This window comes from Ovis canadensis, chromosome 7 (assembly GCF_042477335.2).
Source record: "Ovis canadensis isolate MfBH-ARS-UI-01 breed Bighorn chromosome 7, ARS-UI_OviCan_v2, whole genome shotgun sequence".
Classification (NCBI taxonomy): Eukaryota; Metazoa; Chordata; class Mammalia; order Artiodactyla; family Bovidae; genus Ovis; species Ovis canadensis.
The window spans coordinates 98,831,107-98,887,365 of record NC_091251.1 but is presented as its reverse complement, the minus strand read 5'-3'; the positions used below and the strand labels follow the sequence as shown (position 1 = coordinate 98,887,365).

General features: G+C 54.2%; 2 protein-coding genes across 2 annotated transcripts; one reads left to right on the top strand and one right to left on the bottom strand.

Moving 5' to 3' along the window:
* The first annotated feature begins 6,096 nt into the window (after positions 1-6,096).
* NGB (neuroglobin) lies at positions 6,097-11,461 on the top strand. Its single transcript, XM_069597167.1, has 4 exons — positions 6,097-6,450; positions 7,868-7,979; positions 8,579-8,698; positions 10,062-11,461. Exons 1-4 carry the CDS (start codon positions 6,362-6,364, stop codon positions 10,194-10,196), a joined length of 456 nt encoding a protein of 151 aa, XP_069453268.1. The 5' UTR covers positions 6,097-6,361; the 3' UTR covers positions 10,197-11,461.
* Positions 11,462-19,327: 7,866 nt separating this feature from the next.
* TMEM63C (transmembrane protein 63C) lies at positions 19,328-54,906 on the bottom strand. Its single transcript, XM_069595211.1, has 22 exons — positions 54,757-54,906; positions 54,154-54,233; positions 53,708-53,789; positions 49,403-49,440; positions 43,977-44,119; positions 42,822-42,870; positions 40,946-41,054; positions 39,455-39,528; positions 38,977-39,057; positions 38,741-38,864; positions 37,837-37,970; positions 36,345-36,467; positions 35,766-35,919; positions 34,165-34,271; positions 33,101-33,187; positions 32,482-32,547; positions 29,646-29,808; positions 29,317-29,422; positions 28,749-28,916; positions 24,745-24,854; positions 23,149-23,214; positions 19,328-20,255 (listed from the first exon to the last, which is right to left on the bottom strand). The coding sequence occupies exons 1-22, from the start codon at positions 54,904-54,906 to the stop codon at positions 20,055-20,057; spliced, it is 2,415 nt and encodes an 804-aa protein (XP_069451312.1). The 3' UTR covers positions 19,328-20,054.
* Between the last annotated feature and the right edge of the window lie 1,353 nt (positions 54,907-56,259).

Genomic DNA, 56,259 nt, shown 5'->3' with positions numbered 1-56,259 from the left:
CTTTCCATCTTCCGTCCTCTGTAGCCCCCACCAGCTCTGCCAAGGTCAGAGCTCTTTCAAGCTCTTTGCTCGGCGGTTGCCACGGAGACTGGAAATTGGTCCCAAGGACAGGCTGTGCTCCCCACTGGGTGGTGGGGAGGGAAGCTTCTGGCCGCTCGGATGTTCAGACCGACCATCATTAATGTTAATAGAGGAAATGCAGTCACATCCAAAGCAAGGCAGGTTTGTTAATTAGATCTGGGGCCCCTGTGACCTCCCTTTCCCAGGGCTGCAGCCCTTTTGACTTCCCCCAGCAGGAAGCGCTGCTGCCGGGTGCTGAGTCTGGGCTGCTTGCTTAATTGTGTTTCTGGAAGGGAGGGAGAGCAGGGATGGAGAACCTCTGCTCTCCAATGCTTCCCAGGCCCCCTCTTCTCTCCCCCAGACCAGGTTGCTTTCTTCTGAGCTGGGAGTGGGGGCAGCCCTCTGGCTGGGCTCTCCTGGAGGTGGAATGCGGGAGGCCCTGGGCTTGACTGGTTTAAAAAACAGTGGCCCCACGCTGACAACCAGGAGGTGGTGGCTGTTTCTCTCGGTGCCTTACTTCCTAATAGGAACTCATTGGAAGGGAGGTGCCCTGAAGGAGCCAGAGGGGCAGCCACTCTGGTGAGGGCAAGGAGGGCGAGCGCTCAGGTGGCCTCCTGCCTGGCCGCCCTCCTAATCTGGCCACCCCGGGGACAAGAGCGTCCTTGGTCTCTTCCACTGCTCTCCGGAGATGGGAGAAGAGCTGTCTGCCCACCCCACCCCCTCCTTTGCCCAGGCTGGCGCACGCTTGTGTGGCTGTATGGGCCGACACAGCTGCAAGGACCCAAGTTGTGTTGTTGGAAGATGCTGGGGAGAGGGGCTGTCGGAGCCATGCTCTGCACATGGGCTCCAGCCCCTGGGAGAATGTGACATGTCCAACAGACATGCTGGTGGAGGAAGGAGACATTTGCCAGCTCAACCTCCAGCCAACTTCTTAAACCACATTTTATATTAGAGAGAAAAAAACAATTTTTCCACGGATAATCAGAGGCCATTTACTTTTGTAATAAATAGCTCTTATTTTGAATGCCATGTTGTTCTTGTTGTACTTAATTGAATCTGACTTGCCCTCTGGCTCCCAGAACGAAAAGAATGTTTGGAGTGCAAGAGCCGCTCCGTTGTGTCTGGAGTCTGAGCCATTCTGACTCCAGCAGAGGCCCTGGGCTGGGCAGGTGAACCGGCTATAGCAGGGGACAGGGGACACTGAGGCCGTCTCACAGATAAGGTTACTTGAGTAATGTTGATCGTTACTTGTATTTATTTAAACGTATTCCCAAATAAGCAGGAAGCTGGACCTTATTTTTCCCTCTTGTAATCTCGTCACACAAGTATAAGGAGAGAGAGAGAGCGAGCATCCACTTTGAGACGGCTGAGCGGCCCAGCACTGTAGCACCAATGTCCATTCTGCTCCCCAGAGGCCCCTGTCTTGGCAGGTGTTTTCTGATCAGGGGTCACGTTAAGGTCCGAAGGAGGTAAGAGCTGATGTGTTTTGGACCATAGCTGAGGGAGGAGAGAATTCCAGTGTACTGTGAAACCAGGGGTCTTCGGGGCTCCCTGACCACACACCCCTCCTGCAGCCCCTTGAGGGGATAGAACTGCCAAGGACAAGCAGGCTAGGAAAGGACCAAACCCTTCCTGGCACAGCTTGGCTTACCACCTCCCAACAGGTCTGTGACACCCAAGTCCTCATAAAGGCCCAGTGAAATCACCAGCGTTTTTGTCCCCATTCCACCCTGGAGGGATTCGATTCCTTACCCGAGGTGCCACAATCAGTCAATAGTAGAGCCGGGGCTGGGTTTCCTGGGTGGCGCTAGTGGTAAAGAGTCCTTCCGCCAGTGCAGCAGATGGGAGAGACCTGGGTTCAATCCCTGGGTCGGGGAGATACCCCATGAGAAGGGAATGGCAAACCCACTCTAGTATCCTTGCCTGGAAAAATCCCACAGACAGAGGAGCCTGGTGGGTTGAAAAGAGGCAGACACGACTGAGCACTCAGCAGCAGCAGGGCCTCAGCACTGAGTTGGGCTTTTTCTGCTTCTCCAGCCTGATGCTAGGACTAGAAGCACCTGCCCAGGACAGCCTGGATCCACTGGGGAGAAGGGATAGCCTCAGATTCGCATGTCCCTTCGCACCTGCCGCCTAAAGCATCAACAGCTCGTCCAGGGCCTGGTGTTTGCTGGTGCAGCCAGACCAGTGGTCTTCTGGGAGGGAAAAAGCCCTGATCTTAGCATCTGTCCCGTCTCATGGTGCAGATGCCCCACCATGGCCTCTTCCAGGCCACTGACTTGATTGATGTCACTGAGAAACTGGAAAGACGAACCCAGTTGGCTCTCCCAAGCCATCTAAGAGCCAGTTCAGCACCCTTTTGACCCAGACCCAGTGACCTTGCCTTGGTCAGAACTATGGATGCAGCTCTTGGTCACAGTCCATTAAAGTGAGGGAGGCAGTGGAGCACAGAGGTCCGGAGGAGGGGGCAGGGTCAGCCTTGAGGTCAAATACTGGCCCCACCACTTATGAGCCAGTTATTAACCTCGTTGCTTCCATTTCCTCAACAGTAAGGGCAAAATAAACAGGATCTACTTGACAGAGTTACTATGAGAATGAAGAAGGGTAATGACGCAAAGTCCCTAGCACAGTATCTGGATATGGATGCTCAGAACATGTTAGCTCTTTATCGTTGGTGATAGAGCAGCCTCTGTGACAACACTGGCTCTAGGACACTGGCCTCTCCTCAGTTAGAACCTCCTGCCCAAGTCTGTGGGCAGATGCTGGGAGGGGGCCTTCTGTGACTTTCCCCCAGCCTCTCAAATGTGGAGTCCACCCCTGTGTCTCCTGATTGGAATACACCAGCCAGACAGCAAGGCTCAGCCAGTTTCCTGGGCCTTTTCACTCAGGGGAGCGGAGATTAGAGAGCACTTAGCTCTCTCCTCCTGGCTCTGAAAAGGCAGAGCGAGTGCTGAGTGCACTGCTTACTAGCTAAGGCCATCAGCTCACTAACCCGTCACACTTCAGACCCTGCCCAAAGGAAAGAAGAGGCAAGCAGTGTCCCGAGAGTAGACTGTTGCCAGGAAGTGCACATTGGGTGGAGTGGGAAGCCTTAGATCAGCCAGCAGGCCTGCATGGAGCCCTGGGCATCTGGGCACTGAAAGATAAAGGTCCCCAGAGACATACGTGGCCCTCCCCATGACCTGCCAAGCTGGCTGCAGGGCAATGGGACGCTGGCCCAGGAGTCTAATCCCCGAGCACCCCAGCTTTCTCACCCCAGCTTTCTCCCTTCAGCCCCCAGGCCCTTTGTGCTCTCCCTCAGGGATCTCCTGGACGCCTTAGGACACATGCCAGCTGCCTTGCAGCTTTGCTCCCCTATTCCAGCCCAGAGATCCCCAAAATGTGAGGAGGGATGGGGAAGAGAGAAATAAGGTGTGCTCCAAAGCCCCACATCTCTGGAAGAGGGAGAGAAGCGAGATGATTTTGCCGAGCTTGCCTGGGAGCAAGAAGAGTGCTGCTGAGGCCCTCAGGCCTGATTCAGGGCCAGTAGAAGTTCTAGAAGGCAAGGATTCCATAGTTCATGCCTAGCACAGGGTTGGCCAGCAGATGCTCTAGAGGGCAAAGGATTCCATACTTCATGCCTAGCAGAGGGTTTGGCATGGAGCCTCAGCCAGTTCATGACTGAAGGGTACACCCACCTTGTACCCACGGACCAAAGGAGTTGGACTGAGAGGCTCCTGGAGACCCCACTCCACCCCCCTTACCACACCACTGAGGAAACTGGGAAAGAGAGGCAGGCAGACTGACAGGAGATAGGCTTGGAGACAACATAATGCAAGATAAGTGAGGATCTTGTTCTTTAAAACACGGGCCACTAGGACTGGGCTGGGGCCCAAGGCACTTTCAGGCTTGAAAGAGAAAGGTTCAGGTCTAATTGATAGGTGATCAACCTTACACCCTGAATGGCAAATTCAGGAGATTCTGTTTCCTGAACTTCAAATTAAAGAAAGAAATAGTGCTTCTATTTAAATGTGTACAAAAGTCTATTAAAAAATCGCTGAATAGTAGAAGGTTCTCGCTGAACCCTCTTGCCGGGGTCCAGCCCCGGTGGATCCAGGGTAATTGGAAGGGGAGACGGAATCTGCGTCCTAGGAAAAAACTTAATTACAGATATAAAGAGAGATTAGAAAAGGATAGTGTAGTAAGAAATATTAGTGGAGAAAAGGAGGCTGAATAACTTGGTTTATGTGGAATAGCAATTGAGTATCCACGCTCCAGATGGGAATTCAGCCAGAAGGGGAAAGAAAGAACAACACGAGGGAATCAATCTTTCCAGAAACTGACCCGATTTCTTTATTTTTCAGGTTTGCTTATATACTTTTTGTTATACATAGGAATGAATACAGAGTCACGCAGGGGTCAGCAGACCTGACCCTTATCAAAATCAGGTGCTTCATATAAATGTATACAAAGGTCTTATAGGTTTTACATCATCTCTGGCCATGAGGCCTGCTGACATTTTATGGCCCTTTCTGATAACGGTCAGTCAACCAGAAAACTTATTTTTTCCAGGGGTGATTTTTTCTTACACCAAGCACCACCCTCCAAATAAAGCTGCATTCCTATAGGGTGAGGGTGTAGTGGGTTACAATCAAGAAAGGAATTTACTTAGCCTAAAGTTTAACATGATTAATCTTGAAGGTTAATACTTATTTCTCCTATATGCTAGTTATATTCATTATAAGGGCAGGGAATATGGAGATTTAGCAGCAAATATTGGCTCAACAAATGAAAAACCCTTCACCAATATAATTTCTAATCAACCCACTATACTATACTAATAATTTTCTAACTTCTCAAAAGAGTCTGTATTTAGAAAGTTTTAAAGCATCTTGTGCCTCTCACAGTTGGGAGGCTGTAAACAATCACATGTGGATGGACGAACCCGCTCAGGCAGGCTAGAGAACCTTCAGAGGAGTTTGTAAGTTGAAACACTCTTGTCATGCCCAGGAATTTTTGTTAACTGGAGCTGCAAGTTAACTCCTTCTCCGAGAGAAATGGTGATGGGGGAGAGCCCCCTGTAAAGTCAGAGGTGTAGGTGAGAGCATAAAACAGTAAAGTAGGCAGACTCTGGTTTCGGGGGTAGATGCTCAGGAACAGGGGGTTTCCTGAGGGTCAATCCCGTCTTTGCATATGCCAAAGCCTCCTTCCTCATGACCTTTGCCATGGGCAGAGTTCCTCACGCTGGCTCCCGGCACCCCCTCAACAGCTCACCATTGCTGCACCTGAGACCCCACCCCTGGCCAAGCACAGCTGGGGTTAGAACCAGAGCTGACAGATTTCTAAGGAGCCTCAAGAAAACGCAGGCCTGGCTGGACACGGCGGTGGTCTTGGCCCTGTCCCTAAAGCTGAGCACCCTGGTGGCCCCTGAGTGTGCCGGGGTGCTTCAGTCAGTAACCAGAGCTAGGGCAGACCCTGCCCTACCTTTCACGGCCCTCCCCCAGCTGCGCCTTGTCACACAGGCAGGCACCCTGGCCTTCTTCCACCCTCCCCTTGGGGCAGCAGGAAGGAGACATGGTGCCAGGGGTCGGATGCCTCCAGGCAGCGTTTGCGTGGGGTAGCGGAGAGGCGAGCAGCTCCAGCTCCCTGCCCTAACTGCTGCTGCTGCTGCTGCTGCTGCTGCTGCTGCTGCTGCTGCTGCTGCTGCTGCTGCTGCTGCTGCTGCTGCTGCTGCTGCTAAGTCGCTTCAGTTGTGTCCAACTCTGTGCGACCGCATAGACGGCAGCCCACCAGGCTCCCCCGTCCCTGGGCTTCTCTAGGCAAGAATACTGGAGTGGGTTGCCATTTCCTTCTCCTTGCCCTAACTAGTAAGTGGTAAAATTGTCACCGGATGAGAAACCGAGTTCCCCAGAGGCTCGGCGATTTCCGTGAAGCTCTGAAGCCCTGTCCTTTCCCAAGCCGCCAAGTCCGCGGCCAGAGTCGGTCGCCCGGAGATGCGTGTCTACCCGGACGGAGAGGGGCGGGGGCCGCGGCGGCTTTAAAAAGCCCCAGGCGGGCGGCGCGGGCGGGGCGCAAGGCACAGCGGCCGGGAGCGGGGGTTCCCTGGAAGCGCCAGGCCGGCGGGGGCGCCTCCACCTGGGCGGGGAAGGAGCCGTGGCTGGACCATCCGCGCTCTCCCCACCCCCGCGGCGCCCCGGCCGAGGCGCGGGGGCCGTAGGAGGTGCCGAGTGGCCGCGTCGCCGCGGAGATGGCGCGGCACGTGCGGTGACGGTGCCCGCGCCCCGAGGGTCCCAGCCCTGTGCCCCGCGTCCCCGGGGCGAGCATGGAGCGCCCGGAGCCCGAGCTGATCCGGCAGAGCTGGCGGGCGGTGAGCCGCAGCCCGCTGGAGCATGGCACCGTCCTGTTCGCCAGGTGAGGGCGGCCAGAGCGTCCCCGGGGGTGCGGGGAGCGGGGTGGCTCTCCAGGAATGAGTCGGAGGCTGCCGAGCTGGCGCCGGGGAAGCGGGGCGCGGCGACCAGTGGCGCAGCCCCTGCGGCTCTTCCCGCGGCGGCCGCGGCGCGTCTGGGCGAGCGCACACACTCCGCTCCCAGCGAGGCTCTCTGGGCGCCGGCCAGGGTCCTCTCCCGCCGCCCGTCTCCCTATACTCCGGGCCCTGCGCTGCGCCCCCTCCCCGGCCGTGTGCCTCCTGAGTTTTCTTTCCTTGGGTGATGACTGCAGGGGTGCCCACCGCTGCCCCTATGGAGAGATACCGGGGTGTCCCAAGGGCCTGCGTGGGAAGGCTGTACTGGGCGCCTGGTCCGCAGGGCACGGGGTCTGGGCCCCGGAAGTGTGCGCTTCCAGCAGTCAACTTCAGGATACAGCTTTCCGAGGAAATGACAGGCTAGGACCTGAGATCCTCCAGGGAAGGGAGGACAGATGCCCAATTCTCACCACCAGAGAGAGAGGGGCGAAGGAGTGTGCAGACCCCAGAGGGGAGGGGAGGCTGCCTTCAAGCTCATCTTGTGGGTGTCTAGGTAGCCCCTCTGCCCTCACCAAGAAGACATGCCCCCTCACCATGGTTTTTCAGGAGCCTTGGCTCCTTTAAGCCAGCCCAGAACTTCTGAAGAGGTTTTTGTAAAGCCTCCCCCTCGCAAACAAAAAGGGACTAAATTTCCAGTCTCAGGCCTCCCAGATAAGGATGAGAGCTTATACTTGGGCCTCTCAGCTTTCCCCAAACCCAGTCTTTTCTCCGGCGCCCTCTGGCCATGCTGCTCCCAAGCTGTGTGATCTGAGACACATGACTCAACCTCCCAGGGCTTCTGTTTCCTTGTCTATAAAACTGGGTAACAGTTACGCCCACTGTTTAGGATTGTGAGGGGATACCTGAGTAAACCACGTGCAAGGTACTCAATGCTCAGAAAGTGTTAGGGCTTCTGAATACTAATTATTATTGTTGCTGGGCCAAGCGCCTTTGGCCAGGATGGGACTGGGGGGTTCTGATCCAAGAATGGGAGGGAGGGGAGGAGAAGGAGACAGACGGCAGGAGGGGAGTCCCCACCACAGACTCCGGGCTTCCTGTCTGAGGACCCCTGCCTGTCCCAGCCCACACTCCTCCACGGTTTATGGGAGGGGCTTCCCTATGAGGCCTGGGGAACACATGTTTTCCACGATGCAGAAGAGGTAAGAGGGGCCAGCGGCAAAGCTGGCCAAGCGGTGTGTGCCAGGCTGAGGGTGAGCTGGAGTTTACAGCCCAGGCTCTGCGCACCTTCCCCTGCTGCAGGGCAGCCAGGGCCCGTGGAGCCTGGAGGGGCGACCCCCTCCAGGGCTGACACCGGGACTCCCCATGCAGGCTGTTTGACCTGGAGCCAGACCTGCTGCCCCTCTTCCAGTACAACTGCCGCCAGTTCTCCAGCCCAGAGGACTGCTTGTCTTCCCCCGAGTTCTTGGACCACATCAGGAAGGTGAGGAGAGGTGGAGGGCCTTCCTGGGGGAGAACAGGAGAGGGAGAACCCAGGGTGGGAGAATTCCTTTGGCGTCCTTCCCCAGCCCTGGGCTGTGCCCCTTCTGCTCCCTCCTGTCGGAGGCATCTGCTACTTTCCCTCTGTGCTGAACTGGGCAGAGTTGGGGCACCCGGTCAGCCAGCTGCTCCCAGCTCTGCCCTTTGCCCTCGGCCTCATCCCTTGGCTCCTGTAGGTGGTGTTTGTGCTGATCCATCAGGGACCATCCCCCTGTAAAACCAAGCTGGGGTTTCCTTAGAGGCTGGTGGCTCTTGCAGGGTCTCAGGAGGCCATCCCAGGAGGATAATACTGTTCAACAGGTGTGTCTAGGGCTTTGAGCCCCTCAGCAGAAGGCAGCTTCCTTCATGGCCTAACGTTAGTAGTCTGGCTACCATAATGTGAGCACCCGCAGTAGGCAGACACAGGCTGCCTTTTGTCTCTGATCCCAGATAAGCAAGGGTCTTCCCTTCCTTCTGGTTGGGACCCCCCGGTTCTGGACTGGTTGTGAGCAGGGGCAGGGAGTTGCTCTGATCTCCATTTCACTGCGACCTTGACCTTGGCAGGTGATGCTGGTGATCGATGCTGCAGTGACCAATGTGGAGGACCTGTCCTCCCTGGAGGAGTACCTGGCCGGCCTGGGCCGGAAGCACCGGGCAGTGGGCGTGAAGCTCAGCTCCTTCTCGGTGGGTAAAGGGGCCCTTTCTCTCTCCAAAGCTCCTGGCCTGAGGCTACCACTCTCTCCCAGGCCCCTCCTATCCACCTGTTCATCTCTCCCTCTCCTAAACCTTCAGGTGACTGCATTGTTAGGTACTTGCTGTGTGACCCTGTCACTGCCTTGACCTCTCTGAGCCTCCAATTTTTCTTCTCTGGTATGGTTTCTCTTGGAACCCATAGAAAGTGAAGGAGCCTTTGGGATTGCTGCTCAGTTTTATATCAGCATGCATAAAACTATCCCAGAACCAAACTGGCTTAAAACAATGACTTCTGATTTCCCTGGGCTCAGTTGAGCGGTTCTTCTGTCCCACGTGCTGTGGCTGGAGTCACGCGTGCACTGCGTTCAGTTGGGAGCTCAGCTGGGGCTGGAATGTCCAAGATGGCCTGTCATCCTTTGGGATCTCTCTCCCTGTGGCCCCTAATCATTCGGTAGTGGAGCTGAGCTTCATTCCAGAGTAGCTGCTGAGCTCCAGGAGGGAGTATTCTAAGAGGACAAGCCAGCCTCTGCTTGTATCACTCACTAATGCCCCACTGGCCAAAGCCAGTCACATGGATGAGCCCCATGTCAAGGGCCTGAATCCTTGACGGCCCCCTCACGGGACCACTCACCTAATGGCCCACTGCACGGTCCAATCACCTTGTCAGATGTCATCACCTTGAGGAGTGGACTGAGTTTGACTTGTCATTCTCTCCATCCCCAGCACTAGTGCAGTGTCTGGTCTTTAGTGTGTATTCAGGAAATATTTGTGGAATAAAGACACTGTATTTTATAATTAATAATTTAAAAATGAGAGCCATCATTATTGCTGAAGACTTACTAGGTATAGATGCTGTGCTGAGAGCTTTCAGTAGATAATCTCTTAACCATTCCAACAATCTGATGAGTTGAAAGTTTCCCTAATGAAGCAACTGAGGCTCAGAGAGGTTACCTAACTTGCTCAAGGTCACACAGCTCACAAGCACTAGAGTCAGAAAGTGAACTCAGGATGGCAGAGCCTGTGCTCTTAACCTCGTGACTGCTGTCTTGCAGAGGAGGAGGGACAATGACTTCGCTTGGTGTGAGCTGGAAGTGCCAGGCAACCCCTCACTCCCCACCCATGGGGTAGTCGTGAGGCTGGGAGTGGAGCGAAATTCTTCATTCACTTTGTCTCACCTTTAAGTGGCACCCAAGGATTGAGGGGCGGAATCCTGCTCAGGAAGCATGGACCCCGTGCAGCAGAGCCAAAAAGCCCAGGAGTCCTTACCAGCCCCCAGCCTCAGTTTTCTCACCTGTGGAATAGGGGCATGCCTCCCTGCACCTGGGAATAATAGGTGGCCCCCTTGCCTCTGCAGACGGTGGGTGAATCCCTGCTCTACATGCTGGAGAAGTGCCTGGGCCCTGCCTTCACACCCGCCACGCGGGCTGCCTGGAGCCAGCTCTACGGGGCCGTGGTGCAGGCCATGAGTCGGGGCTGGGGTGGCGAGTAAGAGACGGCGCTGCCCAGTGGTTTCCACCTGGTAACACTCGCCCCCGCCCCCGCCTGTCTGTGTCTGTCTGTTGGTCTGTGTCCATCGTAGCCCAGGCTCCCCTAGGCCTCCCTGCCTCGTGGTCCTTGTCCCCTTGGCTGTGCCAGGGAGGTGATGGAGCAGGGCTGGGCCTCAGTCCCGCTCACCCCCAACCGCAGGTGGGGTGGCTTTTCCTTTCCGATTTCCTCCAGTTTCCCCTAGCTTCCTCTCTGCCGGCCCAGCCTTCCCCTCTGGCCTCCCCACCCCCTCCTCCAGGAGGAGGAGCAGCGTTTTGGTGGCAGAGGTGGCATGGGGCCCAGGGAGGGTTGGGGGAGGCACAGGGCTTTGAGGGGTGGGAGCTCCCATCCTCCTCCCTGCCCGGGTGAGCCTGGGCTGAGGCGGGCAGTGGGCTGGCTGAGGTTCGAGCACCTTCCCAGCTCGCCTGCCCTCAGCACGTTTCTCTCCCAGCAATGTGTTTGCTTTGCACAAGGAGAGGAGTGGGACAGCTCTGGCCTTCGTGGCGGAACCCCAGGCAGCCGGAGCAGGTGGCCGGAGACCAGCTGGCTCTGTGACAGGGCCCCTCTGGGTCTCGGGGAGCGGCAACCTCTCAGATGCCCCCCGACAGAGTAGTATTTCTTTTCTTGTGTCAGGTGGAAACTCCCCTGTATCTCTGTAGGAAGCAGCTATCCAGCCAGGGTGGGTGGGCTGGGGAAGGGCCAGGAAGCTGGGGGGTTCCTTCCCGAGAGATCCGAGTCTGCTCCCCAGCCCTGACTCCTACAGAGCCTGAGGCTTAGCCCCTGCCCACCCGCACCCCTTTCTGCCTCTGCCCACACCGACAGCAGGTCCAGGGCTCCCATATTTAATACCTGCTGTGTGCCTGTACCTGGGCATCCCAGGTGCCGCTAGTAGTAAAGAGCCTGCCTGCCAGTGCAGGAGACGTAAGAGATGCAGGTTGGATCCCTGGGTCGGGAAGATCCCCTGGAGGAGGGCGTGGCAACCCACTCCAGTATTCTTGCCTGGAGAACCCCCATGGACAGAGGAGCCTGGTGGGCTACAGTCCATAGGATCTCAAAGAGTCGGACACGACTGAAGCGACAGCATGCACACGCATGTGCCTGTACTTAGCAGGGTTGATGGACAACAGCAAGAGAGTCCGCCTTCCCACGCTCTGAACTGTCTCCACTTTTATCTTTTGCTGCGTGCCGTGGTTGTATAAACACACGAGAAATAAACCTGTTCTGTGTGCCTCTCTGACCCTCTGGGACTGGTCTTTTCTTGGGCGTTGGCTTGTGTCCAGATGAAGCTGCAGGGTGGTGGATGAAAGGTAATGTGGGAGGTCGGGGTCGGGAGAATCAAGGCCAGAGTGGGTGGAAAAGAAGGGATGGGTGTGGGGAAGCCAGTGGCTGAGATGGAGCGAGGGGTCTGTGGTGGAAACTGGCCGGCGGGGCACACAGCCGGACTACATTTCCCAGTGTCCCTTGCATTTAGGTGAGCTGTGCGACTGAGTTCAGGCCAGTGGAATGTGTGGACATGTGTACCACTTGCAGACCTGGTCCCCCCAAACTCCTGCCTGCTCCTCCGTGCTCTGTCATCCTCCAGCCATTTTGATGCAGATCCCAGTGACCTTGAGGGCTGTGCCTTGAAAGTGGCAGGCTCACAAGGTGGAAGGAGCCTGAGTCCCAGATCACTGCTTGGAGGAGAGCACCCCCTAATTAGAAGTGTCTTGCAGCATCCAAGCACTTCCCCTGAATGTAGTGCAGGGGCTCACTCATTTTAATTTTACAGGAAAGAGACAAACTTGTGTTTGTGCCATTACACATTTGGGGGTTGGTTTATTTCAACACATACCCACACTAGTCTGGAGTGTGAAGCAGTTCACTGGCCAGGGGTCTGGGAGCCCACCCGTTGGTGGACAGGGTGAGGCCACGAATTGAATGGGCTAGGTGTCAGGACAGCAGCGCACAGCAACAAACCGTGCAGGGTTTCCAAAGAAAGCTTCTAGAACCTCTTTGGAGGGGTAGATGCTAATCCCAGAGTGGACTTTTTAGGGAGACTATATGTGTTAAGCTAGGGTGTACATATTGGAGTTGAAGACCAGCTGTGAGTGTAAGTGTGTGTGTGTGTGTGTGTGTGTGTGTGTGTGTGTGAGGAGGAACAGGCAGGCAACCGTACAGAGAGAGCCAGGTGTATGGGGAATGAGAGACTTTAAGAGTGGCCTTCATCCAGGCAGGCTTGGGGTTACCCCCTGCCTGCTCCCCACTTACTCCTGGCCTCCAGTGTGTGGGGCCCTGGAGCTGGGCTGTGAGTAGTTGGAGGGGCTGCACCCGGGCCAGCTGTCCATACCCCGAGGTCTGATTTTCTCAGCCCAAGACCAATGCCACCAGTACCAGCAGAGCCTCCCTAGCTGGAGCCAGGGCCTCACTTTTGTTAAGCTCTGGGGGCCAGGCCTGCCCGGCTCTGACTGCAGACCTTGGGTCTGGAGCACGTTAGGAAGGCTTTTCTCCACTGGAGCATCTAAGGGACTTTTCTCTTGAGCCCCACAGGCTCCCATGCGGGGGGCCCCCTCTGCTGTGTGACCAAAGAGTGGCTCAGACTCAGGTGGCCACGCCTAGCCTCAGTCTCCTGAAGGCTTGACACCCACACTGGAGATGGGGTGACCTGGCTCCGGATGGGCTGCACCCTCTCCTCCGATGCGTCTGGAGCCATCCTAAGCAGGGTGCTTTCGCCTCTCTTGAAGGTCTTTCTTGCACTTGTGCATGTCTCCAGAAGAGTTGTCCTTCCTTGTCCTTCTCATGTCCTCACTCCCGTGAGAGGATGGGAACCCATTTCAGCCAGGCTTTCATTCCCCAGCCCCCAGCTCACCATCAGAGTCACCAGTAGCCTCCATCCTGCCCAACTCAGGGGTTGCATCCCAGGCTTCATTTTGCTCTTCTGCTCAGCGGCGCTTGGATGAGTTGAGCACTTTGGTGAGCAATTTTTTATTTTTAAACTTTTTTATAGTGGAGACGTGTTAACATACACAGAAATCAGAGCCTGACGGATCTCCAGGTACCCTTCACCCCTACATCCGCATTGAGCAACTCAAGACCTCTTCATGACTTCTAATTTTACTGGACAGTTTCAAAGCTAATCCCAGATTTCGTGTTCTTCTACCCATAAGGTCTTCCATATGGTTTTCTAGCTAATTTTTTTTTAACATCTTAACCCACACCATCAATGTACCTACCAGGATAAACGGTTATCTCCTCAACATCGCCAAATGCAGAGTCCGTATTTGAATTTCCCTGGTATCTCAGAGATGTCTTTCTGCAGCTGGTTCATTCAATTCAAGATGCAGTCAAGGGCCACACACCATATCTGGCTGTGCCCCTTAAACGTCTCGTTTTCTTCCAGCTTTTTGCTCTCTGCCCTGTGCCGTTGATTTGTGGGTGAAACCTGGTCATTTGTTCCACGGCTCGTCCAGCATTTGACCTGGCTGGTGCCTCTTGGTGGCGTCTCTGAGCTCACCTGTCTCTCCCCCGTATTAACTGTCAAGTGTGTTTTAGGTGACCCCACGCCCTCCCCTCTGAGTCGCTTTCCTCCCTGACTTCCGGGACGCCAGGCTCTCCTGGTTTCCCCCTTCCTCTCTGTGGCTCCTTCTCAGTCTCCCCTGCAGACTCTTCTCCCCATCTCCCTCTGGCCTCCTCCTCATCTCTGCCTGCACCCCTGGAGGTCGCGGCCAGTCCCACACTTTCCACACCATCTGGATGCTGAGGGCTCCAGAGTTCACCCCTCCAGCCTAATTCACCTCTACTCCAGACTCTGTCTCCAGCCACCTGCCCAACATTCACATCGGGCACCATCTCAAAGGTAACACGACCCAGGTGGAGCTCTGGGTCTTCTTCCCAGACATTCTCCTTCCCAGCTTTCTCCACCGTGGTGAACCAGTTTACTTAGTTGTTCGGGCTGAAGAACTGGGAGTCATCCTTACCTCCTTGCTCAAACCTCACGCCGAATCTATCCAGGAATCTGCAAGCCCTGTACCAAATCTCACTTCCTCTCTCCTCTTTCACTTGCCCTCTCCTTATCTGAGCTACCATGTGGTTGCTCCAGGCTGCCCTCATCAGAGCCCCCCAAGGGGGCTTTCTGCTTCCATCTTGTCCCCTCCCTGTGGCTTGTAAGGGGGTGTCTCTTCCCTGCTATGAATCCTCCAGTGCTTTGCCCACGGAGCCCAGTTGCCCCCTCAGACCCCACCCCCACCCCTCTGCCCCTCGCTCACTCTGCTCCGGCCACTGCGGCCTCCTCTCTGGTCCTTGGCTCCTTCATCCATTTGTTTCCCCGTCCCCTTCACGCCACCTCCACTGGCTCATGTGTCTGGTCCCCCCGGAGTTTGTCCCGAGTCCTCCCCATCTCCAGACACTTTCCCATCCTGCTTTGTTTTTTTCTTCAAAGCGCCTGTCCTGACATCCCACTAAATGTGTTAATTGCACTTACATTCCATTGCAATCGACATGGGAAGGCACTTTGGGCTCTGTGTTTGGAGGGGAGGGGAGGGGGTGGGTTCAAACCATGGCTGAAGGTGCTGAGCTAGGTGAAAGTGACCCCCGAGGCTGGTCTGTGTCTCTCTCCGACCCAACAGTAGTGCTTATTGCCAAGGAAGGTGATTACAGCAGAAGTCGTCCCCCCGCTGGCATTAATCACTGTAAGCCCAACGGCAAATGCTTCTTTGGGCCTAATCTTTGGTTATCTGCCAGGCACCTGCTATTTCAGCTCTTTGGAGGCAGAGTGAAGGGACGAGAGGTTATCCAGCCTGTGCATCTGTAACTAGGTACGGCTACCGGGGGCTCTGCTGGTGGCTCACTGTCAAGAATCTGCCTGTCAATGCAGGAGACACGGGTTCCATCCCTGGGTTGGGAAGATCCCCTGGAGAAGGAAATGGCAACCCGCTCCAGTACTCTTGCCTGGAGAATCCCATGGACAGAGGAGCCTACAGTCCATGGGATCACAAAAGAAGTCGGACATGGCTGAGCAACTAAATGACAACCAGCAGCTACAGGGCTACCCCTTCCCGGAGGTGAAGGCGGTGTGAGGTGCTGGGACCAGCTGCCCTGGTTCCGTGAGGCTGGGATGGTTTTCTGATGGCTTCAGGAGAGCCTCGCCCACTCAACTCTCCTGCACCCCAGAGTCACTGGGGGGATTGTGTGAAACAGAGGTGATCGGGCCCCACCTCATAAATTCTGGCTTGTTCAGGGAGGCGGCCTGGACGTGGGATTGTTTACAATCTCCAAGGAGACTTCCACTGGCAGCCAGAATAGAGACCCAGTACTTGAGGCTTGAGAGAGGCTGGGCTGTTGGTCGTCAAGGCCACGGTATCTCAGATGTTCAGAAAACAGCCTCTGTTGAAAAAAAAAAAACCTGCACGCTGTCTTCCCAGAAGCTGGACTCTGCCACGCTTCCCCAGGGCCTTTACAGAGCGAGCTTTGCTGGCAGAGTCAGCCAGCACAGAGTTCCCCGACGGCTTTGGGAGGGTGGCAGGGAGCTGCCAGAAGCTTGGCCTCCACAGGCAGAGCCTCCAGGAGTCCAGGGCCTGTCTGCTTCCTCCCAAGCCCTGCAGACCCCAGCCCGGCACTCAGGGTGGTGCTCCAACACCCTCTTGGGCAGAGCCCCATGAAGTTGGCATCCTGGACTGCCCTGGCACCAGGCCTCCCTCCTGGCCATCTGCCCAGTTCCCCCTCCCCAACACCCCCCATCCCTGTTTCCAGGCGTGGAACACAGCCCCTTTCGTCCGGCCAGGGTGGTCTTCCTGCTCTCCTCTCCACTGAATTGTCTCTGTGGATTTCATCTGACTCTACTCAGAAACTAATAGTGTTGAGGGGAGAGGGGTCAAGGGCCTGGGGCTTGGGCCCCTGGCCAGGCTCACATCATGGGGAGCTTTGAGCCCACCCCCACGAGTGGACCATGAAAGCTTGGGGAGAAGGTCCAGCAAGGGTGCTCCCGAGCACCCCTTGGGAATCGAGCCCTGAGAGTGCCCTCTGCCCTCACAGGGGGCAGTGACGGAGGAAGCCCCCCTCCACGCCCCATTCCCTCTATCCCTGCAGCTGAATCTGCTCCATTCAGTAATGGACTGAGCGATTGACTTCCCGTCCTCCTGCTTTCAGGATGAGGTGACCAGTGCAGGGACACCACGCTGCCTAGAGAAAGGCCCAGAATCCTGGTCTCCTAGGCGAGGACATGTCATTGTCCCCCAGGGTAGGGAAGTTTTCCTCCTTGTCATGGGCATGACAGCTGACATAACTACCCTTTGCTAGAGGGTTTTCTTGTTCCTTTCAGGCCTGACGAGGCAGCCCAAGTGCCCAACCTCTCCCTAACCTCTCCCTGCCCCGGTGTCGCTGGCCGAGACTGGTACAGACCTGAGCCTCGCCTGCTGCCTCTGCTGGGGTCCTCCATGGGTCAAGTCCAGCTGCTCATCAGGCCAAGAGCCAGCTCTCAGGGCACAGCACTCAGCTGGAGCTTGTGCTGCCCAGGGGAGGCTGCCTGATGGCTTCTTAGGTAGCTCAGGGACCAGAAAGTTCTCATCTGCTTCCCAGGTGGTACACTGGCAAAGAATCCACCTGCCAATGCAGGAAACACAAGAGACACGGGTTCAACCCTTGGGTCAGGAAGATCCCCTGGAGTAGGAAATGACAACCCCCTCCAGTGTTCTTGCCTGGAAAATTCCACAGACAGAGGAGCCCAGCAGGTTACCATCCGTGGGGTCGCAGAGAGTCAGATACAACTGAGCACACACTTTTAGCAGACAGGTCCGGGGACTCTCAGAGCACCCGCAGTGGAAAGAAAGAGGCAGGTTCACTTCTGGGCTCTCCAGGAGACCAGGCAGCGCTTGCCAGGCCTTCTTCCCCTGTGAGGCCAGGGGCCAGGGAAGACCTCAGGGCTCAAGGGTTTCCCAGGGGGACAGCTTCTGGTCCCAGGTGCCAAAGCCACAGCACAAGACATGTGCTTCAGCCTGGCCCCCTCCAGGAGCTCCGGCTCCTTCCAGATGGATTGGAGGCCCTGCTGGCCAGGTTCAGACTCAGAGGCACAGGCCAGCCAAGGTTGGGAGGATTTGTTTATTCAAGGCACAGTCATAGCGTTAATAACAAGAAGGTTCGGCGTTCTGGCACATTCCTTAAGTGGTGGTGGCCAAGGGAAGTCCACACGCCCCACTGGGGTCCCCAGAGGATGCAATGCTGCTAATAGGCACTTTGCTTCCAGAAGCTTCTGAGGAAGAGGCAGGCAGGTGTGGAGCTGCCCTAGGCCCAGGGAGGGGCGCTTCTCGAAGACTCTAGGCGATCCCTGGTCTGGGAGGCAGCTCCCTCCAGAGAGGAGCAGGTCTGAGGCTCTGGGGGTCGCGGGAGGCCGTGGGGGACAGATGGGGCAGGAGGCGGGTGGGGAGGGGGCTGTGGATGGGGTGGATGGTGGTAGGCAGAGGCCAGCGGGTGAGACCCGTGTGGGCCGAGGATGCAGGTTGGAGGGGAAATGCCCGAGGAGGGCCTGGCTGTGCTGTGGAGGGACCCAGACTCACCCGCGCCCCGAGCAGCGGCCGCGTGAGGTGGAACAGCTGTGGCCGGGGCCCCGGCTGGTTGCCCTGGGTCTCTGGGAAGAGTAGAGATGCCAGGGGACTCCAACACTCCCAACACCCTCCCCATCTTCTCTCAGAACCAGGCCACCTTTTACCCAGGGTCAGAGGAGGCAGCCTCAGCCCTGCTGCTGTGTCATCTGCTGGGACCCTTCCCATACGCAGCTTCCACAGACTTAGGGGGACCAGGCGAGAGCAGCCGCCGCAGGAATGGTCCAGCGGGGACCACGAGACGGGGGCTGGATGCCAGCAAGAGGTGCCAGGAGAGAGGGAGCCCTCAGGCCAGCTTCCGGTGGGACATGCCTGCCGGACACCTGACGGTTGGTGGGGGGTGGGAGGGCTGGAGTCGCCACCTCCCCATGGCGGACAGGGCTCCAGGCAGGGGTCCTGACCGCTCTGCTCTGGGAGGGGACCCTTCCCCTTGACCGCTGGTGAAATGTTTGGGGAGCAGGCCTGTGGGGCCTGGATTTCTGGGGATAATTTCCTCCTTATTCAGACCTGGATGGGGTAAGACCCCCTTCTCCCCCCAGCTGACCCAGGCTCTCTCTGGAAATTAGCCCTCGTGCCGAAGTCCGGGCCGAGGTCTCGGTGGTGGGGTGGGGGCAGAGCAGGGCTTCTTGCCCCTCAAGTGCTATTTCTCCTCTGGGGTCAAGCTTGGAGCTTCTGGAGCCAGGATGTGGGCAGCGAGGGGACTGGAAGTGAGGCTCAAGTGATCTGAACTCAGGAGCACCCGTGTGCCCAGGAGCTGGTGGCCAACACCCAGGTGAGGGGGACCTGAGTGCCCACCTTCAGGAGGTTGGCCGCAGGGACCCAGGCCTTTTGATGACAGAGCTCAGGAAAGCCCTGGAGCACACAGACCCCCTGGAGCAGCTCATCCCACCCCACCGAGGCCCCTGCAGCCCTTCTCTGTGTCTCCCTCGGCCTGGCTGCCTGGCGGTCCTGGTGGGCCACCTGTCCCCAGAGGCTGAGGCCTGCAACTCCCTGCCTGGGGCGAGGGTGCCACCAGAGTCCTTCCTACTCAGGATTCAGCTCCTCCGGGTCCCGGGTGGTGGCCGCTTTGGGAGGGCAGCCTGAGTCTGCCTGTCCATGGGGGGACACAGCGCCCCCGACCCCACCACCCACAGGGAATCCACAGTGTCTGAGCCAGGACCATGCCGGAGGCACTCTTCAGCCCAGAGTGCAGGGCGGCCCAGAGAGGAGATATGGGTCCCGCTTGGAGCCCGGGGAAAGGCCAATCAGTGCCTGGTCTGCAGCGTGGGCTTCTTACCCTAAACTATGCCCCACCCCCCGACCTTGGCTGGGGGCTTAGGCACTCAGGTGGGTATGAGGCAGGGGCAGCTCTCAGCAGCCACATCCTTCACCTTGGGGGTCCTCTCATTAGGCCCTGGGGCTTGGGGGAGGCATATCTGGTTTCTCATCTCTTGGCATTTTGGGAGAAGACACCTCCTCCTCCCCACCGCCCCAGCCAACTCCGTGAATTCTGCCTCTGTCCCTCCCACCTGAGAGTAACCAGCCCGGGTTGCTTTCATCAGAATGCACACAGGTCCCATTTAATGAGCCCCGTTACCCTTGCAGGGACAGACAAAAGAACAAGTCTCTACGCTGTGGCTCCTGGGACCCCTGATGAGGAGCGGGGGACAGAGGGGGGTCAGTCGCCTCCTTCCCATCTACGGTCTCACCCATCCCTTCCTGCCGGTGGGGTGAAGGACTTTTTCCTTGCGGCTCTCCATGTGGGAAAGCTGGGAGGAGGTGGTCCTCTGTCTTGGGTCCTCCGCAGACTGCAGGGGAGGGATGGGACTGGGAGGAGGGTGGGTGGGGGGTGGCGCAGCCGCAGAAGCTCCTCGGGCAGGGCAGCTGGTGGAAGGGTGGGGAAGACCCCAGAGAGTCTTCTTCCTGCCTCCTCCCTTAGGCACACCTCCCTCGTGACCCCAGGAAAGCCCTCCAAGTCTCCAGTCTCTGTGCTCTGGGCTCCAGCCGCTGTTGCCAAGAGGCGAGGCTTGCCTATATCCTCCGTCCCATCCTGGGGGGCCCCTTCTAGACTGCCCAGCGTCTCCCGTTCCGGCTGGTCAGCAGGCCGGGGCCTCCACGTGGCCGAGAGATACAGCCAGGGCTCCGCTGGAGCCTTCCCAAAGTCTGCAGGATGTGTTGGGGGGGCAGACCAGGGCGCCCTGCTGCCTCTCTCTGCCAGGCCCTTCCCCTGGCAGCCACTCCTGGCTGGAGTTGCCAGGTGGAGGCCTGGGTCCTGGTCAGTGATACTGGCTCTGGTCCCCCAGTTCCATTCCTTCCTGGAACCGGGCCGAGTCCAGCTCCCTTGAAAAGGCCCTCACACCGCTCTCCTCTTCTCCCTCTTCTGGCTGTCTGCTCATGGTGCCGTAGGTGGGCTGGGCGGGGGAGGAGGCGGGGGTCAGGTTCATCTCCGGCTCTTGCAGCACGGTGGCCACATACAGCTGCTCAGGACAAAGAAGGGAGATGGGACGAGGTCACACCTGGGGCGAGGCGAGGTCATGTCCATCTGGGCACACCCTCCCCCCGACCCTGCCCACCCCGCCCTGACGCTCGACCTTTCTCAGGGCCCCCGCCCTCTAAGCTGTGGCTCCTTCCTCCTCCCCTGGCAGCCCGCGTCCTGGCCAGCCTGCCCAGTCTGCCTTCCCAGTTGCTCTCGAGCACAGAGAGGGCATCTACATGCTCCCTGGACTAGTCAGTGGTCTCCTAACTCCCAGCCCATTGCTTCTTCAGCACACGTGCCGTTCAGTCTCGGTTCCAGGTCTGGCTGAACCCAGGGGGAGAGGACAGGCTCCCTGACACCGGGGGTCTAGGGGGGGAACCCCCATTCCTGAGCTAGTGCGCTTTCTATCGCAGCTTGAGCGATGCATCCAACACCCTTGGGCTGCGTTACTGGCAGGCCCGTGAATGAGGATTTGAAACCAAGGCTGCCATCTGAGGTCTTAGTCATGAGACCTGTGAAGTCCAGGCCCGGGCTCAGGAATGCCTGGGACAACAGCCGAATAGAAAAACACACAAGAAGTAACAGGGATGGGGCTGTCTGTTGTCCTTTGAAGGGACTTTGAAACTAACTCCTTATTTTGAAAACAGGTAATTATTGGGTAGAATGAAACCTTTTCTGTAGGAGTTTATTAGAGTGAGACTAAAGAACCCTACTTGATGAAGGAACATTTTTTTCTGCAATAGAATTTAGATATTTTCATAGGGCCCAAGTCAACCCCATAGGTAACTTTTGGGTCCTCCAGGAAAAATGGTAACTGAAAAATGGAAAAAGCCAGCAGTCATCCCTGAACCCGGGAGTCACTTTAGCATCATTAATGGCAATAAATGGGATATTATATATCTCCTCGGGTGACACTGCCTGTAATGTTCTAGGCCCTAGTGTTGAACTTGAATCTTCAATTCCAGCCTTTGAACCTAACTTCTAGTTTTCAGGAAATACAGGAGATACTGTAACCTCCTGTAAGATACCATGAAGAAACAGCCAGAAAAAGCCAGAAGACGGGGCCTTCTGGAGGACTATCGGCTTGGTCTCTCCAACAAGTCATAAAATAGAGATGGGGCTGAAATTAAAGGGACACGGGCAGGGGCCAGATTAATCCAGCACAGACCCTGGATTGGATCCTAGTTTGGACAAGCTGTAAAATATATTTCTGAAACCGTAGGGCAAGTTGAATATTGACTAGGTATTTGAAGAGGTAAAAACGTATACATGTAGGAAGACAGAGATTGTTAACTAAAAACACAGGTTATGAAACAGTGCGCAGTGTTATGACATTTTAGAAGAAATATATACCTGTAAGAATATACATTGAGGTGTCAGTGGTCATTGTAGGTGGTAGAAATATGGGCTTTTATTTTATTTTGGCTTGTTTTTTCCCCCATAGTTACCTACAATGCTCAGAAATCTCTGTTATAATAATGAAAGATTTAAAAAATCAATTCCAGTAATTTCTTAAAAAAAAAAAAAAAGCTCAAACTCTGGAGTCTGGCAGACCTGGTTCAAACTTTGTTCTGCCATTTTCTTGCACAGCAGTACCCTAGGGTCTAAATTAAGTCAGGTCTTTGAACCTCAGTTTCCTCATCTGTAAAATGAGGATAAACATCCCCGCCCCCCCAACCCACTGTGTGGGTTAAGTGTTAAGATCAAGAGCAAGAATGGTGAAGCATCTAGTTTGCAAGGTTTCAATAACCAACTTCTGACAATATTCTGGAAGGGTTATCTTAGAAGGGCCCTAGGAGAAACGCTCCGTGGAGAGACACTCCTGCTTCGAAACCTTTGTCTCTCCTGGTACTGAAGCTTCATCCCCCCGCCATCCCCCAGAGCTCACTGGGCCCTCTCTGCGGGACTCGCTTTAGAGCGAGGCCTGTAGTTCTGTGCGCCTGGCGTGGGCACGTCCTCCCACTGTCGTCTAAGGGCCCCCCTCCCACCCACTCGGCGAGTGCTGCCTGCTCGGCAGTTGCACCAGGCCCAAAACTGTCTTTGGTTCCCCAATGCCCTGGATTCTCTCTTCTGGGCGTTTGCACAGACTGGTCCTGTTCCTCGAGTGCTCTCCCCAACACCCTCTTCCATCCGGCAACCCCTAACTCTCCTGTGCCTGGAGTCTGGTTAGACCTCCCCTCCTCCTGGAAGCCTCCCCTGAGTGCCCAGGGCTGGCTGGTGCTCTTCTTCAGTGCTCCTCCAAGGCACCCTGGCTTCGGGGCATGGGCCAATCCAGTACCCAGCTCAGTGCATGCCATGGCAGCCTGGCATCCACCCTTGTGGCCATGCTTCGGCGTGCGCTCGTGCCTGTCTCCAGGCTGAGCCACGAGGGTGGGAGCCAGCACCCAGCCTGCAGGACCCCTGCGCTCGGAGTCCAGCCTTGTCTCCTCTCAAGCTGACGGGCTCACTCGTCTTACCCTTCCGTGCAGACCTCCAATAGCTCGCGGCAGCTCTGTCCGCACCACGCTGCCTGGCACCCGCGCCCTTGGCGGCAGCCTTCGGTCCTGAGGCCAAAGGACCCCAGCAGGCCCCTGCGTCTACACGACTGAGCTCGCTGAGGCTGAGTCAGCCCTGCCCTTTCTCTTCCTCTCTGAGCTCCTTCTAGAGTGTGTCCTGGAGACATTCCTGGATCTTCTATCATTCTGAAGGCTCTTCAGCCAGGGCCACGGCAACAATCTGACCTGGGCCAAGTCCTGCTGCGTCAGAGGGGGGAGTCCCGGGCACCCCGTCTCCTCCCCGATACCCAGGGTGGACTCTAACCGCTGGTGCACCCACAAGGCTGCTGGAGAAGCCCATCCCTGTAAGCACCCCACTACCCGACCCCGACCTGTCCCAGGGCGAAGGCACTGACTCACAAGGGAGGTTGGTGTGGAGGAGGTGCTGCTTGGCTCCAGGTCAAACACGGTCTCCATCTCCTCGGGCTGCGGCAGTGGGAGAGACAGGGAGGGTCAGTGAATGCCCCCCCACCCCCGCCGCCCTCCCCATATCCAGAGAAACTCAGACCCTAACCTCAGGCTTAAGGGGGGCCCTGCTCCCCTTCAACTCATCTTCTGTTTTTCCAGACCTGCAGCCCAGCTGGCCAGGCTGAACCCTCGGGGGACAGAGTGAAGACCGGGATGCTGGGGAGACCCTTCTGGAAGGAGCTGTGGGAAGCTGTGGTGCAAAGATGAGCCTGCTGCTTTGATTCCAGGAGAAGCCCTGACGTCAACAATCCCCTCTTCCCTGCCAGAGTTTCCTTTTATCTGAGATGGAGGTCACCTTCTGTCTCTGGAGTGGACACTTGAACAACCAGATCCTACAACATTGTTGCATTGGGAAGAGCCACAGATGCTATCTGCCCAGGTGCTTGCTAGCACGGACTCAGGCCAGGAGATGGAGGAGGGTCCAGGGAGAAAGGGAGTAAGCGCCTATGCCAGGACCCCAGAGATGGGACCACCGGAAGCAAGAAGATCCTCTTCTCAGAGGTTCCCTTCTCTGCTCAGTAGGATGCTAGTACTTGAAGTCAACTTTCTTTCTTATTTAAATTCATTTGAAAAGGAAATAATTCGCTATTATAAACAAAAATCCTGTGTCGGCTGCCATAAACAAAGTCAACTAGAAAAATAAAGGTGTAACCAGGAAAAACAGAAAAGGTTTCGGTCCACTGGAAATCATTCCAGTGCGCTTCTAAAGTCACCCCACTTCAGGAAGTGCTGATCTAGAGCACACCGTTCTGTTGGCATGGATGGGCTCCCTTCTCTAATAACTGGCTGGGCCCCGAGACCCTGATGCTGGGAAAGATTGAGGGCAGGGGGAGAAGGGAGCATCAGAGGGTGAGATGGTTGGATGGCATCACTGAGTCAATGAACAGGAGTTTGAGCAAACTCCGGGAGATATGAAGGACGGAAGGTCTGGTGTATTGCAGTCCATGGGGTTGCAAAGAGTCAGATGCGACTTAGCAACTAAACAACAATGCTGGCAAACAGTCAAAGGAGTCATGGGGCCCAGAGAGCCAGGCCTCCCCTCCAGGCAAGATCAGAGTATCCTGAGATTCTTCACAGTGAGATGACTGGTCCCCTTCCCCAGGGTATCATCCTTACCACCCTCTCTTTTACTCCTTCACTCCGCCCTTTTTCTCAACCCTCCATCCCTTGGAATGGCCCCAGCAGCTCTGAGGCTGGACAGGCTCACATCGTAGGAGGGATGGGCCAGCAGCCTGTGGTTTGGAGGAGACATCAGAGGGGGGAAGAGGAGAGGACGACTGTCTTCTGCCCTGTGAGGCGTGATTCTGGGGCCAGTGCAAGGACACACACAGTATGCACACCCAGCACTGTCTGCCCATCCCACCATCAGAGAGAAAGGCAAGAGCCTCTCAGCGCCCTGATGCTGTGGGCGCCCCAGGCAGGGGGGTTCCTCAAGCTGTGTGCGCCCTGGGGAGAACTTGCGGGAGGAAAGGCAGGCTGGCAACTCACCTCATAGTTAGTCATTTTCGACATCTTCCCCAGGAAGGTGGTAACGCAGACCATTATTATGGAAACAATAAGGGTGGTGAGGGAGAAGATGGTGATGGCATGCTGGGACCCTGCAAGGAGAAGGAGAGGCGTGGGCTTGGCACCTGAGGACCAGAGCTGTGTGCGGGGCACTGGCAGAGATGCTGGCCCGGCTGACATATGCTTGGGGCCCCGGCCCAGCACCCGTTCAGGAGTTTGGAGCCTAGGGTGGAGATGTCTCTGCCTAGCTCTCCTCTTAACCACATAATCTATGAGCCCCACCAGGGACATCATCCCTCTGTGCTACCTGACCAGTTTAGACTTCAGCATCTGGCGGATTCCACGAAAAAAAAAATTCATTTACTTAGCCACTTAGGTGCTCATTAAATGTCCCCCTAGATGTCAGCTACCTTCCATATCACGGTCCCTGGGAAGTATCTGAGTCATTTATGTCACTCCTTCAGGTCACTCATTTATATCCCTGCCCCCAAATGCAGTGACTGACCCACACCTTTCCTTGTAAGCCCTTCCCCCCCACTTTTTAAAAAAATTCTTTTAAATTTTATATTGGAGTGGACTTCCCTGTAGCTCAAACGGTGAAGAGTCTGCCTGCAATGCAGGAGACCCAGGTTCGATCCCTGGGTTAGGAAGATCCTCTGGAGAAAGAAATGACAACCCACTCCAGTACTCATGCTTGGAGAATCCCATGGACAGAGGAGCCTGGCGGGCTACAGTCTGTGGGGTCACAATCAGTCGCTGAGTGACTAACATGACTACTACTACAGTTGATTAACCGTGTGGTGTTGGTTTCAGGTACACAGCAAAGGGATTCAGTTATTCATATACAGATATCTATTCTTTTTCAAATACTTTCCCCCATATAAGTTATTACAGAATATTGAGCAGAGTTCCCTGTGCTATACAGTAGGTTGAGGTTGGTTATCTGTTTTAAAAAATAGCAGTGTGTACATATCCATTCCGAACTCCTACTGTGTCCCTCCCTGCTCTTCCCCCTGGGTAAACATAAATTCTTTCTCTAAATCTGTGAATCTGGTTCTGTTTTGCAGATAAGTTCCTTTGTATCATTTTCCGCATATAAGCAATATCATATGAAATTTGTCTAATTCTCATAAGCCCTTTTGAAGTAAGCATACTCTATGACATGTGCTAACAGCACGGAAAAGCAATTCAGAATTTAAAAGTCACTTATGTTTTGTTTGGGGATGTTTGGTAACTTTTTTACGACAGCAGTTTTCTAACTACATGAATATTAAAAATCAGTCTTTACAGTTGGAAGTTATTGCAAAATGATGTTTATCGTTGTGTTTTTATAAAAGCAAAAAATGGTAAACAGCTTCAATATCCCAACAACGGAGAACTGACTAAAACTGGCAAATTAATGCAGCCATTAAAAGACATGTGCTCAAACACAAAGACAGACATATAGATCAATGGAACAAAATAGAAAGCCCAGAGATAAATCCACACACATATGGACACCTTATCTTTGACAAAGGAGGCAAGAATATACAATGGAGTAAAGACAATCTCTTTAACAAGTGGTGCTGGGAAAACTGGTCAACTACTTGTAAAAGAATGAAACTAGATCACTTTCTAACACTGCACACAAAAATAAACTCAAAATGGATTAAAGATCTAAATGTAAGATCAGAAACTATAAAACTCCTAGAGGAGAACATAGGCAAAACACTCTCAGACATAAATCACAGCAGGATCCTCTATGATCCACCTCCCAGAAATCTGGAAATAAAAGCAAAAATAAACAAATGGGATCTAATTAAAATTAAAAGCTTCTGCACAACAAAGGAAAATATAAGCAAGGTGAAAAGACAGCCTTCTGAATGGGAGAAAATAATAGCAAATGAAGCAACTGACAAACAACTAATCTCAAAAATATACAAGCAACTTCTGCAGCTCAATTCCAGAAAAAAAAACAACCCAATCAAAAAATGGGCCAAAGAACTAAATAGACATTTCTCCAAAGAAGACATACGGATGGCTAACAAACACATGAAAAGATGCTCAACATCACTCATTATTAGAGAAATGCAAATCAAAACCACAATGAGGTACCACTTCACACCAGTCAGAATGGCTGCGATCCAAAAATCTGCAAGCAATAAATGCTGGAGAGGGTGTGGAGAAAAGGGAACCCTCCTACACTGTTGGTGGGAATGCAAACTAGTACAGCCACTATGGAGAACACTGTGGAGATTCCTGAAAAAATTGCAAATAGAACTACCTTATGACCCAGCAATCCCACTGCTGGGCATACACACCGAGGAAACCAGAATGGAAAGAGACACATGTACCCCAATGTTCATCGCAGCACTGTTTATAATAGCCAGGACATGGAAACAACCTAGATGTCCATCAGCAGATGAATGGATAAGAAAGCTGTGGTACATATACACAATGGAGTATTACTCAGCCGTAAAAAAGAATTCATTTGAATCAGTTCTGATGAGATGGATGAAACTGGAGCCGATTATACAGAGTGAAGTAAGCCAGAAAGAAAAACACCAATACAGTATACTAACACATATATATGGAATTTAGGAAGATGGCAATGACGACCATGTATGCAAGACAGGGAAAGAGACACAGATGGGTATAACGGACTTTTGGACTCAGAGGGAGAGGGAGAGGGTAGGATGATTTGGGAGAATGACATTCTAACATGTATACTATCATGTAAGAATTGAATCGCCAGTCTATGTCTGACGCAGGATGCAGCATGCTTGGGGCTGGTGCATGGGGATGACCTAGAGAGATGTTATGGGGAGGGAGGTGGGAGGGGGGTTCATGTTTGGGAATGCATGTAAGAATTAAAGATTTTAAAATTTAAAAAATAAAAAACTGAAAAAAAAACCTGTGATTTTATGTAAAAAAAAAAAAAGACATGTGCTCAAACAGTATTTTAATAATGGGAGAAACTGCTCAGAGCATAATGTTTAGTGAAGAAACTCAGGCTATAAGTCCGACTAGAATAAAACGGAGCCACAGTTTGTAAAGTCGATCAGTAAACCCCCTCCTACTCTGCCATGTCCTTTAAAGCACATGCACAGAGTGAGGTCTGGGAGCAGCAGACAGGAGGCTGTAGGTGAGATGATAGGCATTCAAACTCTAATCTTTCCATTTTTTCCTATTTTTGATAATAAATCTGTAGTCTTTTATACCTAGCAGAAAAGTCTTATTAAAAAATGAAGTCTGCCAGGGGCTTCCCAGATGGCTCGGGGTAAAGAATCTGCCTGCCAATGCAGGAGATACAGGAGACAAGGGTTTGATCCCTGAGAAGATACCCTGGAGTGAAAAATGGCAACCCACTGTCAATACTAAAGGAAGTCAACCCTGATTTCCTTCAGGGAACTGAAGCTGAAACTCCAATACTGTGGCCACCTGATATGAAGAACTGACTCATTGGCAAAGACCCTGATGCTGGGAAAGATTGAAGGCAGGTGGAGAAGGGGATGATACGATAAGGTGGTTGGATGGCATCACAGACTCAGTGGACATAAGTCTGAGTAAACTCCAGGGAGTTAGTGATGGACAGGGAGGCCTGGCGTGCTACAGTCCATGGGGTCGCAAAGAGTCAGACACAACTGAGCAACTGAACTGAACTGACTGATGATAGATACTATAATATTTTATTTCCTGCCAGCCTTGAGTTAGAATGAAGGAGTAGGATGTTTTTGTTGTTGTTGTTTTTTCCCTGAAAATTGTAAACCTAAATGTATACAGTTTGGACCACACCGGTGCTACCCTTAACTTCCAAGGTCAGCCGGGACTCTAACACGAGCCCGCTGGGCCTACAGAAGGCGCTGAGCGAGGCCGTGCTCCACAAGGAACACCTTGCTCCTCCCGGGGCTTGGTCTGTTTCAGCAAGAATCGTCGGTGAGGGGCAATGGAGCGATGGGGGAACAAGAGGCGGGAAGGCCGGGAGGCCAGGGGGGCTCGGCACGTACCTAAGCGTAGGACGGAAAAGAAGAGCATCCAAACCAGCCCCAGGAGCGGCGCGAAGATGGCTTGGTGGATGGCGGCCATGTGGATCTGCTCGTTGAGCTTGGTGGGCGCGTACGAGTAGTACATGTTATAGCGGTCCGTGATGTGCTTCATGCACAGATAGAGCAGCCCTGGGGGCCGGCAGACGGAGGCAGGCTCAGAGGCCATCCCAAGACCCTCCCCTCCCCTGGACCCGAGATGCCAGACACAGGTCAGCCACAGTGGCAAGGGGGCCAAGGACAGGCTGCGGGAGCCCTGTGGGGCCGATCTCGCGTGCCCAGCTGCTTCCCTTGAATCCTAGAACCTATTCTGTCATTTTGGTAAGTGGTCATTCCCTAAAGAGCATCCTCTGTAAATAGCCATCCAATCCCGGCCCCCCTGACCAACCTGGCCCCCTTCCCTGCCCTTCTGATCCGCTGGCCCTGGGCCTCCTCCTGAGCCAGGAGGGAGCTGGATGCTCTGGGGCTCCCAGTTGCAATGGCGGGTGCAGCTCCCCCCGGCTGGGGGGGGGGCCCCTCAGGGATGACTCACCGAAAGGAACAATGATGGGGCAGGTGATGCTGTACGCCATCACTACGCTGAAGACATTCATCATCCACGCGTACTCGCGCCCATACTGGAAGTCCATGGCCTGGTTCTGGGGCAGAAGGTAGGGTCTGCTTGGCTTGGCTGCTTCTGCAGCTCCTCATCCAGCAAGGCAGCCTCCCCTCCAAGGCTGGTGTCGGAGAAGCACCTGGCCCCTTCCGCCCACCAGGTCTCCCAACCTCAGGTTGCTCCGCACTTCTAACAGGCACCCCCCACTCCAACACCCGCCCAAGGGAAGCTCCAAAGGCTGTGTCAGGGAAGGGCCTGGCCCTCACCATTCGAATGTTCACTCTCTCTGGCTCCGACCTGGAGAAGACGAGGCGGATGGTATACAAGAAGAGTGACCCCAGGCGCATCAGCTCCATGCCTGTGCCAATAAAGGCTGCCGTGATGACGTAGTTGACAAAGAAGGCGCCATTGTCTGGCAGGAACACACACCTGGGTGTGGAGGAGGGCAGGAGATGGCCGAGGAAGCCGGAGAAGAGGGGGAGGGCAGAGACGTTGGGAGCAAAGAGGAGAGAGAGGAAGAGAATTGAAGGGATGGGCAGGGGGTGGAGATAGAGATGGGGAGAAGAGCTTTCAAATACAGTCATCCCCTGGTATCCGCGGGTGGTTGGTCCCAGGAGCCCCTGCGGATATCAAAATCCAGGGATGCTCAAGTCCCTTATATGAAAATGTCAATAATATTTGCAGATAAGCTATGCCCATCCTCCTGAGCACTCTGTCTCTAGATTATCTGTAATACCTAACACAATGTAATCAGCTGTAAATACAACTAAACGCTATGCAAGTGGTTGCTTGCACACAGCACATTCATGTTTTGCTTCTGGAAACTTCCTTGAATTTTCTTCCCTGAATATTTTGATCTGCAGTAGGTCAAATCTGAAGATGTGGAATCCGTGGATATGGAAGGCCGACTGTATACATGAGTTTCCAGCCCAATGTAACTTAAAAAAGGGCCCTTTGGAGCAAGGATAGGGGTGGTGTACAGCAAGTGTGGATGGGTTAGGAGACATATGTACTGGCTTGATCTAAAGAAGGGCTGTTAAAGAACACAAAAATAAAGAAGGGCTGTTTGACTGGATCCACAGACCCTGGAGAGTTCATAGGTAGACTTTTGGGGGTCTGTGACCTTGATGAGATGGCTGGATGGCATCACTGACTCGATGGATGTGAGTCTGAGTGAACTCCGGGAGCTGGTGATGGGCAGGGAGGCCTGGCGTGCTGCGATTCATGGGGTCGCAAAGAGTGGGACACGACTGAGTGACTGAACTGAACTGACCTTGAATAGGGAAAAGACTGCATCTTCACTTTCTGCAGTTTAGCACTTCCTTCCATTAAGAGCAGAGGCAACAAATCACGGGCATGTCAGCCATGGCTATGAGTATGTCGCCAGTTAAAGTGAGGTATTTTCATATCATGTTGTATTTATTGCTGAGCGCTCACAATACCATTTGTATTCATCATCTCTTCAAAATGATGCTAGTTATTAGGCCACCTAATTAGACATGTTAAATTCACATGATTGAGATTTTCCTGTCTGCACACGTGTAGCTAGCTGGCCAACTTCAACTAAGAGCCATTCAGCCACCTGAATGGATTGTCACGTTGCCTGTTCTCACATTGGTGACCCAAGCATCTCTGTTGTCTATACAGTTCTGATAACTCCCTCAAGAAGCAAAATCTGTGAGGCCCTGCACATATTTCAGAACTCCTTCAAAAGCTATTCTTTCTTGAGGGCATCAAAGTTGAGTCATGAACTCACAATTCTTCTCCTTCTCATATATTTACAAACTGTATTAAAAATAATGACCTAGCCAAAGATGAACTCACTCATCTTGGGTAAAACGAAGCTTAGTTTAATTGTAGTGAGCTTGGAGAATTCTGGCTCTTGCCCTATAAAGCAAGCTATGAAAGCCTGCGTGGCATTGGCAACAGCACATCTTTGAAAAATTGGGAGTTTGAACATTTGTAACCCTGAAGACAAAACAAAACCAAACAAAAGGAGAACCTGGCTGGATGTCCAGCAAGACCTGCATGTTGCCTTGTCAAAAATCCACTCCTCTGTTCCAGTTGAACGTTCTTCTTTTAGCTAAGTAGCATCAATTTTCACGTAGATGGCTTTAAAACAATAAAATGTAACTTTTGCTTGCTTCCATTTAGAATGCATTGACCTATTATTAAATGTATTAACAGAGACTGTATCATACATTTGAATTCTAAAATATTTTTAGTAACTATATTTTGACATAACCAGTTTTTGTTATAGCCCAGGTATTTTGTACATTTAAAGAACTCTGGGCATCCTGGGTGGCTCACTGGTAAAGAATCTGCCTGCCAATTCAAGAGCCATGGATGGGTTCAGTCCCTGGACCAGGAAGATCCCACATGGCCCGGAGCGACCAAGCCGTGCATCTTAACTATTGAGCCTGTACTCTAGAGCCGGGGGACCGCAACTGCTGAGCCCACTTGCACAACTACTGACATCCAAATGCTAGAGCCTGTGCTCCTCAACAAGAGAAACCACCGCAATGAGAAGCCCACGCTGCAACAAAAAGCAGCCCCTGCTCTCAGTCTAGAGAAAAGCCGGTGCGGCGATGAAGACCCAGCACAGCCAAAATTAAATAATTGTTTAAAAAGAAATCGAATCAGAATCAAACCAACATTGCACAGCAATTATCTTCCAATTAAAAAATATATATAAGAAATCTACTCAGAGTATATATAAAACTGGCAAAATCTGAACATGCTCTGTGGATTGTATCAATGTCACTTTCCAGGTTCTGATACTGTACCTTAGTTATGCAAGATGTGACCGCTGGGGGAAACTGGATGAAGGGTATATAGGGCTTTTTTTTTTTTCTTTTTGGCAATTTCTTTTGAATCTACAATTATTTGAAAAACTTCATTCAGAGGAGGAATCCCTGGGCTTTACCCCCAAAGGGGTTCTTGGCACTGGAAACGTTAAGAAGCTGCCTAATGAGAGTTTTGGCACACATTCATCTCTACCTATGTGAGCAGATAAAGGATAGGCATATCCAGCTGGTATGAACCCACAAAAGCCCCAGTGAACACTGGGAGTACGCCTGAAACATGCACTCTAGTACTCACTGGAACCTGATGGATGCCTGCTCCAGATAGTAGATGTCAAAGAGCCAGTGCAAAAAGACGTCCAAACTAGAAGCAAGAATAAAGCAGACCCTCCAGTTAGTGAATCAATGAACTAAGGCCTGGGGTTCAATTTCTCTTGGGCTGGCTTCCCTCCTTCCAACCGTCCTTGCCTACTCCCCGAAGACTCTCGCACCTTAATATTCCCGCTGGCCAATCCACACTGCCTCTCTTCTTAATGCTGGCCACCCTGCCCCTGCCTCTTTGACCTTTCCACTCAAGGCCTCCCCTCTAGCAAACCTTTGCCAGCCATTTCTCCCACAGCGCTCTCTTCCTCTTCTGAACTTCTACTGCACATTTCCTCCACCTTGGGCTGCCAGGCAGCTGGGAGCTATGGCTTGTCTCCCCAGCTGGATGATAAGCACTTTGAGGGCAGAGTTCACGGCTGACCGCTTAGAGTTCACATGACACCTGGCTCATGCTAGGCTCATGACAGGCACTGGACTGTCATTTGAGGAATGGATTTGCAGCAACCACAGGTGGGCCTACAGTATCTGAAGGAGGAGGTTCCGACTCTAGGGTGAGCCTGGCTGAGAGGAGAGGTAAATTGGGGGTGAGGTACCTGGTCAGCCCCATAGAGGGCAGAATGACCACCATGAACACCAGAAAGATGTAGCACTTGTGCACTATGAACAGATTCTGACTTGTTCTAGAAGGAAACAGAGAGACACGATGAGAACCAAATGACTGACTTCAGGACGGAGAGAGAGAGAGATGGCTACCTGGGCTAGAAAGCAGTTTCATAGCACGTACCAACGCCATCTCCACAGCGCACTCAGAGCCGTGCTGTGTCTGGGAGCAGCAGGAAAGAACGGCATGATCAGCTAGTGATGTCTGCCGTGGGCAGAGGAAAGGGAAGGGGAGGCTCACACATACCATACACTTGACCCCTGCTGCAGGGACATCACTAACAATACTCAGAATCCTTGCAGCGTTTCAATAAGCAGCATGAGCCTTGGCCGTAGGAAAGCCCAGGAAGGATTTCTGTTAAGAGAAACCTCCTGGCTTACTGCCTGATAGGAGGATATAAACTTTGGGGGCAAGAAATAACTTTTGAGACCCATGCAGCCTTCAGTCCAGAGCAGGTCCATTTTGCCCCAAGATATAGTAAATACTTCCTAATTAGCTCCTACCACAGAACTATTAGGGGTAATAATCAGGGAGGGGCTCTTTGATTGTTTAAAATATGGCACCGCACGGGCTACACGGCTCTTCAGTCAGATCGAGGGCATGGGCTCCTCTGCGATGACCGTAGCAGCCCTTCTGACATTTTTCAGCCAAGTCCTGTTCTCTCGCTCCCATCCTCTGCCCTCTCCCTGGCATTCCTGGCACTGGCCACTTCTGCTCACAGCTCCAGGCCCTCAGTGCATGGCTGGAAGATGAGGGAGCAGCCTGAGGAGGGCTTGGTTTCAGGTACCTCAGCATCCCTGAGAAAAACCAGTCCCCTCTTTCCAAAGACAAAAGTATCTGTTACTTTTTTGGGATGGTTTTGGGCATCAAAGCCATCCTGCATCAATTCCATTCCCCAGGTGAGACAGGAAGCTGGAGCACAGGGCTGGTGGGGACAGGGGAGTGGGGGAAGAAGCTGGTGCCAAGGGAAGGATAAGGGGGAGGCCCCCAGCTCACCTGGTCCAGTGGGCTTCAAGGAAGGCAGAGAGGTAGACAATCAGAGGCATTGTCACCGTAAAGGCCCAGAGCAACACAGACGGGAAGAACTGGGTCACGATGGGGCTCTGTATGGGTGGATGGAGGTAGGGCAGAGAGACGTCAATGCAAGAAGCCCTCTCCCCCTCACAGGCCTCCCCTGCCTTCTCCCACACCTCTGGGCACTTCTTCAGCTCAGTTCCAGAGCAGACTCCGTGTCCCTTAGGCTGCACAGTGGGCTGGGGCCTTTCTCACTCAGAATCTGCCTGGCTGGGGCAGCCAGAGGCTGACACCTCAAGGTCAAGGGGCATCCCCAAGGGGTGCAGGCCTCCTATGCTGAGGTCACTGGAGGGATGGCCTAGGCTGACCCCACCGACTTGGCCCCAAGGCCACAGCCACCTGCTGTCACTCAGGGAGGAGACACTCAGACTTTAGGGAGGAGACACTGCTTTTACTGCGATGTTGTGTGAGACGTGGTGGAAAAGGGGAGGGTGTGGTGTGAGAATCCCCGGGCAGAGCTGTGGTGCCCCGGCCTGGGGCCTGTTGTGAAGCTGACAGAGGAGGGGGGCAATGGGAAGCAGCAGCACAAGGGCTTGGCTTGACTGTGTGCACGTGTGTGCATGTGTGTGCGTGTGTGTGCATATGTGCGCTGCATATGCACTTGCGTGTGTGCATCTGCGTGTGTTTTGCTGGAACAGGCATGGGGATAACATGAAAGAAGGGGCCTTCTAGGATCACTGCAAGTGTGCATGTGAGTGTGAGTGTGTATGTGTGTGCATGTGCGCTGCGTGTGCACTTGCGTGTGTGCGTCTGCGTGTGCTTTGCTAGAACCAGGCACGGGGATAACATGAAAGAAGGGGCCTTCCAGGATCATTGCAAGTGTGCGTGTGTGTGTGTGCATGCACGTGTCTACATGTGTGCTGCGTGTGCACGTGTGTGTGTCTGCGTGTGTTTTGCTGGAATAGGCATGGGGATAACATGAAAGAAGGGGCCTTCTAGGATCACTGCAAGAGCCTTGAGGCCACAGAACTTGCATGTGGGCCTTTCTAGCTCCTCAGAACCCCTCTATGCATATGGCAGAGATGCCTCTTGTGGACCAACCCGGGGTCTGTGTCCAGACGTGAGGCGAGTGGAACCAGAGCCAGAGGGCCTGCTCCTCTTGAAGGGCTGCCCTAGAACTAACCTCCGTCTTCCCCACCCCCACCTTATCTTCACTCCAAGGACTCAGCTCTAGAGAACGTGGGGTGAACGGAACTGTCATGCTCGCCCCACCCTCTGCTGCTCTTCTGTACCTCTAGCTTGACCCAATCTAAAGAAGTCCTCCAAGCCCACCCCCCCAAATTCAGCCCAGGACTTGCCTAAGGCTCCCCCACCCTTTAGCCCTAGTCCCTAAGACGGGCAGTGGCCCACACTCATCCTCTTTAGAGCAAGGGAGACCCTGGGCCACCACGTCCACCCAGTGCCAGGCCCACAACTGTGCGCTCTGGAGTCACGTCTCAGTGGGGCCCCCCATCCCATCCTCGCTGGAGCTCTTCCTTTGTCTCCCGGGGGGCCCCCATGCCTGGCCTGAGTGGAGGAGGCACCTGCAAATTCTCGATGGGGCGGGTGACGTTGTACAAGTCGATGGTGTTCATGATGATGGCAGGCGTAGTGAGGAAGAAGAAGAGGAAGAAGAGGAAAGTGTTGATTGCGATAAAGCGGGCCCACCAATGGAAGCGGCGGACGGACAGGTGTTTCCTGGGTGGGATGGAGGAGGGAGACGCACTTAGGACCTTGGGGCTCAGCCCTCAGACACAGCCACGCTGCTTTCTGCGTGCCAGCTGTGGGCCAGGCTTCCCTGTGGGCCCATGCCTGCATGCAACAGCCCTCGGCCTTTTCCTATCACACCACTTGTAAGGCTCTGAATACATCCCACAGGTGAGCCAGAAGAATGATCTGAATTCTTTCCGCAGGAAAAACCTTTTCCCCAAAGGCTGGGTGCCTTCTGTGCTTGTGGTGGGGTGGGCTTGGGGGCAGGCAGAGGTTGCGATGCCCAGGAGAGACACAGCCCAGCAGGGGCCGTATGTGAAAGAGGAGGCCAGGCCCTGATTCTTTTCCCCATCCTACAGCCTTCTTCCATCCCAAAGAGCTCAAGGGAGAGGAGACAGACAGAGGGGGCTTACCAAATAATGTCTCTGGGGTGTGGGGCACGGACTACCCTCCAGTGGTAGGACTTGACGATGGTGCTCACTGAGGACTCTTTGGGGGACATCCCACAGTGGATGAACTTGTAATCCTGCAGAATGCTGCAGAGATGGGGGAGGAGACAGAGGTCTGGGGGTGAGGAATTCCTGGACACTTGGATATGTCTCTCCTGGCCTTATAGGTGGGCAGTTCCTCAGGCCTGGTCACTGGAGGAAAGGGCGTTAGAGGGATGGAAAAGAGGGGACCACATAGTTCTCAGTTCACGTCTTGTACCCCTAATGGTAGTGGCGGCACAAAGACACGCTCCTTCTGTGAGGTTGACAGGGGAGGTACTCGTTTAGCCTCCTCTTAATATCAATAGCTACCGACTGTTCCACCCACTGTTCCACTGTACCCAGTGCCTGACACTGTGCTAACTGGTGAGTCACATCATCTTAGCCGCATAGACTATTGAAGACACAACCAAAGAGGGGCAGGTGCTGGCACTGGGGCCCCATCTTGGGTTTCCTAACACATCTGCTGTAATTAAACCTGAGACCCCTCTCTACTGAGTGATGGTTCTCAGAAAGATATGTAGATGTCTCACACACACTAAATAGAACACATATTCCTTCTTACCCTTTTAGGAGGTGGACAAGGAAGATATAAGCAACCAAATTTGATGAATAAGAAACTTGAGGGTGTAATAACTAACTTGCAAAATTGCACGTGACCCGTTGCCCTGAATTCTAGCCTGCGCTACTGTTCCTTTGCAGGGTCGGGGCGGGTGAAAACAAAGCCTTGTGAATGATCAGCCTCCCTTGGGGAGAGGATGGCTCCATCATCCTCAAAAGGCTGATTCTGAGGCTCCTATGTATTTGACCCAGGCCTAAGATTCCTTCCAGAACGTTCCAGAGCAGACCTCATCCACTCCTTATGAAGATGGGCTGCCAGGGCTGGGGCAGAGGAGGGCAGGAGCCTGCAAAGCTATGAAACAGAGAAGGCTTGCAGAGGAGAGGAGAGGAGCAGGATGGCAGTTGGGTCTTTGTGCTCACTCTGTCACTCGCAGTGAGGGGAAGGGTGACGTAGGGGCGGAAAATGGGTATCATTCTTGTCAAGGCCTGGAAGAGGAACCAAGAGGTCGAGGGGTACGCTGACCACTTCTGGGCTGAAGCAAGGACGTATGGGGGTGGGGAGCCCAGGGCCTGGGCGTCTCTGGAGACAAGCTGAGCCCAGCAGCTGGAGGAAGACACACGCAGCCATGCTCTGGAAAGCAAGATGGCAGCGGCGATGCCCGCGAGGAGCAGGGCAGGGCCGAGGGGAGGAGGGCAGAGCATGGCACGCTGGAGGGAGGTGCTCTCCCCTCCTCCCCTCGCCTGGAATGGGGGTGGGAAAGGATGGTTTCGGAGAACCAGAGGCCCGCTCCTGGGGCCGGGCTGGGTGCAGCAAGCAGCTGTCCCCTCCACCCTCTCCCCCTAACCCGGCACTCACTGCTTCGTCATCCTGGAGTCCTGGAAGGTGACGAAGATCAGGTCCAGACGCTTCAGCCGCGCGCGGTTGAGCTCAGCGTTGAACTCATCAGTCAGCTGCTCCTCCAGCTCGCTGTAGTACTGTTCTGCATCCACCTAGGGGGCGAGACGTGAGCCTCAGAGCTGGAGGGGCCAGGGCTCCAGGAAGGCCGCCTCTCTCCCCCACAGGGCGCAGGCCGGTGTGGGGCGGGGACGGGTGGGTGGGGAGGGGGTGTCTTGGTTCCATCCCCAGCTCCCTAGGATGCCTGGCAAAAAAGCTCAGGACCCCGGGTGGGCTCCAGGTCCCAGCTCTCCAGGAGGAAGAGGCTGTCACTCTGAAACAAGCTCCTTGCTCTTAGATCTGGGGAAAGGGAGGCTTCCCCAGGGGTGAAAGGGTGCCTTTGGCCTTGGGGTGGACTCCGGAGGAGCAACAGAATGTGCCTGCAGCCTTTTCAGGTGAGGGAATCATGCTTTTTTTCAGAACTGGCTAGATGAGTTCAGTCCTGCCAAGGCCTCCTTCTAGCCGCATGGGCGGGGTGATAAAATGGAGCCCACGGCTTTCAAATGTTCCCGTCCCAGCTCTGTGAACGCCCAAGGCCTGGCAGCCTGCTGTGTCCTTGCTGGTCCTCCCCACCAAGCCCCAAAGGGAGCAAGAACCAGCCCCATCCTGGATCACTCTGGGAGGGGGAGGCCCCGAGAAAGGCTCCTCTGCCTTCTCAACAGGGAGACAGGACATGCTAGAAAGGAGAACGTGAGCCAGGGGCCGCTCTGAATGGAGTCTGCGGCCCAAGGATGCAGGCCCGGGGTACCGCCTGGGGCCGTGGACGGAGCCTGGAGCCCCAGTGCCCCAGCCCCTGTGCCGCGTCCCCGATGTTCGCGCCAGTTACCTCTTTGAAGCAAGCCCAGCACCTGCAGAAGCACAGCCGGGAGCAGGGGTGGACCTTGATCATCACCTTCCCCTTCTTCTTGGCCTTGGCAGTGTAGTAGAGCCGGCCCCGCATCGCGTGGCGCCTACCAGCCAACAGGCGACACCGTGAAGGGTCTCGCGGTCGGAGGCCCGCAGAGCAACAGCCTTCCCTTCCCTCCCCACCCCAGATCCAGACAGGTTCCGCCGCAGCCTCACCTCTGATCATCCAAGTCAATCAGGGTCCTGACGTCATAGCAGAAGTGGACTCTGGTCACTACGCACCCTGGGTAGGCCTCGCTGAAGCCAGGAACAAAGATGATGAGCCAGCCTGCGGGGCTGGGGACTTCCCTTCTCCCTAGAGCTACAGCCCGCAGGGCTGAGGGGCACAGCTCCCAGGGATTCTCGGTGCTGGGGTGGTGGAATCCACTCCCTGGCTCCTAAGCCTAGACATCAGGGTTGATCCCTATTAATGAGAGACTTGCCACATCCTTCCCAGGTGACACAGAACACGGCCAGGGAGCGGAGCTGCACATTGCTGCTCACGGACAGATACTTAGCTTCTAGGGTTTGGAACTCAGGTCACAGAAGGGGCCACAAGATAAGATGACCTGTTCTAGACTGGGCGCCACAGCTGGAGGGTGACCGGGAGGAGGCCATCCATGCCTTAGCCCACCCCCACCCCCCTCCCACTTACTGAAAATGCTTAATGATGATCTCTGGGTCTTGGATATCCGTGGGGACATAGGTGATCATTAGTGTCCTGGTGACCTAGGTGGGGAAGGTCAGTGGAGAAAGAAGACTGTTTGCACAGGAATTCTGGGTCTTCTGGTGGCCCTCAACCACCTGGAGCAGGTCGTCTACTCATGTCAGGCTGCCTCCTTGCTGGGTAAGCCAGGTGCCAGCTTCCCTACCCAGCCCACGTCCCTGAGGTCAGCAGGCAGGCAAGCTACACCTCTGTGAATCCCTGTGCCCCATGCCATGCACCCCCTGCCCCTGCACCAGGAGACCCCTTGCCATGGATGGCTGTAGTCAGAGGAGGAAGAGTCAGAGGCTGCAGGGAGAAATGGAGGGCTCAGGGAGGACCAGCGCTCCATGACCTACAAGGGCAGCTCATGCTGTCTTGCTGACCTCTGGTCTCCACTGTTTCACGTGATACCCACCTCAAGGGGACATCCCTATCATCAGACCGGGGAAGGGGAGCTGGAAGGTGAGTTGGATTGTGGGGAGGGAATGGGGAAGTCCCTCAAAGTTCATATGTTACTCTGTGACTGGGACATGTCTTCCTGAGCCATCGCCTTGTGGCAAGTGTCTGTAAACTGTGCTGCTAGAGAGGGGAGTCTGGGCGGAAGCTTCTGGTGACAAGACAGAATGCTGATGTGGCTGAGTCCAGATGGGCCAGGAGTGCCCAAGCCTCCTGGCAGGCTGAAACACTTGGGGTTACCTTTCAGGGGTGTGTGCAATTGCCTTCTGGGGTGTGTGCAGTTGTGTTCTGGGGTGGGGTAAAGGGAATCTGTCCTTTAGGATGAAAGGCTTGAAGGAGCCCATCTCTCTTTTATCTGCCATCTTCCCTCCTGCTAGAAGACCCTACCTGCCTAGTGGTCCTTCCTGGGATCACCTCCTAAATAAGTGAATGCTACTCAAACCCCTGTCTCAGGTTCTGCTTGGGAGGTGGGATGGGAGAAATACAAACCAAGAGAGTGAGGACACAAAGAGGCAGCCCATGAGTTTCTGACCTCAGGGAGATGGTGGAAGGGCCAGGAGTTGGACGCAAGAGTGGGCAAAGTAGTCAAAGTATCTACCCACTGGGGGCACTGGCCGCTGAAGATGGAGGTCACCCCTGCCACAGTTAAGCCTTTAGTTTTCCAGTGGTGGGGAGGTCCAGGGGCCCTTGGAGAGGGTCCAGGGCAGCAGGGGTGTAGTGGGAGGACATACTTGGGGGCAGCTATTCACCAGCTGGTTTGGAAGGGTCTCAGTGGTTTCACAGCCCAGACGGATGTGCCAGGTGACAATTCCCAGGGATAAGCGAAGGAGGCCTCCCTGCTCGAGCGAGACTGCCCCCCAGAGGTGTGCAGACCACGACAAGCTGGGATGCTTCTGAAGGCTGGGAGTGGGATGGTCCGGATGGCAGGGGCAGGAGGAGGGGCTCTAGGCGAGAGGGTCCTAGCAGTTCTCTTCACTTACTCACCGCGTAGCTTTTCCTGGGCACAAATCCTAAGCAGTGATGAGTCATGAAGAGGAGGTTGGTGATGAAGTATAAGAAAGCGAAGATGCTGTGTAGCCACAGGAACTTACTCCTGCCAAGAATGAGACACGGGAGGCGTGAGACCCCCACCCCACCCCCTCCCATCTCCCCAGGGCCACCCTCCAGTGCCTCCAGATACTCAGGCACCTTGGAAGGGGATGGAGAAGTGGCTGTCCACTCCAACGAATGAAGGCTAGCGTTGATCGAGTGTTCACTATATGCCAGACCCAGGGTGGGAGCAGATGCTCTGTGTACATTTTCTCGCTAGAATCTTGGACCGTGTGAGCGTGGTGCTGTGAATGTCTTCGTTTTACTCGTAGGGAAACGAGGGCCAGAGTGTCTGCTCAAGGCTACTCTTGGCCGTGGCGGTCCCAGGAGCGGTGTCCAGAACTGCAGAAGCACTTACACTCTTTATACTGTGTCGTATTGCCCCCTGCCCACCCCCCCACACCCCCTGCCACTGCACAGCTGACCATGAGGCCAAGCAGAGCAGGCCTGCAGAAAGGAGGGCCTGCAGATTCGCCTCACCTCCCTGGGACAGGAAGTGTTTGGGTCCCGGGGCTCTGCACTCACATGAAGCTGTCCCAAGGCACCAGGCCAGGAAGGCTGCTCTGAAACAGGGCCCGCCTTATTTGGTGCAGTTTGAGGACAGAGAGGCTGCCTGGCTTCAAAATATCTCATCACTGTACCCCGCCCCCCTACCTCCTCTGCCTGGCATTTCACTTAACTTTCCCCATCTGGCTAAATGCCTCTCTCCTCAGTTTTCTCAGAGAGGGCAAGGTGACATGGTCCCTGAGGGACGCTCCAGCTCTCTGGATTTAGGAAAGTTGAAGGGGCTCTTGGCCGCCCTATTAGACTTCACTTCTTGTTGGAAGTTGTAGGCGCCACACTTACACCAGCGACTGGCCGGGAATAAGCTGCTTAAGCTCTGCTTTGGTGCTGCCAACACCCAGGGTGGAGCTGGCGAAAGGCGGCCCAGCCTTTCTGGTGCTTTTGGAGTTTGGTGGGGTTTGCAGGGGTGCAGGGTCAGAAGATGGGGTGGGGTAAAGGGAGGTGGGGTTAGGAGCGCGCAGGCCCACTCACATCTGCTGGAAAGGCTGCTTCCGCTCTGTCAGGAAGCTGGCCATGAGCCCTCGGGGGCCTGTTGTCTCCGCCGAGACCAGCAGGGCCATATCTGGGTCTTACAGATTGCTCTGGCCACCAGAGGGGTTGGCTGACGTTAACGTCCACAGGCTCCTGAACCATGAGGGCTGGAGGGGCCTTAGAGCTCGTGTCCAACAGCCTTTCCCCCACCACGGATGAGGGATGAGGCTCACAGGAGGGCGCCCTGCCCCAGACCCAGGGCCGGCTAACAGCAGAGCCAGGGCAGGGACCCAGCCCCTCTGGGTCCTCAGTCTTGCGGCCGCGGGCATCAGGTCTGTGCTTCACTCAGTTCCTTGAGGCCTGAGCTGAACTCTTTTGTGGGCAGAGGAAGCAGTACCTTAAACCTCCACTTACCACAGTGCTTCTGCCTATTGGCAGCTAGACATACCAAGCAAAGAGGACCACCTTGCTGAGACTTCAGGAGTGACTGGTTTAGCTAGGTTCATCCATTACAGAGATGGGGACACAGAGGAACCAAGCACACTTCCTCACGAAGAGAAGGCAGTGTCTGGCGTCCCACCTGGGACCTGGGTTCCCAAAGAAACCAGACCTTTCTCATCAGCAAAGAGGAGCCCATGTTTTAGACTCACCATTGGACCACCTCTCCCCACCAACATCCACACCACCTCCCCTGCCCCAGCTAGTAGAATGGGAGGGAAGAGGATCAGGTACCTACTCTGTGGAGACATTGACAATGGTGGTCCGGCCAAATTTACTATCCCGGTCTGAAAGAGAAGAAAGTTGCCAACCTCAAGCCTGGCTCCTTGACTGGTTGGGCACCAGACCCTAGGGTTCCCGAGTGAATGCCTGGTGCCTAGAAACGCTTGCCTACATCCTGCGCTTCCTTTTAGTTCCCCAGAGCTTGTTGCAGGAGATGCGAGAGACATGAGTTCCATCCCTGGGTCGGGAAGATCCCCTGGAGTAAGAAATGGCAACCTGCTCCAGTATTCTTGCCTGGAGAGTCCCCATGGACAGAGGAGCCTGGCGGGCTGCAGTCCCCGGGCTCACAGAGAGTCGGACACGACTGAGCGACTGGGCACGAGCACCAGTGGCCGAGGAGAAACAGGTGGGAACCTGAGCGGTCAGGGCACACCTGGCGCTGTCCGGACGTTTACACACCACCTAGTCGTATGGCCCTCATTCGGCTCTGTGTCTGCACTCACTAGCGACATACTGGCTGCTATTCACTGAGCACCCACTACAGGTAGCGTGCGAAGCACGCGACACGCATGGTCTCTCGATCCCTATGACCGTTGAGGAAACCGAGGCCTGGGGACACTGCGGAAGATGAAATAATCTTCTGGGAAGCAGACGTGGGTAAACATGGGGAACCATGTTTTCAGTCTCTGAAGGCCAAGCCCTCACCCACCACACTACTGTGTCAAAATCTACCCTGCTAGGAGAAATGTCGATGGACTCCGGATGAGAGATTCTGCCCCTACGATGCTGCGTCCACCAGAGTGGGTACAGCGAGAGATCCGGTCCAGGGATCTCGGCAGTGGGTCACATGCCATGACGAGGCCTCCACAAACACCTGGCCAGGTACCGTGGGTCATGGATCATGGATAAACATTCGGTTTTAGACTGAATTACTACTATCTGCCTTCTCTGCGCCAGACCCTGGGTCAAACTGGTACTCAGAGAGGTATCACCTGTGGTTTCCACGTGAGGGAACTGGAAGCACGGGTTGCCTAAGGTCCCATAACTAATCCTGAGAAGTACAACTAGAAGTTAGAGTTCGAGATGCCGAGGCCCCAAGCTCTGTCCCGCCAGCTGGGCTGCCTCTTAAGGTCTAGTGGGCCGGGCTCGGGGTGCACGGAGCTCCACCTACCCAGAACATCTCCAGTGTAGTTGATGGGCAAGATGATGCCCAAGGAGGGGATGCAGAGGATGAGGATAAAGATGATGAGGTGGTACTGGAACATGATGTAGATCCGGGCGTCGTCTCCACACCTGCTAATCAGATCTTCATTCCTGGAAGAGACACAGAGATGGGGACACTGCTCAGGAGCCAGTGCGGCCGCAACTCGAGGCAGGGGCAGAGGGAGCAAACGGAGAGGAGATGACCACCCCATGCCCGCGTCTTCATCTTCAGAAACATCCCTCTTCTCAAAACTTGTTAGGCCCAAAGTGGGTTTCACTGAATTTCACAGGCGTATCAAAGAAAGAGGCTGCAGATAACACACTTGGGAATCCAGAAGCACTCTTAAATCAGGCATTGATTTCCTCTTTTATTGCTTCTTCAAACGTTCCTAGTGCCTGCCATGGTACAGGTACTGAACAAACCGTTAGTGATAGCAAGATTCATCCTAGTTTTCAAAAAGCTGCTCCTTAAATCAAAAACCACAATGAGCTAAAAACTTCAAACCACAATGAGCTATCACTCCATACTGCCAGACTGGTCAGCACTGGGAAGTTGGTGAGGAAAGTTCTGGGAGGAGGTGCTGGTGAGGGTGTGGGATGCTGGGAGCTCTCTCACACTCATGGGTACTGACTCTGGCACAGCCACTTTGGGTAACAGTCGCCATTATCTATAGGAATTGACTATATGTACACCCTACGGCCTAACAATCCCCACCCCTAGGTTTATAACCAACCGAAATACATGCACATGGGCATTAAGAGACAAGGATGAGAATCTCAGAGGTGCATTATTTGTAATGGCCCTGAACTGGAAACAACCTAAATGTCTGTCAAAGTTGAGATGGACACAAGAATGAAGTACACACACAGTGAGCTGCATACATCATGCATATATGTACTGAAACACTATTCAGAGATAAAAATGGAAGACCACAGCTGAACTCCACACATGTAATGTTGAGTGAAAGAGGACACACACGAGCAACACATGCCACATCATTTCACATACAAAGTTCACAAATAGGCAATACTGAACTGAAGAGTTAGAAGTCAGGATGCTGGTTCCCTCTGAAGAGCAGGGAGGTGCTAGGCGATTGGAAGGGTGCAGGAGGAGAGCTTCTGGGGTCTTGGCAATGCTCTAATCTTTATTAGGAGGGAGGCTGTGATAATTGAGCTGGACATTTATTTTTTGGGCATGTCTCTGCATGTTTGTTAACTCCAATTAAAAATTTTAAAAGCAACACATGCTTATAATAGAAATTTTGGAAAATACGAAGGAAGAAAATCATTCACCTACAATCTCATCAAACCTAAGACAATGGGTATTAATCATTTTTGTCAATTTCCTTTAGTTTCTTATTATATTACTGGTTTACCTTAGTGACTGTAGTATAAACAGCATTTGGTGGCTCAGACGATAAAGAATTTGCCTGCAATGTGGGAGAACTGGGTTCGATCCCTGGGTTAGGAAGATACTCTGGAGAAGGGAATGGCTGTCCACTCCAGTATTCTTGTGTGGAGAATTTAAAGGACAGAGGAGCCTGGTGGGCTACGGTCCATGGGGTCACAAAGAATAAGACACAACCGAGCGACTAACTCTTTCACTTTTTCCCCACTTTCTTTCATTTCACATTTAATCTTAAGTGTTTTCTGACAGTTTACCATTTTGTCTAAATATTTTTATGACTGCACAGTAATAATGGTGACAATGGTCTGTTTGTGGATTATTAGTTCACACTTAGCCCCAAGGTGCACATCTGCCCCGCCCCCCCCCCCCACTGGTGGACATACCATAGTTTACTCACCCTTGCCCTCTGATCAGACTTGAAGGTGGGATGCAACTTATAGCACCCAGTCCAATATTCAGATTTATTTTTCAACAATACTACAATGTACAGCACGTCTTCAAGGCTTTCAATATCACCATTTCAGTAATTACTTAGAGCTCTCAACCTTTTTTTTAAACTTCAAGCTGTTAAAACACTTCCTGCCCTGCATTTGGAGAAGGCAATGGCACCCCACTCCAGTTCTCTTGCCTGGAAAATCCCATGGATGGAGGAGCCTGGTGGGCTGCAGTTCATGGGGTCGCTAAGAGTCGGACACGACTGAGCGACTTCACTTTCACTATTCACTTTCATGCATTGGAGAAGGAAATGGCAACCCACTCCAGTGTTCTTGCCTGGAGAGTCCCAGGGACGGGGGAACCTGGTGGGCTGCCGTCTATGGGGTCGCACAGGGTCGGACACGACTGAAGCGACTTAGCAGCAGAAGCAGCAGCAGCCCTGCATTTGAGAATTAAATCCCAAGAATGGGGCAGATGAGGAGTGGTGAGAAGGGAGAATGGGGGGAATGTCCCCCTGCAGGATTGGGGTGCCCGGATCTGCTCATATGATATAGTGTGCCTGAGGCAGGGTGAGAGCCTCCAATCAGATAGTGAGAGCAGAGGGCCGGATGGGACTGAGAACACAAGAATTTCGTTTCTGGGCTAGCAATTCCCTCTGCCCCTACTGGGCTCATTGCTCCATCTGCACCGGAAAACCCAGGCTATACTCAGCAGTCTATGTTACACTTTCAAGGGAAGCCTGAGTTTTTGAGCTATCTATACTTCTCTATTCAACTCTGTCCTCTTCCCACCGCTCTTTAAAATGCGGCTCCTACTCATGATTAATTCTTGTCTCTGCTTGAATCGCTTCCTCTCCTCTACCTCTTACTGGAGACTCGCTGTACCTGGCATCCTTCTCTTTCACCTTTAACGCCTCCTCTCTCTTCAGCCACCCCGACTTCTTCCCTTTCAATGACAGCCAGGTTCAAGGGCCCATGTTTCAGTCTTAGAAAAACCCGAGAAGCTCCTCAAGCATCTACTCCTTCACCAGCTTCCCTTTGAGTTCCAGCCAATATCCTTACGTCCCTGTCCCACCCACTTCTTGAAAAAAGGTGACTTCCTTTCTCAGCCTCTACTCCTCAGATGTCTCCTCATCCCGGACCTGCCCTCCCAGGGGAGACCCAAGTCTTCAAAGCCGTCGTCCTTTCCTGAGCACTCATTCTAGTTCGGCTCGCAGGGTTGGAGGCTGCAGAGCACACCATGTCTGGAGCCTTGTACCTGCCTGGTTACAGCAAGCTGCTGCCCTACAGGATACTTTTTCCTCCTGCCCTAGCTATTCTCTCCCTTGGATCCTTTCTGATCTTGCTCCCTTGGGTGAACCATCTGCTCCCACGACTTCAACCACAATCTCTTCACTCCATATCCCAAGTCTAAATTTCTAGCTTCAACCTTTCTCCTAAGCTTTATTTCTGTTTTTCAATAGCTTGACCGTCAATTCCCATACTCGCCCTGGTTCTGTGTTATCAATTTCCCAACTCATTATATCTCCTCACCTTCCACCTAATGTATCACTGCCCTTCCCAGAAATGAGACGTCGACTTCTCCTTCTTTCCTAACCAGGTGGAAGCCAGGTGGAAACCATGACCCACTGACGGTCACCCAGAGCCTCCCTTCCCATGTCTCCTCCACGTCAATTCCCTGATCATCACCACCTCTCACCTGGACACTGGGAAAGCCTTCTTAGCTGCTTGCATTGCCTTTGGCCTCTTCAAACTGCCATTCACCCCTCAAACTCCTGCCTACAAACAGACATCATCCTGAGTTTCCTGCTCAAAAACAGGCACTGCCTTTCTGCTGCCTCTAAATCAAAAGCCAAGATTCTCGGGATGGCAGTCAAGATTCCCACTGATCCTTCTGGCCCAATCTTTTATCTCGTCTCTTTCTATGTACTCCTGTTGCTAGCACACCACAAGATTTACCATCTCTGGACACTCTCTGCCATCTCCACCCCAAATATTTGCCCCCCCAGTCCTTAATTTCTGATTGGGCCCTCCATATCACAATGACCAAAATTCTTCCCATTCTTCAAGGCCTCGCTCAAAACCACGCTTCTTCTGAACCCCCACGTTGGAATTAAGTTCTCACTCTCCCAGATGCCTTTTGCACAGCAGTTATGCGCTTCCCGTGAGAAGTTCTATGGCATGGGTCTGGTTAACCTTTGTGTTTTTGATTAGACTGAGTGGGCTTTGTGCCCTGGGACTTTGGCTTCTGCAGGAAGGGAGGGTCATGAAATGGACAAGAGACTGCAGGTGAATCTATGTTTCTCTCAATGAAACTGTATTTATGCAAGCTTGTGCATGCTTTTCAAAATAAAGCAAAACTAGAGAAAGTGCCAAGAAATAAAAGTCTTCCCTCCACTACCCCAACATGGGGCTAAGAGTCCCAACCCCCCACACAAACTAGCTGTATCACGTCCTGGGGACTTCAGTGAAAGATGAAGGAAGACGAAAGGCCAAGGCCAAAGGGAGTCCTCCGTCAGGGCTGGGGCTCAAACACCAGAGACTGCCAGTCCAAAGGCCAGCTCTGGATTCCTAACGGCCAGTCAGGATGCCCTGCACCCCTGTGGGGGCCCCAGGTCTGTGGAAAGAGAGGTGCCCTGGTGTGGCTTGTGTGGGTTGGGACGGGGTCTGGGGGCAATATCTGAATGCTCCCAGCAAGGCTCTTGAATGGTGGACGTGGAGACACTCGATGGAAGATGCTCTAAGAGCCTTGGCAAAGAACCAAATGAGCAGGTCCAGGCGGACCCCTGTGCAGTGGCGTCTGAGGAGCGGTTAGGCAGTCCCCTAAGGAGGCATCCCAGGCAAGGCTGGACCCTGGAGAAGAGGGTCAAAGGACAAGAAGGGCAGGCTGGATGGGAGCTATTTAGGGAGCACCCAGGAACACAGAGGGCTCTGAGATGGAGACAGAGCTGTGCGCACACGAGTAAGTGTGTACACACACATGTGTTCATGCAGTAGAGACAGAGAGCTCTGAGAAGAGTCAGGGACGGGTGGGGATGAGGTCATCAGGAGATGACAGGCCTGGGGTCTCTCTCCTTGCCGAGGGGGTCTGACACTCAAGAGATCCAGAAGATGCGATGGGCCAGGGGTTATCCCTCCAGAGTGGGCACAGAGGCTGGGAGACAAGGCCTGCCCTTCTCTCTGGTGGTTTTGGTTTTTTCCATCTCGGCAAATATGAGGAATGATGTTCACAGGAGAAAAGCAAACAGCACGTGGGAAGGGCTTCTTTTTCCTCGTGTGGCCTTCATAAAAGCATTTTTACAAGCCTGTGAAAGGAGTCCTTTCCTGAGAACTGTGGCAGAGGGAAAATGGGCTGCGGGCACCCTCCAGTTCCCATTTCACTAACTGGAAAGCATCCTTTTTCCTGGGCTGGGCTGCAGTGGGCGGCCGGGAGCAGGGAGTGGAGGCTGGGGCACAGAGTTCAGGCCCCAGGCCCTGTCCTGTGGGGAAGGAGACCTGCCCCCCACCCTCCAGCAGATGAGGCCCCGTGGCTCAGAAAATTCAGGCACTTACTTCATGGTGATGGTGTTGAAAAACCAGGAATAGAAGCCCTGGAGGAAAAGGAGAGAAAGTGTGAGAAACCCAGGGCTGGGACGTCTGAGGCAGCGAGGCAGTGTCTGGGGCTTCCTCCCCAGGCAAGGCCCGGACCAGAATCAGTGCTGAGGGGGATGTCTTTTTGGAAGTCGGGCATCCTGCGATAGGAAGTGGGGACCTGGGGGGGCCTTGGACTGGAGGGAGAGAAGGCACTCTGGGGTGGACATCAGTTGCTTTCTATTTGTCTCTCATTGCGTCCACCTGGGAAATGCCCCTCCACCAGGCATGTGGCTCAGTGGGCTGTCCCTCAAGAAGGCTTCTGCCAGTTGACCAACAGGAGCCTGACCCAAGTGCGGCCAAACAGAATGCTCTTAAGGGAATTGATATGGCATGGCTTCCTCTGGGTTCTTGCCTCTCGGTCAACACCAGGCAGCCTGGAGGGGCTTGGTGAGTCTCTGATGCCACATGCAGCAGTCTGCCTGAGGAAAAAGCCAAGTCAGATGAAGAAGGACCAGAGAGGGATCCTGGTGGCAATGCTGGACTTCCTGGGTCCAACTGGACCTGAAACAGACACTTATCCTAATTTCTCCACACTCAAGCCACACATCACCCTTTTGTTACAGCAGTAAGCTAGAGCTGGTTTCTTCTTCTGCACCTGAGAGTCCTGTCAATTATGCCTTTCTCTCCAGTCTTGCTGTCTGGAGTTCCCGGGTGACGGGAAAAGGTGGCCTTGGCCAGAGACAGGGGGAAGCCTGGAGAGGGCGTCAGCTTAGGAGCTGCGTGCTAAGGTGGGTAGAGGGCCATGGCTCTAAAAGCTGCCAGGCGTGGCAGCTGGTTAAGTTGCTCTGATGCATGCTTGCTTCTGAGATTCTGGAGGGCTTGGCAAAACCTCAGAAAAGGCTGCAGTTCCTGACGGACCCCATTTGGGTCACGAGCACATCAGTGAACTGGGCAGCCCCCCTCTCAGCTGAACCATGTGCATTAGGGAACAGGTATTTGAAATGAGGTGCTGGAGAAGACTCTTGAGAGTCCCTTGGACTGCAAGGAGATCAAACCAGTCAATCTGAAAGGAAATCAACCCTGAATATTCATTGAAAGGACTGTTGCTGAAGCTGAAGCTCCAATACTTTGGCCCCCTGATGCGAAGAGCTGACTCTTTAGAAAGGTCCCTGATGCTGGGAAAGACTGAAGGTGGGAGGAGAAGCGGGCGACAGAGGATGAGATGGTTGGATGGCATCACCAACTGGATGGACGTGAGTTTGAGCAAGCTCCGGGAGTTGGTGATGGATGGGGAAGCCTGGCGTGCTGCAGTCCATGGGGTCACAAAGAGTCGGACACGACTGAGCGACTGAACAACAACAAAAGGAAGCAAGGAGAGGCTGGTAAACACGAAATAAAAGGAAGTTCCTCGCTACCTTCAGTGTAAGGCCCACCTTTCAGGCCTCTTCACTGTGCTGGGTGGGTTGACAGCGGGAATGCCTGTCGGGGGAATCATTCCCCTAGCTATGACCTAGGGAACTAAAACAGGGATAAAAGCCTGGCTATGAGGCAGAGCAATGAAGGGACAGGGTACGGAGATGGCAGTGGCGACTGGGCAAGTCCCAGGCAGGGGGTGAATTGCTAGACAAGACTGGGCTTGACTGTCAAGACTGGCCACCCATCCCCGCATGGAAAGCCTTTCCCCACCACCCACCGCTGGGCCAACTCTCAGTTCACTAAGACAGCAGGCAGGTTTGCTGACAGGCCCTAGTGGTTACGTGGAGTGGAGGACCACCAGCGAAAGGGCAGAGGTCGTGAGTAGAAGTGTGGTCTATACACTCGTGCAGAGTGCATGGACACAGATGTGTGAGTGACCATGTGTGGATCCGTTCTCTCTCTCTCTCTCTCATACACACACACCTCCCTGCATACACACCACAGCTCTGAAAGGCATAACTATTCTGAAAACTTCACAGCTGAACAGCAGGCCTGAGAAGCAGACGTATCTTCTCTCTTCTCCCTGCCCTGAGGAAATGATCACAGGCTCCCAGGAGCCAGCTCAGCTGGCAAGACTGAGTGACGGTGGTCAGTCCACACACCTCGGTGGCCCCATCCTCCCCGATCCTGCCACGCCTGTCCCAACTTGCTCACGGCACTATGGGGAGACCGGCTGGCTTCACTCATGCCGCTCAGCCAGGCTAGGGGCTCGCCGCCTGCCTGGGACCCCTCACCACACTCTCCCTCTGTGTGTAATTTCTACCCTCATCTGTTTGACTGCCCCACTGCTGCCATAATGATTTATCTTCTAGATATTTTTAAAATAAAATGTCACTGTGCAGAAAAAAAAAACTACAAAGGCAAAGCGATGTTTCCAAAGGTAAATCTGAGAATCACCTTGCAAGGTAGGTGTGACCTCATTCGACAGAGGAAACCTCCAAGACACGAACTGTCTGAGGCTCCTGGCCTGGCCTGGGGCAGGTCTTGGCAAGGAAAGGGACTGGGTCTCTTGGAGGGATGAAAATGGAAGGAATAGGGTTCTACCTGCTCCCTGCCTCCAGCAAATGTGTATCAGATACTAATGACAGGACAGGGTGGACCGGGTGCTGGGACAATGGTAAGTGAGACCAGAACGACACTGGTCTCGAAGGGGGAAGTGGGCACACTTGACTGATTGTAGGATGGGGAATCCTCACAGTCTGGGCTAAGAGCACTGAAGACAAGGCGTGCGTTTTCTATTAGGCTATAACAAGAGATTGGGATCCAGGGGAGCAGACAAGGATCCCGGGAAAGTGGTGCTTGAGCTGAAATCTGAATAGAGCTTGGGTGTGTTAGCCAGAGAGGGGCCAGTGGGCAGTGGGGTGGGGGAGAGCAGGTGACGGGCGTGGGGTGAGAAGAAGGATCAGAAAGACGGCCAGTGTGGTGGAGGGTGGGGCAGTCGGGAGGGAAAAGAGAGACCGGACAGGTGGGCAAGAGGCCCAACCACAAGCCCATGTGATTCCAAGAGCATTAGGAAGCCATAGAAAGCTTACACAGGGGGCCCTGTGTCCCTGTTCATGGAGTTCACTCTGGATGGAGTAAGGGGCACGTGTGGACCAAAAGAGATCGGTTACTGGCTACCGTGCTCACCCAAGCCAAAGACTGAGGGAGGCTGGACTGTGGGATGGTGGGAGAGGTGGAGAGAAACGAACCTGGGAAGGCGAGAGCAACACGATTAGGTAACAAGCCGGCCGCGCCAAGGGCCTGGGTGAGAGCAGCGACACGTACCTGAGTGGGTGATGGGAAGAGTCTGAAACCAGGGGTCCAGGGACAGGTGGTTGTGGGGGGTGAAAATCACAGCATACTGAATCCGAAACGCCCTTACGATATTTTGAAGGCCACTGGACAAATGGGGCCAGAGCTCAGAGGAAGTTTAGCTGGAGACAGGAATTTAGGAGGGGTCCATGTAGAACTGGGGGCTTCCCTAATAGCCCAGTTGGTAAAGACTCCATGTACAATGCAGGAGACCCCAGTTCGATTCCTGGGTCGGGAAGATCTGCTGGAGAAGGGATAGGCTACCCACTCCAGTATTCTGGCCTGGAGAATTCCATGGACTGTATAGTCCACGGGATTGCAAAGAGTCGGACCGATTGAGCGACTTTCACTTTCGTGTAGAACTGAAGTCGTGAGTGAGTATGGATGACAGGACTGGGGCTGGGGAAGTCTCCCGGCCTGGAGGCGGCACCGCCAGAGGGAAATCCCAGAGAGCAGGATGCCGCGGAAGCAGCCGGAAGTGCTTTCCTCCGTTCAAGGAGGGAAGGCGGCTCTGAGAGATGAGATGAGAACTCAGGAGCGGCCACTGGGTTTCGTGACGAGGGGCTGTGGGTGACCCTGGGGCTGTCTGGGTGGGAGCCACGGGTGAGAGGGAGGTGAGCAGTGGAGGTGGCAAGCCAGACCTCTCTTCCGAGTTCCGCTCAAGAGCACCCAGCCCTGAGCGCCACGCAGAGCACGTTAGCTCCGCCCCGTCGCGTGGCGGGCCCCCTTGCTGCCTTTATCCTCTGCGCCCTAACCACCACCATTCTCTTGCGCCCTAGGAGGCAGCTGGGGTCAAGTCTCTGTGTTTCCGCTGGGGAAACAAGCTTGGCAAGGTTGAGGCGTTTGTCCGAGGTCAGGCTGCCCGAGCGCGAGCTGTGGCCCCTGCCGGCGAGCCGGCGCGTCCTGCGCGAGCCCAGGCCGCCTGTCCAGGGCCAGCGCGCCCGCCCCTGCACCATTCCCCCCGTGCCAGCGCGCCCACCCCCGCCCTCCCCGCACCAGCCCCCCAGGACCCACCTTGTCCCTGTGCTCCATCTCCAGGGAGATGTCCGAGGGGGACGTCTTCTCGCTCTGCTCCCCATAGACCAGTGAGGTCAGGCTGTCAGCCAGGAAAGAGGAGGTGGACAAGGAGAGGAGGCTCTTAGGCACCTGCCTCGCTGTCTTGCCCACGACCGGGGTGGAGGACTGGGGCCCCTCCCGCCCAGGAGCAGACACACCAGCTCTGGGCATCTTGGGGAGTCGTAATCCAGACTGTCTGAGACCTGAGGAAAGAGTGGCCTTGGGTCCAGAGGGGGCTGCCCTCCGGAAGTCACCTCTGTGCTGGGAGGGACGAGCAGGGTGGGGGTGGTAACGAGATGCCACCTGCTGACACCTGTGCAGCTTGGGTGCGGGTCAGAGCCATGTCCTGGTCACGGCAGCACATGCCCCGAGGGAGCTGGATCCCCACCCCGGCCCCTCCTCACCTGTCGTTGTGTATCAGCAGAGCCAGGCGCCCGTAGTCCCACGCGGCTTTCCGGAGGAAGGAATAAACCAAGACAATGACCTGTCGGCCAGGAAAGGGGCAAGAGAGTTCACAGACGCCTTCCCCTCGACTCACCCCTGCATTCCCAAGAGGAAGACCGTCCCTGAGGGCTCCAGGGGCTTCCCTCTGGGTGGCCAGCTCTGTCAGGGGAGGGGTCATGCCTTTTTCAAGGCCCAGTGCCCAGCAGCATCCTGGCACAGAGTGGTTGCTCAGAGTTGGTTGAATGAAGGTGGCACGTTTAGAACAATGGATGAGAGGCCTCCTTGAAGAAACCATCAAGGGGCCAGATGGGAGGCTCAAGGGCAATGGCCAAGGGGGAACCTTCGGACAAGGGTGCAAGAAAGAGAATCAGGGATCTGTCTGTACCCAAAGCCCCCTCTTCTCGAAGGTGCCCCCGCCCCGGGCCGCCCTGAGCAGGCTGCCCTTTAGATGGTTCTCGCCGCTGGGGCTGGTGGGACACAGCTACTTGTATCCCTTGGGAAAGCTGGACCATGTGCCCCGGTGAGACCCATCTGGTTTGCCCTCTGCAGTGCCCAGCACTCACCACCCACAAGATGATGTTGAGGAACAATACGGTAGGGATGCCCCCAAAGGGCTGCCCCTTTAGGACGGTGTTCCGAGAGTTGAAGCAGTCATCCACCGTGAAGTTCTGGGACTTCCCCAACATGTTCAGGTTGTTCGGCAAGACAGTCATCCTGGGAGGCTCCCTGCTGGAGAGGGGTCCCCAGGTCAGACATGAGGCCCCCCTCCCCCCACACTGTGCAAGATACTGAAGCCTACTGGGGAGCTGGGAGGGCTACACTGAGCTTATAACTGGTCAAGGCAAGCTCAGCCCTCAGATGGCATGCAGGCCTGTCCTGTAGGAGACAAACTTCCTCAAACCCAGGGGCGAGATGGCAGAATAGCCCAGATACATTGGTAAACACACATCCAGTGGGCCTTCCTATTTCCACCTCTGTGATGTTTTTCTTGAACAAACCTCACAAAGGTCTCAGGGAGAAAATATTCAGTTTAGAGGATAGAACCACCACATCACGGGACACCCGTACAGGCAGGGCCATTAACGATCGTCTTTATCATCTTATGACTCTCTGGTCCAATTTCCAGGGAAGGCAAATCACTTCTAAGACTAAGTAATGTAAGAATGTAGAGTTCCTGGCACACCACGGGGACTTGCTATTTCACCTTGAACTTGACCAGAGAGATCAACACCCCTTCAGGGTTGTGAGCCAATACAATGAGCCTGAGACTCAGATGCAGGGTTCACGGTCAGGGGCATCTGCATTCTTCAGGCCTAGGTAAGAGCGGAAAGTGTGAGTGAAAACTGGAGGGAACCAGCAGCTGCTTGGACTTATCTGCAAAGTGGCTCCAATTTGAAATGATCACTTGTTTTGGCTCCAGACTACTACATCACACCCTAGAGATTCTTCACTCCCAGTCAAGAAAAGCAGGCTGGTTCATTCAACAAATATTTGGTGACAACTGCTTTGTGCTAGACTAATAGACCAAAAAAAAAAAAAAAAAACCCCACAAAACCCTCCCTTATGGAATTCTCGTGGGGAATGACAGTTCAGGGGTGGGAGTGAGGTTAGGATTGTAAAGAGGGTGATTAGGGAAGGCCTCACAAAGTCTATGGGGTCACACAGAGTTGGACACAACTGAAGCGACTTAGCAGCAGCAGCAGCAGCAGCACAAAGAGGATGCCGTCTGAATAAAGACTTGAAGAGGGAGCAAACCAACCAGCTGTGCGGGAAGGGTGCTGCAGGCAGAGCAAAAGCCTGTGGTTGGTGGATGGAGTGGCAGGGGTGGGGTGGGGCAGTGTCGTGTCGTGGTGGCAGCTTGCCTGGAGCGAGGAAGAGTTAAGGGGCCAGTGTGGCTGGACAGGGGAGAGTGCCTGAGCAAAGGAGGGACATGAAGTGACTCATAGTTTAAAGGGGTAGAGGGGAAGGGCAAGTAGAGGGGGTCAGTTGGGAGGAATTTGTGGCAAGCCAGGCAAGAGATCTTGCTGGGAAAGATTGAAGGCAGGAAGAAAAGGGGACGACAGAGG

Excerpts from the sequence above, each read along its gene's own strand:
- TMEM63C (XM_069595211.1), bottom strand. The coding sequence starts at position 54,906 with ATGACTGTCTTGCCGAACAACCTGAACATGTTGGGGAAGTCCCAGAAC. Across the intron at positions 49,441-53,707 it reads AGATGGAGCACAGGGACAAG|GGCTTCTATTCCTGGTTTTT; the intron begins GTGGGTCCTGGG and ends CTTTTCCTCCAG. Across the intron at positions 42,871-43,976 it reads CTACACTGGAGATGTTCTGG|ACCGGGATAGTAAATTTGGC; the intron begins GTAGGTGGAGCT and ends CTTCTCTTTCAG.
- NGB (XM_069597167.1), top strand. The coding sequence starts at position 6,362 with ATGGAGCGCCCGGAGCCCGAGCTGATCCGGCAGAGCTGGCGGGCGGTG. Across the intron at positions 6,451-7,867 it reads GGCACCGTCCTGTTCGCCAG|GCTGTTTGACCTGGAGCCAG; the intron begins GTGAGGGCGGCC and ends CTCCCCATGCAG. Across the intron at positions 8,699-10,061 it reads TGAAGCTCAGCTCCTTCTCG|ACGGTGGGTGAATCCCTGCT; the intron begins GTGGGTAAAGGG and ends TTGCCTCTGCAG.